Source organism: Polyodon spathula, chromosome 41 (assembly GCF_017654505.1).
Source record: "Polyodon spathula isolate WHYD16114869_AA chromosome 41, ASM1765450v1, whole genome shotgun sequence".
NCBI classification, from domain to species: Eukaryota; Metazoa; Chordata; class Actinopteri; order Acipenseriformes; family Polyodontidae; genus Polyodon; species Polyodon spathula.
Window position 1 is genome coordinate 2,122,906 of NC_054574.1, and position 72,089 is coordinate 2,194,994.

Genomic DNA, 72,089 nt, shown 5'->3' on the forward strand with positions numbered 1-72,089 from the left:
CTCGGTCCCGCCTACCGAGGGATAAAACAGTCAACCCACGGAAGCCACTATCTCTTTTGCCTCTCGTCCACGCTAAGGTTAGACTTCTGTGTTACTGAGTGTTTTTGAAAAAGCTCTTCCGAGTTGGCACAAAAGTTTAGGTTCTTTCTGCTCCTTGCCTCCCAGCCTGCCTCGCTTGCGTTGCAGGCTGTCCGTATTTACTGTGTGTCGTATGTGTGCGACTTGATTTAAAGGGGTGAGTGTGTGTTGTCTTTTTAGCCTATCCTCCTGGGGAGAACGCAGTTCCTCCGCGGGGGCAAGGCTGTGCTGTACCCCCGCCGTTGAGTGGTTCCGCCGGCTGGTGTGTGCGCAGTTGGGCGAAGTATAAATAAATAAATATTATTTTGTGGTGTTGTGTGTCCACCTGTGCGTTGACCCTGTAGCACAACCCCGCATTGCCTATGTTGTGCTGTGAATTTTAGCAGCAATGCAGTTAAAAAATAAATAAATCATTCAAAAACAGCACACAGTACCTGGCTATGTGTAGCGCCTCAGTGCACATGGAGTTCCCCTGCAGTTTCATTTCTTGAAGCTGGCTTGCCACTTCCCTGGATTTAGAAACTCCGCTCTGTTTACTCTCTTTCTTTTCAACAGCCTACACCGCTTTGTGATTGTAGTCTGCTTTTCTAACCTTATAGCGCTCGCTGTTTTGTGTTTTCCCCAGGTATTGCAGATAAAAAAAAGAAACAGATACGTGATCCTCCACCGGGCCCCGGCTCTCCCGCGCCCCGCTGTGTGACTCCGCTGGATTGGCGCTCAAAAATTAATTTCACCCGCGTTGTTGTGGTGTCTGTTCTGTTTACCCTCACAGCTTTTCTGTTCCGTGTGTGTTTTTTCTTTTACTGCCTTGCAGTTAAAAAAAAAAAAAGGAAGTGCGATCCCTCCACCGGGACCTAGCTGTGCTGTGCCTTGCTATCGAGTTGAATCCGCCAGCTTGTTTCAGCCAGCCTACTTGGCGTGCTGATTAAAAAAATAATAATTTAGTTAGACTCTGTACAGAAAGGATAGTTTACATGTTTTCAGGGTATTGCTGCAGCAAATCAGCCAAAAGCACCATTTCACTTTTAATCTGTAGTTCCTAAACACTCACAGCTGAAATGTAGAAAGAAAAGTCAATACCTGTGTTATTATTATTCAAATTACAGTATATATTGTAAGACTCGGACAATTGCTTTATTGCAGGACTTGTCTGTTCAGTTTGTCTCGTCTGTCTTGTGTTTCATGCATTGTAAGGGGAACGGGTCACGATATTACTTAGCATGGGAAGGGGGAATGAGTGGGGAGAATGTGTGTTGCTGTTTTCGGGGGTTGCATATTGAAATTAGCATCAAAAGGTGTGAATAATTTTGAATTGGCATTTTTGGAATTTTGCAAAACAATTACTGAATAAGTAATTGTAGACATCTATTTCTTGTAATTTTTTTTCCCCCTCATTCATAAAAGCGCATTTTTTGCAAGCACACACACATCATGGTCAATGTTCATCCTGGTTCGGTACTTTGTTTTCATCGATGTCGTGGCTGAAAATCTGGTTTTGCAGAAGAAGCAGTGCTGTATTCATCGAGCACTCATGCCAAAATGTCTCCAGCAGCATTTAATTGAACTTGGTTCTGAGGGAGCTGTCTGATAATGTCAGTGAGCTCTTCTAACAGCTTTGATGGGACAGAGGGTGACAGTTTAGCTTCAGTATTCTCACTAATGGGGTTTGTAGCCCACAGGTGTGCAGCGGCTTGCTCCGTCGTGAGTTCAGGAAAGTAAATATTACATGTGTTGAATAGTCCACGGAGATGCGTTGCCAGCTGTGGTTTGATTACCTCAATGTTTCATTCCTGAATGTAAGAGCTCGAACATATCAGTACTCCTCCCACAGACACAAACTTTCCAGATTTGTAGTCTCCTTTGAATGGGTCAATTATGTCACGCTGGGCAATAAAATGAGTGCTCCCACCTTGTATAGTTTTATTCAGCTTTAGTTTCACTGAATATGTGAGGTAACCCAGTTTTGCCAGCCATACGTCATCTTTCAGCATTTCAGCAAGTTCGAGTTTCTTATCAGCTAAGAAAGTACGTAACTCTCCCTTGAGATTAAACACATGGGTAAGCATTCTGCCTGAGATCAACCATCTCACCTCTGTATGCATGAGCAAGGAATGGTGCTCTGCACCCACTTCCCCACAAAGTGCAGAAAACACCTGGAGTTTGTTGGTCTGGATTTAATAAAATTACAGTGTTACCGCTGTGTTCTGAAGACCTGGTTTAATATTTTGCACAATCCTAGAATGCGTTGCGGTCATTGCTGTGGCTCCAGCAGTGCAGACCCCAATGCATTTAGTCCAGCTGATCTCTGCTGAAGTCATAAAATCACCTACCAGTTTGAAAATATCATCTGACTTTGTTGTCTTGAGCTCCTTGCAAAACAAAGCCTTCCTTTATTCCCTTATTCAAATGTTTGTGGATTCATCGAGTTGTACAGCAAAATCATTGTCATGCAGTCGATCAATGCACTGCGAAACTATGTCCTGACATAAGTGATCTGTTGTTTTGACAGTGTCATTTGACTGGTATTTTTGCCAGTTCCTTGGCCATTTGCTCTCCAAACATTTCCTTTACAATTTCAATGGCACATGGCATTATCAGCTCCTCAGCATGCGATTCTTTTGTGCTTTAGCAATTTTCTGCGCTACTATGTATGATGACACTACAAGCTTTTTATCCGCGATAGTGGATTTCATTACTGCTTTAGTACCAAGCAGTTCCTTAGCCTTTCACTCAAAAAATGAATGTTGCTTGTTTTAATATATTTCATTCTTGGTAACTATGTCTCTGTAATTTGGAAGGTTTCAAACATTCATTGAACAGTAGTTCTGCACAAATTACACACTGCAGTTGAGGTATATCTCCACTTTCAGTACAAATAAAACCGAAATTCGAGTAGCTGTACACGAAACTCCTGTTTCCTTCATTTAGCAGGGTTAATGATGGCTTTATGTTTTTTACTCCCAACCCCACCTCCTCGCTGTTCTTCAGCCCTTACGGCTCAACTTGTTGAAGGAAGTTCTGTATCGTCATTCTGTGGGTTTTGTTGTTTTAATGCTGATAGTTGAATAAAAAATGTATCCATATCTGATAATTATTGTGTGTGTGTGTGTGTGTGTTTCCAATGATTTTTCTTCTGCTTTGTAATCTTGTGCTTCCGCTGAAATAGCTCTATTACATCATACCCAACCCGAGAACATGTTACGTAACCTGAGAGCGCGTTCATTTCTGCGCATGCTCAGTACATGCTGAAGCAAATAGATTTCAGCATGTCCTAAGCATGCAGTGAAAATAACACATTCTCTGGTTTATTTTTGGAGGACTCCTTCAAACCTCCTCAAGGCCCCTTAGGAGAGCCACAGACCACCGGTTGAGAACCCCTGCTCTAGAGGATACTAAAATACTGTATTAACTCAGTCCAGCATTGTCTTTTAGGCTAGAGTTGTGATAATGTACTAACTCCTGAAACAAATGTGAAGAATCCAAAATGTAGTGCCAACATTTATGGAACTATTCTAAATATTAAATAAAAAGATTTGAAGTCAAAATGTTTACCAAAGTAGTTTCATTTTTATTCAAATTATAGCCTGGGCCTATATTTAAAAATGAAATACGACTTCCATGTATTATGATGTCAAGGTGCTTGTAATTACACCTTATATCCCTATTTGTAATGGTAACAGATGTTAGTTAAATGCTATGTTGTGAATGGGTACTAAAGAGTGTAAAAATAAATAGGGTGCTGTTCATACCTTATTCATCGATTGTATGACAGCCAGTGCATCTTGTGATTGGTGTTTATTAGAAATTGTTTATTTGCTTGCTCTACAATTAAAAGAAATGGCTTTCTGCATAAAGTATTAATTGTAATAATTAAGCATTTATTATACATTTTCCTTTATTTTAATATGTTTTGTAGTTTTAATATTTTTATATACTAAGCTAAAGCCGATGCAGAAGTAAAACTTGGTGGCTTCTTTTGCATCCTGTCACACACTCAAAGTCACAAATAAAATGTCTCGTCAGACAGTCAGAGTAACAGGTTCTAGCTTAGATGCGCAGAGATGGAAAACGGCTTCTGTGTAGGTGCAGAGTGTGGAAAGAGAGAGCCACAAAGAGCAAGCTAGTTTAGACTGGCGTTTACAGCAAGAAAAGTAGCACAGTAGGACAAGTGAGTTCATTTAGACAATAGATACGTGTTCTAGAACATTCTACAGAACGGGCAGCTCCCCTCCCCTAGGAGGTGTGTTGAACGTGTAATTTAATAGGGTGTTGACCATAATAACTGGATATTGAAGAGGAAACTGGGAGAGAATCACCCACAATGTTTATGTATAAATAAATGTATTTTTCCTTCTATGAGTTGCTCATTTCCTTGAATTGACCCCACTGCTATCTGCATTCTAATACAAACATACACTGATGCAGACAGACTTGCAGTTGAAATCGGGTTGTAATGATGTTTATGATTGGGGGGGGGGGGGGGGGGGGGGGTCAGTCTGTTTTTTTCCTATATCTTTTTCTTTGATCAAAAACCAATTTGTCAGTCTGTTTTTTTCCTACAAATCATAGGAATATTATTGTGCAGAAGCTCAACTTTCACATGCTGGTCGAGTACAGTCTGCCCAAATAATAACCACCCGTTATCGCTGCTTCTGATTTCATTTACACCTTTTAATATGGGCTACACCTAAACAAATGCATTTGTTTTATGTGTGAATTGACTAATGAGGACTAGTGAGTTTTGTTTTTTCAGTTACGCACTTCATGCATTTTAGTACTGCTTTATGAAAATGAGATTGTACATTTGATTTAGGAAAAGTGCAATATGTTTGTGTGCAATTCAGCCTATTTTGGGTGTCGATTCTTTTCTGTACTTTGCATGTGTAACAAAACGAAATCATTAGGATGTTAGGTTTCTCAATAAACAAATACATACAATTGCAATGTTCTTCGAGGAAAAATAACTTTAGATGATATTTATAATTTATTTATAGTTTGAATCATATAATAAGCTGAAACCAACTCATATTTTGAACTCCCCCTTCAGTTCCTGTTAAACAGTACATAATTTACTGTTGTCTTTGCAACTTTATTTTGCAATGTAGGCGCCTATACTTTTAAAAAGCTCACTTACAACCAAGACAGCAAAGGGGGACAAACAATTAGTTTGGAAATATTCTATAACATGTTGAATCACTTACAACCATATTTTCAATAATAAATGCACAGTACCTTTAAATGTATAATACTTTTCATTGTACTGTAATTGATTTTTTGTAAGTGTTAACCATACTATCTATCTAATATATATATATATATATATATATATATATATATATATATATATATATATATATATATATATATAACTTTTCATGTTACTGTAGCTAGTGCCATTGTCCCCTTTTATCATTTTCACAATAAAAAAAAAATGAAACATTGCAGCCAGTGCTATTAAAGTCTACCATACCATAACAATGAAAATGAAGAAACAGAAGAGTCAAGAACCTCACTGACAATTCAGACCATTTCATTAGTTTAGTGCCAGTCACCACACCTCAGTGATCCAATCGCCAGCCGGGATGCAGGACACACATCTGCATTAGTTATTAGGATTATTTTTACAGCATTGTATACAGGAAGACAAAATCAACAAACAACAAACAATATTCTGAAAACTGGGAGAGAAAATCATTAAAAAAAATATTGCATCCATATACTGTATAAGGCGACCAAAAGTTAGCAGTGTATCAGCTGGGTTATTAAGGTAAGGCAATACTAATCTGCAGAATACATTGGGCCAAAGAATCACTACCATATTTTTTCCTGTTTTTAAAAATGATAACTTCAAACCCATTGTCTTAAAGCAGTGTAATGAAGGCTTTTAAATCCAATTTTGTTCCACTGGTGACATTATCACTGCTTTGATGTCTTGGTTTAAAAGGGAAGGTTGTACTCGGGAAGTATTTTTCAATATAAAAAGCTCGTTTTTTTTAACTATACAATTGTCTACTATAGATACGAGATCGATGGAGGTTTGACAAATCCTTAATGATTGGTTTTTCATAGGTGATTCATAATAAGTAAAGAAATATTTAACTTCTTTTACACAATATTTAACTTCTTTTACACAAGATTATGTTGCAAGCTGTTAGTTTCCTATCATTTCCTGGGGTTTAGGTCAGAGTCGCTGCTCTCAGACCACGTGACCTACAGTCCACATGAGGTGGCAATGATGCAGTCCCAGGAAGGCAGAAATTTAAACTTCTGTACTAAAGTTATATTTGAAACATCAACATATCCTGGAAAAAAAAGATGTGCCGCACAACAGAAAGGGAGCAGTGACAGCACCGGGAATGCTAACAAGAGGGAAGAAAAATGTCTTGGTATTTAAAAATGAAATGAACTTCACTGTCCAATAAAGAACGGTGAGACGTTACTGGGGGTCACACGGGAACAGCGTGCTGCCGGTAACAACAAGGCATTTTGCATTCCTCTTAACTGAATTAGTAACCAAAACAAGCAAGTCTTCACAGGTTCAATACCCCAAAGGTTACAGATTGTGATCCACATTCATTGACAAAAAAAAAAAAACCACTTTTACAAACCACCCCCAGGGGATCTTTCAAATGCCTGCTGCTTCAATACCGTTTTCAATAATTCATTGTGAATGCTTATTCAATTTGATCTGCCAGAAATACCAGAAACCAAGATGCCTCGGCCAAATCCATGAGGCGGGGAACAGGAATACAGTGTATATACTCTACCTGGCCTGGTACACTGTACTCTGGGCCAATTGATTACTCAGGAATGCTGTAGTTTACTTCAACATTGTTGCAGATCAAGTCCATCCAATATTGTACTGATGGCTACTAACAAAACACACCTATGATAATGCGAATATGTGAAGATGAATCTAGGAGCATGAGAGGGACTGCAGGCATCTTCCATGCCCACCACAGTCTCCGGATCTCAATCAAATTGAGCATGTCTGGGATGAACTTGAATGACGCATTCATCATCACGATCCTCTGCCTACGGCTCTGAACCAATGTGTAAAATAGTAAGGATTGTCAAGGCTGTGGACAGGGCAAAGGGTGGCCCATCCCTATATGAGGTACAGGATTTAATAAAGCAGCTTTTTGCTACTGTTAAAAACCTAATTGAAAACAGCATTACAGTACAGGAAAACAAACCACAGAGGGGTAACAGTGAATTACTCTCATTACAGTAGTTGATGTGTGATAGTAGGATAGTATCACGCCCTGTCACTAGATCCTTCCCATTGCAGTTAATATGGTTGCATATGAAATTCAAGGTTAAAAAATAATATCCAGGTAAGTCCAATGTGCCAGGTAAGTCTGGTGAAACATATTCATTCTTAGCCCCAAGACAGCAAAGGGAGACAAACAATCAGATTGGAAGTATTCTATAACATACTTGGTCTGTTGAATCCTTAAAAGGAGACCAAAATTAAATAAAAAAACAACAAACAAACATTTAAAGTGGAATTAGTTTAGGAGACTTTGATATTCTGTAGCGTAGCCTTTAGCTTCTTCCCTGGATATTATATAGGTTTTATATGGGATCACGTCAGAGTATTACATTTCAATGTAAATTTGCAACACCTTTACTAGAATTTGAAAAGGTACAGGTGTGACCATGTTGTTCTACATGTGAATAACGTGTATTAATTTAGCAGGGTGTCATTAAAACCACTTAAACACAAGAAGCGTACTCAATCCCTGTCAGGACGGCAGTGCAATACATTCAACAGAGTAACGTGAAGCCCCAGTTCAAATGCTGACGAAATCGTTTTCTAATCCGGTCCCATCCTAGAAAGGTGAAGTCTTATTCAATAACAACAGGCCTTCACACGCTCTGCAGATTACTGTCTGCATTGGGGAATGGAGGCAATTTCCCTTGAAATTGCTGGTTTGCTTGGTGTTTATATGGGTGGTTCAGTAGGTTATGGTTTGGTATCTTTTGAATGCCTTACCATGGACATGTATCTGTTTTACAAAGCAGGCAGGAATAGTCAGCGGTCTCTTTAATTGTCTGAAGCAGCTTTGTAATGAAGAAAGCAAGTCTGTAATGCTGCGAGTTGTTTGCTAGCTACAGTCCCAGGTACTTGCAGATACGTTTAATCAAATTTCAAACTGAACGGCGAGAGCCGTGATTTTTTGATAAAACGGTTCCAGGTTTATATAGGCTTGTTTAGTCTAAAGAGTGCTGTTTTTGCAAAGTCTTCACAAAGTGTTGTTAATAGAAAGCAGTTTTTCTCTCTCTCTTTCCACCCCAGAATCTCTGCGGGATCATGATTCGTAACTGCAGACTCTCCTCCTCCCCTGTCTTCATTCTCTCTCTCGTCTCTTCATCAATGCATTTCCTGGGAAAGAAAGGCATTCACAGTTTGTTACTCAAACACTCAAGAGGGCAGGGTTTGGTCAATTTATTGTACAGAATTGTCATAAGCAGGCTTGCTCCTTTTCATCATCTGTTTTTCAGGGGCTCACAAAATACTGTAATAAATCACTCACCTTTTAGAGTATGTATTTGACTGGGATTCATTAACCATGCAATCTGGTAATACAACAGGGGTGGAAATAAGACTACCATTGTATAGCTGTTTGATCCATTCCTGGTTTTATTATGGGTTTAATAAATATTAATAGATAATAATTAATAGATATTTCTATCCCTGTACAACAGGTTTCACCAGGTTAGGAGCCGATGGCACGACGTGACTGAGTGGGGCAGAGGGACTGGAAGGAAAGAATCACAGCATTTTGGCAGCTGCTGGTCAGAAGCAAAGAATAACTGAAAATGACTGTATGAAGTATCCCTGCACCTGTTGCACAATGATCAGGTTTCATGATGTTTCCATTAGAACCTGGCTCAAAAATAAATATGTTGCTCTAAAAGGAAGTAATTTATTATTCTATTTTGTGAACTCCTGAAAAGTAAACTCTTGAGTAAAACAAGCATGTCTGGAGGACCCATCCCTTGCCATGGCTATACACTCTACTCACCTCCTGCTTGTCTTGTTGGTGAATCCCATTGGCAGAACTAGGGCTCCCAGGTGTCTGGAAGAAAGGCAGGTTATGCTAAGGTGCAATAATGCTCTAGCTGATGTCTGGCTAAGGATGATATATTGCTCTAGCTGATGTCTTTCTAAGATGATATATTGCTCTAGCTCAGTGGTCCTCAAAGTCGTGCCCACAGGCAAATTCGTGCCCACGACAGCTGTTCTTAAATTATGGGTCATGAACACATTTCTGACGGGTTGTAGCGTGGGAAAATAAAGAAAGCTTTAAACACGTTTTCCTACAAAAGCGCCACAGCAGTCTGTTGACAGCGCTGCTCGCTTATGCTGTGCTTATACGTACTCGACTTGCACGTACTTAAAGAATAAGAGCAGCACGCACAATTACTACCTGAGACTTGGCCTTATTAGAGTGCCGCCTTGTGACATATTTATGTGTCGCGAGAAGGCAGTGGGTAAGATAAGATTTCTATGCAATAGTCAGCGTGCCGCAAACAGCCAAGTAAGATCAATTTATGCCCATGCCAAAATTACTTTGAGGACCGTTGCTCTAGCTGATGTCTTGCTAAGATTATGTAATACTCTAGGTGATGTTTTGCTAAAGTGTTATAATGCTCTAGCTGATGTCTTGCTAATATGATATATTGCTCCAGCTGATGTTTTGCTAAGGATGATATATTGCTCTAGCTGATGTCTTGCTAAGATGATCTATTGCTCTAGCTGATGTTTTGCTAAGATGATATAATGCTCTAGCTGATGTTTTGCTAAGATGATATATTGCTCTAGCTGATGTTTTGCTAAGGATGATATATTGCTCTAGCTGATGTCTTTCTAAGATGATATATTGCTCTAGCTCAGTGGTTCCCAACCTTTTTCAAAGTAGGGACCACCTTGGTGTTTGGATTCTCACGGACCACTTAGCATGCATTTTTAAACAACAGCATTTTGAAAGTAATTTGTATATGTATAAGTACATGTAAAAAGTAAAGTATTTATATAACGTATGCAACTTAATGAGATTCCTGGGCTTGAATCCTCGCTACCAGTACATCAACCTCAAGCAGCAAATTAATCTATCCGCTTGTAACGCAACTTAATGCACTCACTGACCGGCAGCTTCACGCGACGTGCATCTAAAACCAGCGGAATACGAAGGCGAGGCGGGTGGGAAGCAATTTGAAAAATGTAAAAACTGGACAGTGTACAGGATGTTACTTACCACTTCTAGTGGGCTGTGATGTGTAAATTAAACAGAATTGGTGGCGCACAGTCGACAGGATTTATACTATTTTGGTTAAATATGATGGCGTCAGAACAGACTGCACAGATTATTTCCTGTCATGAAGAGAATTTCCTTTTGGCATATAGTCTTGTAACCTGGCTGAGTAACCATGGAGCTGTTACAGTTCACAAGTCAGGCAATAAATATTAACTTCTGACACTCCAAACCTAACTTCTCCAAAAACATATAATATGGAAATAGGGTTAGTCCTATACCCCTGGCAACACTGAAGCACGTATTTTATATTGTTGAAAATGAAAGGACTAAAGCTGTGGTTTTAATGGTTCTTTTTTGTTCGTTCGTTTGTTTTAATTTAGTCATTCCAACCGTGTTAGGAATATTCAATGCAGTGCGCTGCTTTTATGCGGAGCTACTTTTCCTGAACAGTGAACACAAGCAGTAGAGTGAGCACGGATTAGAAAGATGTGCACTTACATGATGCTAGATGTAGATTTTTTTTTTTTTTTAATAATGCTGGCTTTGTTTTATTAAATAAAGTAAACCCAAGTTACTACTATAAACAGTGAGTATGTGCCAATTTCTGAACAGTCATTCAGCGACAGGCTATGTTCAGCTGTGAAGGGGAGCCTTTGTGACGATAGTTTATCCTAAATGTACTGCAGGGTCACAGGATTTGAAACCCCAGAGGCAGGCGATGACAGACTCGCAGTTCTATAATGGTGTGTAGGAGTTACCTGTGTCTTCTCCGGACGGGTGCGCATGGCCTCCACTAGCTTGTCCACCTGCTGGTTGTGCTCCAGGGCGCTCCGCAGGGCCTCCTCAGTGCTCAGGAGCCTCTGCTGCAGCCGCAGGACCTCCGTCTCCGAGGCAGCCGGGTCCAGCATGGAGTAGCGCCGCTGGTCAGGGACAGACTTCTCCCTTCCCTGCAGCCGAATCACAAGACCGCACTCACATAGCAAATCAATGCACAGCATTTCAGCTTATAACAATTTCATACACTGTCCACACCAGGTGCAAATGTTATAGCAAGCATGTTTTTTAATTTGACCTCTCTAGTTGCAGGTCTTGCTTTGAGATGGTCTTGTCCTGACATTGTCCTGACTCCTTTAGGGCCTATTTTACTGTGAGTAGCCAACCAGCTGCTTACCCTAAGGACTGACATTCTCACAGACAGGAAGAGGCTTCACCCTGAAGGTATTGCTGAGATGCCTTAGGAAGTGCAAGTGTAACAGATTTCCTGGAAAGCAAGTTTCTTATGCGGGGGGGGGGGGTTTCAAAGGAACTGCATGCTGCTGACACTGAGTAAATGTGCTTTGGAGTAATTCTATGCAGATGTCCTATTTTCGAAAGAGTAGGTTGCAAGGTATACGTGGTGCTTTTCTGTATAAATGTATGCTGTGTTAGAAGTGGTTATGTTAAGTATTTTTACTTTCAAGTGTGTTTCTCAAGTAACTTTTTCAAGTAACTATCTTCAGAGCTTCAGGTTTCATTTATTTTCCAACCGCTGAAGATGAGCAGCAACAAATTAAGGTAACATTTTTCAAAGTAGCTGACGTGCCAAAAACTCTTGGTGCTGTTGACTGCACGCTTGGCCTTTCAACCAGACTAATGCTGAAGTGTCCGTAAGAGTCTGTAACTCAGGTCGGGTAGTGGCTCACTCACCAGCAGAATGAGTTTCTCCCGCAGCACCTTGATGTCTTCCTGCAGTATCTGTTCCTTCTGTCTCCAGTCTGCCCTGTGCACCTCACGGCCCAGGTCCCGGTTCAGCCCGGAGGAGTGGCGGGGGGACTCCAGCAGAAGAACACGCAGCTCGTTCAGACTCCTGGAACACAGGGCAGGATCAGCACCACCACACAGAGCCGTTCACTTCACTTCATTGCCATGGAGATAGTATCTCAGTAAAATCAACACAGGTCTAACTCAAGCAAGCTTTCCTCTGCTTGCCTCTAGATTTGTCTGGTTTTGTCAGTCCTCCATTCACACAGACGGGTTATGATGGCACAGCGCCGGCACTGGTGCAGCATTTTCTCTGTGTGAATTGCCGTTAATGGCGCTGTGCTGGTTTATTTTTTAAACAACCTTGGCACTGTGCCACTATAACTTCTGTTTGAAGAGGTTACGATGACACTGTGCTGCTATAGTGAAAATGTAAATGTGGCATACAGAGAGGTGTCTTGTTATAGACCAGGATTTTTTGGTTCTCTGTATTTTATAAGTCTCACCCTTTCTGATCCAATTTGAAATGCCCAATTGAAGAATCACCTCTTTGCTTCAACCCTCTTACTGATCAACAAACAGGATTCAAACACACTGGCATGACTCCCCCTGCACTCCAAAACAGCAGTGCTATCTTTCGTCACTAGAAACCCCATGTCCCAAGACTCTGATTCTCTTACTAACTTGAGCAGAGAAAATATCTTTACAATTGAATGAGCGGTTCTGTAGATTAGTGCTATATTTACTATACTGCTGTCCCAGACACTGTAATGTCAATTTCTGTCTGATCAGTGTAATACAATATGAATCAATGCCACTACTCAATAAATATGATTTTTTTCTGAATTCCACAAGTAGCATGTGTCACGTAGCGCTCAGCATGCTGGGTAAGAAGTGTGCTGACATCAGGACTGTAATCACAGGAAGTGTGATTGACACTCAGTCTTAAAGCAAAGCAGATGAAAGCACACGTAATTGATGGGGATGTCAATAAAGATTTTACACTCCACTGCTAGACCATGCTGTGGTCTGACCGGGGATGTAAAAGTCAGGTTGCACTTGTTGCTTTTACAAGAACAAACATGCCTGATAGATCTGCAGCCACAGCATACCCTCCTCGGCCCTTTTGTTCAGTACACTGCGCATTTTTCAATAGAAATTGCCCATATAATGATCTCTTATTTTGTTATGATTCTGCGGTCTCATGTAAATCAGCCACATTTAGTTTTCTCTTAACAAATCCAGTATCAGGACTGAGGAGGAGAACACACAACCCAGCTTTCGACTGGGGTGGCTGTCTGACCATCCTCCACATCTCTCTGAGTCTAAGTGAGTCATGTAGGGAAACCTTGTGACCTTCACAGATTATGGGAAACTGATCTAAATACCCGGCCATGCCTGCTGTTTTAGACATTCTCACTTCAGCGCAGTTCCACAATTTGGTACAAATTGGCATTTACTTTAAATAGGACATATTATCATTTTCATCTTCCTCAAACTAGCAGAAGAACCAATGATGAGATTTACAAACAGTTAAGAATAATCTTGATTTGCTTTTCTGGTTCCTTTTGCTTTTGAATTACTCTTTAGTTTGATTAAACAACCACTTATCTGAACCTTCAAACTGCAAGTAGCCCGTTACAGTTGCTGGAGTCCTGTGCGGTATTTATTTGCAACACAACTCCTAAACCTGCTCAGCCGTGGACTTCTTTCCATAGTATTGTTACTGTATTTAGTGATGTCAATTAGGTGGCCAGTCCTGGTGGTAAACACAGCAGGATCAATAGAGTTAACGATCAACACTATTGGTCTAGAGCAACAGTATACCGATCATCAAAAGAAACTTATCACTATTATAACACATTTGTTTTTAAAAAAAAAAAAAAAGAGGTATATAAATGATGGACATTGACAAAATGTTTTTGGTTTCTTTTTAATCAGTCGATCATTCATCCTTCACCGTGACACGCTTGAGTGACTGTGACTGAAGCACATGCTCTTAATCACCTAATTAGTGAGAAAGTTGATTGGACACTGGATATGGAGTGATTTCAGCTGTTGAAGTGCAAGTTTGAATAAAAGCAATAAAAAAAACCAATATGCCACGCCTGTCGAGAGCATCGCCTTCATGCAATCGGCATGTTGGAGGCTGGACTAGGGCAGCGTACTGTGTCTCGCTGTCTTGGGTGCTCACAGACAGCAATTTCAAACCTGTTGAGATGGTATAACCAGACACACTGTCAATGACAGGCCATGAACTGGGAGACCAAGAGTCACAACGCCTGCCCAAGATCGACAGATCATTTAGCAGCATCTTTGTGATGCCAATTATTAATCACCTGCTCTAAAACAGAGTTCGTCATTTTTCAATCACATCTAGTAAATTTTATCCAAATATAAGTGATACATTTCTTTTGATGCTCAAATATAAGTGATAAGTTTCTTTTGATGCTCAAATATAAGTGATAAGTTTCTTTTGATGCTCAAATATAAGTGATAAGTTTCTTTTGATGCTCAAATATAAGTGATAAGTTTCTTTTGATGCTCAAATATAAGTGATAAGTTTCTTTTGATGCTCAGTATATGAAGCATGTGAGGCTATAAGAGTTGAAAGCTCACTCTATCATGTGATTTCTATGGATTCAGTAGGTACTCATGAGGCAACTAGGATTCTACAAGTTCAGATTGGTGGCAAGTGGTTTGGGAACAACATAACCCCCAAAACACCATCAACAGGGGAAGGTAAAGAAAGGTGAAACGTTTAATAAAATGACGTTTGAAGGTCAAATGAAAAGGGGAAGTGACCTCTCACCTCTCTTTTCTGAGCAGCTCCTGGCTGATGAGGACCAGCTGCCCCGATGCATCATGGGATTTCCTGGTCCTGGCCTCCAGCTCGGCCTCGATGTGCTGCTTCTCCTTCACCAGCGCGTCGGCCTTCTTCTCTTCAGACCTGCACTTACTCTCCAGGGCTTGTGGGGGTGACAGAGGACAGAATATCGTGACACACACACACACAAACACACTGGACAAAGGCAAACCCACACCCACAAAGCCTGCACATCAGGAGAAGTATACTGTGCAACAGGGCAGCCTTTCCCATCCCAGCAGGAGATGAGGATTAGTGGAGGCCCCGGTATCTATGGAACACATTTCTGTTATTTTGTTGAGCTGTAATCTGACAGCATTCTGCAAGGATTCATTTTGACAGACAATTCCATGTCCACTCGAATTGAAAACAAAGGGGAAGGAACTGTATTTCAACTTTATTATACCCTAAAGGCAGCAGATCTGAATACTGTTTGGAGCCGTAAAGTAGAGCTCTTCGGATGTAAAGGTGATCCGTATCAGACATACCAGTTTGTCATCTAATGTAAAAATACCAGGGGGGGATTATAATAATTTATATAGATACTTTACATCACATACTATTTAATTCTGTACCTTTTCAATATCTGATTATGGATGTTACCTGTCGTTGTTTCTGCTTCAAGACATATAGACATATATTTACCAGGCTTACTAACTATTCCAGCTAAGATAATCTTTTTTTCAACCACTTTTCTGAAATGACCACTTCGGTCCCTGCAACTGTGATTTTGTAAAGAGATTGTTCATTTGCCTAACTCTGCTGCCACTGTTTCAGAGAGGGCAGATATTAGTTCACACTGTGTAAACCAAAACTAACGACTGGATTCACAGACTCTGATTAGCAGTAATCTTGGACTGCCTTACATATAATAACATCCGATAATCCAAGATTAGTGCTGATTGGGGTCTGTGGAACCAGCCCTAAAAGCATCTGGAAAGCAGGAGTTTGGCATGCAGTTCAGTATGGGTCAGGAGACTCCAAAAGAAAGTGAAGTTTAATTAAGACAGCAGCTGGGAAAACAACAACACAGCAAGTCTTACCGGTTACTTGAGACTTGAGAGCGTCAATCTGGGAAGACATTGAGGAAACCTCTTTTTCCTTTTTTGTGAGTTTCTCCAGGACATCTGCGGGAAAGGGATGAAAATCAATAAGCTTTGGCCTGTTTAAACTGAAGCTGTGAGTTCAAGTTCTGTACATTGAGTTATCTGGTTTTGAAATGCACTGGTTTAAAGAGTAAGTAGCTGGGCTCTGAAAAATACAGCGTTACACGTCCCCACCGGTATCCTGTTTCATCACCAACACTTCAACACCAGCGACAATTCATCATGGACAATAACAAGCACCGCACAGGCATTTTCAATGGTAGCGTTTTAAACAACTGTGACATGATAATGTACCCTCTGTGATGAATTGTCACTGGTGATGAATTGTACCTGGTGATGAACTGCTGGTGATAAATTGTCATAGACCCGTCCCCACCTGCTGCTACAACTGTTTAAATAACTGAACAGGATGGTTTGTGGGGATGTCTGACTAGGAAGGATAATGATGACAGTTTTGGTGAGTGAAATGCGCTGTTGCGACGGTTTATTATAAATTTAAATTTAAACACAGAACACTGAACAAAACAAAAGGCACAACGGCCAAAACAAACAGACTAACAAACACTTACCTTTAACCTAGAACCAGCACGTGTAGCAATTGCTATTATTATTTGTTCTCCTTCTCTCTCCCGTTCCTTCTCCCTGAACACACCAAACCCGAGTGAGAGATTCATGCCTCTATATATACAGCTGTGCTGGGACTCAATTACTAATTAATCATTCACTTGAATCCCGGCATGTGAACTAATTTGTGCAATCCCTGTGCCCACATACTAATACACATTTTATCTGCACGTGAAGTGCAATCTCTGTGCCTAAATGCAAATATACATTTTAAATAACTCGTGCTACACAGCCCAATTCATAACCCGTGCACCAATAACACACCACATAAAACATAAAACACAAAATACGCAAAGGGGCGGGGCACCCTGTCATTTTTCTTTTCATTGTTAACATCCTGACAACTTTTTACACTCATAACTTTAAACTCTGTTTCAAAGCTCTTTTCAAAATGCCCGCTCTAGTGCACTAGGGTTTGAGATCTGTTCTCTAAATCACTTTTCTGTTCCGTACCACATCATGGATCGCTATTGGCGTGTTACCTGTTTGACAATGTGGGCAATAATCCTTACACTACCAGTGCTTTATAGTTATAAGTGTAAAAAGTTGTCAGGATGTTAACAATGAAAAGAACATTTACAGCTACATTATTGAAACAGTTGTAGCAGCACGTGGGGACGTGTAATGGTATATTTTTGGAACCCCACTACTTACTCTTTAAACAGTGGAGCTGAAGTTTCACAGGTTAAGGTACAAAACCCCTAGAGTAGTTTATGGTACACAGCCAAGCAAGAACGTGGTGGCTCCTATTAGTAGTAATACTAAAAGAACCATATAAAATACAATGGCCAGTGTTTGACCAAGAAGTCTTCTGGGCAAAACGTTTGTCATTTATTTGTATACGTTTCTTTTAATATTACTGCACATAACCCCAGCTAATCCAAGATTAGTGTTAATCAGGTGTGAATCCAGTGTTTTATAGTTCTGTATTAAATAGCTCCTGTTATAACAATACACTGTTGATCTTGGTGAGACTTTTACATTTTTGTAATTCATAGTCCCCTTTCCTCTCATTGAAGATATAAAATGATTCAAAAATCAGATGCACTTATGGAAAATAGGAAAAACTGTTTTTAAAATGGTATGGTTTTTCATGAAATGACTTCCATTTGTTTCTTTGTCTGTATTTACATAACAATTCATGTTTCTTAGCATTCATTCATTTACCTTCCATATTTTGTTTCATCTTCATCTTCTCTTCTGAGATGTCGTTGTTTTCTATCATCTGAAACAAACAAGAGGTCTGATGAAATTCGGAGAATTCATTTTGAACCTTTTCCTTCTCCGCACACTAAACTCAGCAATGTTGTAAAGCTACATTAAATCTACAACCAATGCTTTCCAATAAAAATCCACGCAGGATCCTCATGAAAGAAGGCATTTTCAATTGAGTGCAGTTCTTGTAAAGCTGTAAGCCCTAGCAGATATACTCCTGTTCTCTCACTCGATCCTGGAATACTGGCCACACCATTAATCCTACATACTGCGAACTACAACCCCCACACTCCCTGGTTTGATGTTGATGTTACTCCAGTTGCTGATAATATTTCTGCATACATATTTGTTTATTTGCAGTGCCAAACACGAAATTATGAAATAAAGAAAGCCCTGTAAAAGGGGCCTCTATTATCTTGGTTCGATTTTGAGTTGATTTTTTGTGAAACACATCTAGTCGTTTGCCTAAGAACTTTAATAAGTTCCTTTTATTACATCTATGTATTCTATGACTGAGTGCTTTGCAGTTATGGATTGCACTGGCCTCTTGCACTGACCAATCAGACACACGTACGTTTGCATCTTGAGGAGTGTGATTGGCCGCCATGGCCTGGAGTCTGTTCTCAGCCACGCGTAGCCTCTCCTGCAGAGTGCTGATCTCCTGCTTGCTCTGCTCCTCAGCCTTCTGCAAAGCCTCATAGTCCATCATCTTCTTTTCCGCCAGAGAGATCTGCTCTGTCAGGAAGCCGATGGACTTTGCCTGGTCTTTATTCTCCACTTGGACCTTCTCCAGTTCACACAGTCTGAGCTCAGCTCTCTGGAGCTTCTCTGTGGTTTTCTTGAGCTCCAGGAGATGTTGGCTGCTCTTTGCTTCCAGTTGCCTTTTCCAGTTCTCATTGCTCTCCTCCAGCTCGTCTCTGGTCTCCTGCAGCCTAGTCCTGTGGTCTTCCTTCTCCTTGATATGGACGGCCATCTCGATCTCATGCTTGGCCTTGAGGTTCTCCAGCTCCAGTTGGTGTGCCATCTTGAGGCTCTCTAAAGATGCCTTGAGCTCCACGACCTCCTTGGGTTGGATGCCTGTGCCGTCTGAGGTCAGAGCGAGCTTGAGCTCTTCTACAGACTTGTGGTGGTCTGTCACCAGGCTGTCCAGTTTGGATTTCCAGCTGTCCATCATTCCCATGTTCTCCTTGTTGGCTTGCTGCAGCTTGTGTTTCAGGTCTAGGATCTCTTGGGCTTGTTTCTCCGTCATTGTCTTCAGTCTGTTGACATCCCGTTGCTGACTGCTCAAGGCTGCTTCATATTTCTCCCGGAGCTCGCTGTTCTCTTTGTGCCGCTCGCGGCCGGCTGTCAGGAGTTGTTCCCTCAGAAGGAAGGCTTCGGTGTGGAGCCCCGGGCTGGGGTTCGCTGCCTCGTCCGGGTTGGGGCTCCTCAGTCTCTGCTGCAGCTCTTCGATCTCAGCCTTCCTCAGAGCCAGCTCTTCTTCCAGCTGCATGATCCTACTTTTCTCCTCCACTGTTGTTTGCTAGAAGCAAAAGAAAAGGAGTTATTCCTATACTGAGTAAGGGATGCACCGGCTGTTTTTTTTTTAACATTGCTGATATGCCATATCAGAAAAAGGCAGGTCTTTTTATTTATTATTAATACAATTGTAAACGAGGATTTCTGTTCTATTTGCGATTTAGCAGTTCAGTATTGGTGAGAATTACACACATGCATTTTCATGACTATGATGAATATCAGCGTGAATTCTAAAAGCTCTTCTAATGCATGCCTGACACGTTTCAAGCTCTTTACTTGGGATCCTTCCTCTGAGTGAAGCCAAGGGGACACTAGTCTACATGTTGCTAGAAAATGCAGAATAAAATCTGTTGCTTCTACATTGTTGCTTCAGATTTCAGGGGACACTAGTCTACAGCATGTAGAAACTGTAGATAGAATGTTGACGGACAACACAGAGAAGACAATACATAGATGATATTTCCTATCAAAAAGTTTATTTGTGCGTTTTAGCGTCCACATAATTTTCACCAGCATTTTCTTTTCAATATAATAAAATAAAAACTATTCTTAAATATGTATATATATATGATTGTATTAGTAATATTTACCATTACCCTCATCATTTCTGTTCTGAATGTGTTATTTTTGGCTTGAATGTTTTTCTGTTTAATTTGTGTAAATAAACATGTAAATGAAACTAACTGTAAACAGAGAGAAGTTGAAATGTGATTGTCACAGTTTTTTTTTTACTATATTATTTTAAACATAATTCCTAATCATGCCAGATGAGGATTTCTTCTTCTGCAAATCAGATATCAGTAACTGTGTGACAATACTTGCAAGTTGTGTCTGCTGAACTGCTATGTTCAAACGGCTTGAAACAAAACGTAGGACTCACTTTATCCATTACTGTTAAGTTGTATCAAATGAAAGCCTTTATTTGAGAGAAAATGACCACTGAAAACACAACTTGGGAACGTAAATGTAACCCCCCGTGAACACACCGTTCAACACCGTTCAAACACAGTTAACATGAGCGTTACAGTGTAACATGAATGCTCTAATGCTTCAGCATCACTACCAAACCAGACTTTTTTTGTAATTTCTAATATAATGCCAACACAACATTATGTTTAAAACAGTTCATAATAGTAAATGTTTTTTTCAAGGAATATAATATTCAGAATTTTGTCAGCGTTCATGCTGCTCCACTACACCTTGTGGCATTAACTGACAAATTGATCATTAACTAGTAGGAATGGTCTGATTAACACTTATGTACTTGACTATACAACCTATAACATTGTGTGTGTGTATATATATATATATATATATATATATATATATATATATATATATATATATATATACAATCACCCTGAAAAAACCTGATAAGAAGAATCTCCCTCACACTATCCCACACCAGCTCCGCATTCATTTTCTCCGCCATTTTTTCTAAGATTTTTTTCACCAGCGAAGAAGCTAGTCACATGCCTCTTTACATCACTTTCATTGGCTGGTTTATTCTGTGATGTAATGTTGCTTCTACAAAACCAACAGTCCTTTGATACAGTTGTTTGCAACAAAGATGCCTGAAACTTGTAGCTTTCACATCACTTTCTACATTTTTCTAGCAACATGTAGACTAGCGTCCCCTAAGCTTTACATATCAATAAGGGTCAGGTACTAAAGCAACGCATTGCAACTCAGCGCTAAGCATCTTAAAGGTGGACTTGTACGATATATATTTTTTCAAATAAACTGGCATTGCATTAGCTCCAATACAATTTGAACTCTGAGTGGTAGATTTTAATTGTGTGTTTTTAAGTCACATCAACATTTATCCCTGTTATCAAGAGAATGTGAGCCTCCCTTTGTCTGTGATCTTTGCTGGCGGAGCAGAGAAAAACACAGGGAGGCTGTTAGAGTATAAGTGCCTCCCTTTCCTGTTCTCTGCTCCACCAGTACACAGCATAGGGAGGCTGCTATAAAAAGAACCTCCCACCTGAGGCAAGTCACAAGTACACCTTTAAAAAGTAACCAAAAATGCAGCTCCAAGCGCAAACCACTGCGATGAGAACACTGCAGCCCCCAATCCCCCACTATGAACACAGACTCTTCCAGCCAAAGCAACCCGAGACAGGCTGAATGCACTGGTCTCCAACGTTATGGCAACCAGAGCTCTCCGAGTCTGTGCCAGGACTCCTAAAGACATGAGTCTGAGGCTTAATGTTGGAGACCATGGAGACCTAGCAAGCCACGCGCAAGCAGATACTGGAGAACAGTTTTGCAGGCACAGGGCTTCTTTCAGCTTTACCCTGTGCTCCTCTAACTCTTTCTGCAGTGTTTCCCTTTTTGACTTTTCAAACAGTAGACTCTGCTCGAGCTGCCGAATACGGACATGCTCCAACTTCGTCTGAGTCTAAGAGAGAGAGAGAGAGAGAGAGAGAGAGAGAGAGAGAGAGAGAGAGAGAGAGAGAGAGAGACAGACAGGCAGAGAATCGGGTGAGAGAGAGGGAAACGGAAGGAGGAACAGGTATTCACACAGAGGGCCATGCAAAGGGAGGTTCCAGTGGTTCAGTGGAACTGGGCCCAGGCCTGTCAGGGGCCCGTAAATAACCTGTTTTTCTTTTGTTTGTTTTTCTTTCTTCTCGCTCTTTTCTTCCGTCACGAGGCCCTGACACTGCTTCAGAGAAGGCTAGGAAGGTCCCTTTTAAGAGTACTTTGTGTTGACTGGGGTTTTATTTTTTGAGGGCCTGGATTTGAATCCTCGGCCAGGCCTGAAGCACTCTTAGCACAGCATATATCTCACACACCTAATCTTATTTGATTTGAGTGCTTTATACAGACAAATTCAACCTGTTAAGATTATTTTCTCAAGAACTGATTTTTTGATTCTGTATGACATCAATTTCATTCAGAAGTATCATCTTCTAATGTATCATTCAAATTACTCTTAGCTTCATAGATTTTGTAATTCACACCAATTAGTTTAATTTGCTGAAGTTAAGCTATAAGCAACGTGTTTAGATTTGACAAACCGTCTGAATAATTTTTTTTGTTACAATCATTTTATGTTTCCCCATGCAATACATTATTTGTATTTTCAGTCAATTCTCATTACAAGGAGCTCATATTACACACATTTTCTCAAGACACAATTTATGAACAAGATCCTGGCATAACTCTTTTCACTAAACACGCATATCCTTTTGGTTTCAATTATTTTTTGAGTCTTAACAGGTTAGAATCAAGAATTGACTTGGATAAGGAATACCACAGACAGCTGGAATTTTTGGAGTGTGGTGTATTATGGGATGTGTATTCGCTTGCATTCAGTTGAAAGATTTCCTGCTTCAATCTTAAATTAACTGGTTTTCCAACAATTTACATTTTGAATGAAGACGCAATGCTTAATTTTAATATGTTTGTATTATATAAATACTCGGTGGCACTTTGTAAAGTATAAATTATAGAAAGTGCCTATAGTTGACTAAGAGTAATATTCGTATTGACATATTCAGTGCAGAGAGAGACACGTTGTCTGCAATGTTGTGTATGGTAGGAAAGCTAAAACTATTAGAATCATTCAACTTGTTGCTGTTTTCAATATAGTATTTTAAATTAAACATGGCTGTACATGCTGTTAAACTACAGTTCACCATTAGTTTCTCCTTTCAATGTACAATATACATGTACAGTACATTATGGCAATTTAGCACAGACTCCCGATAAGACAAATATTTTTATCTTCCATAATGGTGACTGGTGTACTAAGCTTTTAATAACTGGGATCCAACTATGCAAACTAAAAAATGGGTCAAACAATGCATAGTATTGTGAAGGCAGGTCATCAGGGATCGCTAGTCTTCAAGCGCTGAGCTGCTGGGATGTATGCAGGTTCTGTTTTTAATGCACACAATACACGTCAGTATCAGTGCAGTGGATAGGAGCTACAGGGACAGAAGAACACTCTCAACAAAGGAAAAAACAATACCTCAAGGTCTCCCTTAGTGATGGACTCTTCTTCCACTCTGAACTGGAGGTCTTCAACCTTCCTGCAGGAACACCAAATAACCACAAGATGTCGACAGAGAGTTATTAATTACTACAGTGGCATCCATACACTCTGACTACCAGGCATTGGGTAAAATGGCTATCAAGCTATTTTATTATAACCTGTTTAAAAAAACAATATTTTAAGATAGAATGATAAAGTGTAGTAGGAATACACTCAGCAAGTTTTATTTAAGCAAATTGGATTTAGCAGACTGTAACTTAGAACTGCTTTGTGAAACTAGCCCCAGGTTTGTGAAACCAGCCCCTGGTCTTTATTTGGAGCAGGTCACAAGGTGGGAGTTTACTGCTTTGCTCTTTAGGTTTGCCACTAGAACCCTTGATGAAACTGCAGCTTCTTCATGGAGTTTGTGCATTATTTCTGGCACAGTAAGAGAAAAAGCAAAAGATAATCTTCATGCCGTTCCATTTTTCTTCAGATACATTCTTGGCAGCAGGATGTTGTATTCAGCTGATTAGAGGCCGTCACTGCAATGGCCCTGTGGAACTCTTAATTCCTGGCAATAATAAAGCTGCAGCTGCAATACTGGCATACCATATGCTGCGTTTCAGGAAATATTATAACAATTTCTTTTTTAATAGATTGTTTTAGAATTTGCTAAAAAGAGACCCTTGGTATACTAGTTGTTGCTGATCAGAGTTATCAGCTAGTGCACAATGTCTTAAAATGCTTTAGCTCACACAAATAGTGTGCAAATGTATTACATCACCTCAAGATTTGTAATTGATATCCTTTATATATCTACCTGCATGAAAAACTCTGTGTGTGTGAGAATTTCAATTTTAGGTCAGTAATCGGTGATAGAGAAACAATAAGCTCTTGTGTGAAAATGTTAGACCACTTTATGCTTTAATTAATCTTAAAGAGTAGCGGGACTTTGAACTTTAAAGTCTGTTTCAAAGCTCTTTTCAAAATGCCCGCTCTAGTGCACTGATAGTGTAAGGATTATTGCCCACATTGTCAGACAGGTAACACAGCAATAACGATCCATGATGTGGTACGGAACAGAAAAGCCAGAGCACTTGTTGTTCTGTTTTTTTTGTTTGTTTGCTTGTTTTTGTGATTTAGAGGTCAGATCTCAATGTGTGGCTGTAGCAGGTCACTACTGTATGTGTGCAGGTGATCACAGCCTCTCATTACCTTTTCTCTTCCTCCAGCTGATTGGCCAGCTCTGCCCTGGCTTTCTGAGTGCTGGCCAGCAGGGTGCGCACTTGCTGCAGGTTAGACTCAGTTTCTGAAGCGTACTGCAGTGGAGTAAGAAAGAAGCGTAAATGACAAGCAGAGGGAGTGTAACTACAACTAGTCTACACTCCACTCGATGTAGCTATGCACACCCCTCCTGAGGCACTTCTTTAAAAACATCATTAGAAATCCATCCCACAGGTGCAATTGTATTTGATTGACATGATCAAAGGCAGATTTACCTGCTCGTGCTGTGCTTTGAGCGCACTCATTTCCTTCTCCACCTCGCAGATATGGCTGGTTGCCTTGGCGACCTCGGCCCTCTCCAGGTCTCTCTCTGCGAGGAGCTGCTCGATGTGCTGCTGCTTTTCCTTGAGCGCCTCCTGCAGGGCGGTGGTGCCGGAGATTTTGCGCGCATAGCGGGACGAGGTCTCTGTCAACTGTAACCAGGGGCAGACTTTGAGAGGCAGCAGTGAGAGATGCACCAGCCTGGGATAGCTGATCAGTCATACCTACTGCAGGCTTGCTCCTTTTCCTGTTTATTTTTCAGCAGCTCACTAAATACTGGAATAAATCACTCACTTTTTCAAGCATCGTATTTATTTTTGAGCTGGTTATTTAAGGACAATCATAGTAAATAAAACGTGTGTCAGTTGTACCTGATGCTTGATGACCAGTTTCTCCGTCCCGCGCAATCACGGTGTGCCGTCAGCTCAGCTGGTCAGAAATGATTCATAAAATGAAAGTGATGAAACCTGTTGTACTATTAACAGATTTCATGGAGTTCCAATGAAGAACCCCAGTCAAACACGTACTCTGAAAGGTTAGTGATTTATTGCAGGAGCATGACTAATGCAAAGGCCAATGCAGCACTCTCTGTGGGCCCTCAGCCAAGATTGTGTGAAAAGGATTCACACCGCACTTGCATGACCCACCCTTGCTAAACACAACCGTTATCTATGAATGCAGTTTGTGTAATATGGTTTCCATAATTCAAATGTAATCCTAGAGCTACTCTCCAATTAGAAAATTAAAAATGATGTAAAGATGACATGCTTGAGTGAGTGGATTGTCACGTGATAGTGTTTGGCACATCTTCGCTCCCCCACACCCCCTTCTCCTCACCAGGCCACTGCGGCTGGGCCGGCCCCCCACAGAGGAGGCGACGGAGCTCACTGAGCTCATGGAGGAGCTGCTGGGGCTGTGGGCCAGCGAGGAAACCCCCATTGCCATGCGTTTGCTCTTCTTGGCCTTGGCCGGGCTTGTGGAGGGGAAGCCGATCCGGATCACCTTGTGGATGGGAGCGAAGAGACCGAACCTGGGGGGGCACTGGAAATACCTGCACAGCAAAACACACAAAACATAGCACTGTTAGAGCCTGCAACACCAGGGACATCGAGACCTCTTGAACATCACAGCAACCAAGAACACAGATAGATACACTGCACTGGGACAGTGAGCTACTCTACAGCATCACTGCAATCAAGAACACAGAGAGATACTCTACAGCATCACTGCACTGGGACACTGAGCTAGTATACAGCATCACTGCACTGGGACACTGAGCTACTCTACAGCATCACTGCACTGGGGAACAGAGTGCTATTCTAGAGCTTCATGGCACTGGGACACAGAGTTATTCTACAGCAGCACAGCAGTGGGGAACACCAAGAGATATATGAGCATCACAGCACCAAGAACCCCACATGCTTTGCAGCCACAGCAGGTGTTTTAGCATGGGAAGATGTTTGTGTAAGAAGCTGTGACTCTATACCTGGTTCCAGCTACGGCTCCATCATTCTTTCCCAGGGGTTCATCCAGCTCCACCCCACACCACTCTCCCTTCGCGAAGTCAGTCTCGCCCACATAGCGCACCACGCCCGTCTTCGTGCCACCCACCTGCAGCAAAACAACCAATCACAGTACACTGTGGACACAACAAATTAACTCCTAAAAGCAGATTTCTTTAGATGATCACTAGAAGCTTGTAACTGTAATTTCTTTCCCCTCTGCAACTGTGGAAACTGTGAGGTAGTAAATGGAAAAGGTTTCAGATGGGATAGAATTGACCTAGTGATGATGTCATCAGAGTGAGTCAAACTGCAGATATTCCAAAACGGGGAAACAGATTGGGAAGAGGGTGAGCGCGTGAGAGAGAGCTTGGGGGCTTTCTGAGTACAAACAGCTGGAGACCCAGCCACCCAGCCAGCCAGCCAGCCAGCCAGCCGAGCTCCAGGAGGAACAGGGGATGATGAACCAGTAGAACAGGCATGATCAGAGGGCTGGCTTTCAGAGCTAGAAAGCTGGGGGAAGACATCACTGGAAGACATCTGCTCAAGGGTGTCAAGGGTCAATCAAATCACTGGGCTTCCCTGGTTCAATAAGACCAAGGGGTTGTTTTTATCATGGTGGGAAGGTCCAAAACCTAGTATCCCATCTAGGACCGTCTATGGCTTCTTTAAGACCCAAGAGGACATCATGGGCAAGCAGCTACCTCCGAGGGAGCACCACTTAATTCACAAAACTACTAATCTCATTGGGTTTGGTGGAATCAGAGACAGACTGTTTGCTAGCTCCCATCTTGTACCTGGTTTCCTAGTCAGACACTTCTCTAGCACAGGTGCTTCCGTCTCCTTGGCAGAGTTCTTGCAGCTCTTGAAAGAGAAGCGTGTCTGTGTTACTGAAGTGAGGGAGCACGTGGAGCTCAAGAAGGATGGGGAGATCCAGGCTGTGTCAGTGTTCCTATAGGGGAGCTCAAGAAGGATGGGGAGATCCCAGGCTGTGTTAGTGTTCCTATAGGGGAGCTCAAGGCTTTGGTGTTGGAGCCATATCTCTTTGACCACAGGTACAAGGCTAGGATGCCCGGGAAGCAGGACTGGATTGTGCTCACTTGTCTGGCTGGGATCTGTGTGAAGATGGCCATGGAAACAGCACGCTCTCTGGGTTATAGGTATGTCAGCATCTACAAGGGAGGCTGGAAGGAGTGGGCGCAGCAGCAGAAAAAACGAACGATAAACCCTCTTAATAAAAACTAGATTTAGTTGCTGTTGAAGGTTGATTTGACTTGCTTTGAAAGTTGTGATCTAACTGCTTTTCATGGATTTTGGTTAGCAAGTTTCAGGCTGTTTTAGTGATAATGTTTTCAGGTTTATGGCTGTTTCATGTTGTGGCTTCACCAATGCTTCTTAAAAAGCCAGCACGTCAAACAGAAGGTCAAAGTTCAAAATGAAAGGTGAGCAGATTGTTTAGTCAAAGAAGTTTCCTGAGTTTAATTAGAGTTTTAATACATATCCGAGCATTTAGAGTTCTACTGTACAGCATTGGATGGTCTGCTATAGTTTTTTTTGGTTAGGTTGTATTTGTTACAAAAAGAGAGGCTAGTTAGTCTGGTAAATGTTACACAGAAAGACGTGTATTAACTGATGCTGTGATCACACTAACAACACTGAATTTGTAATCTTTTATAACCAAGTTGTTTCTAAGTACTACAAACCCTAAGATTCAACTTTAATTATGGTGCCTCTATAGTTATGGCGCCTTTTAAAAAGTACCAACTCGCAAAAAACTATAATAACGGTCTAAAACTATTTCCAGTTGACGCTGTATAAAACGTCAAAAAGCATCAGTTATATTCATAGTTTATTTTGTATAGTGGCACTATAATTAAGATTTCTGCAAGAAAAAAACATTTATTTCAGGGAAACACACCCTTAACCCATTAAGAACCACATTCATTCAAAAGATATTTCTTCACAGAAAAACATTGAAATCCTTTGTTTGACTACAAACTGCTAGTCCTATTTGTAGGACAGTCAAGTTAGACGTACCCGTAATCAGACCAGTTTAATGTCATGCTGGGTATGAAGCTCAACATGTACAAAACTGAGTTTTATCATCACTGTGGGGAGGAAAGCACCAAGACATGTATCATTTTTAGGCACTTAAGACTTAATATTTGTGGTTAACAAAATTAGAGTAAGTTATCATAACAATACAGTAAAGACACATTTTAAAGAACAGAAAAAAAGCTCCAAAAAATTTCAAAAGTAACCCGTCCTGAGACGAGGGCAATGGCACTCAATGGGTTAAGCTCAGCAGCGAAGGTCTGTATCACCAGGGCTCTTAAAGAATGTGGGTTGTTTTTCAGTTTTGTAACACATCATTTTCTTCTATAAAAAGAAACAGGATTTAATTTGAGCTGTAAGTAAATGCATTGAAAATAAGACCCTGTGTCTATCAAGCTATCGATGGCTTTAAACCTTTAAACCAGATGCACATTGCTCTGTACAGAAGATAGCGGTGTATTCAAACGACAGGACTGCATGTGAATGTGCTGACTGACCCTCGGGGGCATGTCCCTTTCCCCCTTGAGCCTGAAGCTCTCCCAGCTGGAAACAAACAGATGTCCAGCGGAAACGTGAAGGCCACGACCCAGCGGGGGGCCCCAGGGGGAATAACACCCCTCCCCCTCCAGTTACACTGGGGTTCATATTCCTATTCCTCTTGACTCCCAGCTTGCTCTCTCCTCCCACTCCCTCCCTGCCCAGGCTTTGTGCTTGCCACTTTAGCTGATTCATCCTGCCTGCAGCCTGTTGAGATGACTCTGAAAAACCTGGCTCTGCGGAATCTGGTTTAAATTACACCCCACTTCCCTCAACATCGTTAACCATTGCTGTGACCTGTGGGGGTAGCATTGGTCAGGCTAACTCAGAGTCTGTAGTTTGTAGTAGGGCATTGATTTAAGATAGATAGATTAAACTGCACAAGAAGACTTTCTTTCTTTCTCTAAATTTTTATAAATAAATAAACAGTGCTGTGACGAACTTGGATTTTATTTATATTTAAAATGCAAAGGAATATTTGAATATTCTTTCATTTTGAATTAGCTGCAAAACAAATATATTTTGTAGCATATAATAGTAAAAAGTCTCGCTGCAGTGAAATAAAGCTGATACCTCATCAAATTACCTACTAAAGAGAGGCCAACGCTTCTCTCTACATTCTGTATCTTTTTGATTCAGCCCTTCATAAATCCTGTAACATGAACCAATGCAAGCCTGCTCTATTATTGCCACTGAATATATTTCAAACTGCTTGAATCTAAAATAAATAAATAAGCTACAAAGAAGGGAAGCCATTAATTTGTGTGCAGCCTCAAACGTTTGTTAATTACCTCTCTGAGAAGCTTTGAAAATGTGGCCAGTAGGCTGTTCTCGAGTGACACAAGTGTGGTGCTCTTAACCTAACCCTACCTCAGAACAGCTGAGTGTCTGCTTGAGAGAGGCCCATTCCCCAGGATTGAGGCACTACCTCACATTTACTCCCAGGTTTTAGCAAGGAAAAGCTCAATGAAAGAGTGAGATTCCCCCACCTTAATTTAGCGCAAAGTCAGCTTATCAACTAGTGGAAAGCCAGGACATTAGTTAAGGCTGACAAGCTCATATTGAGCGTAAAAGCTTCTAGAATAACAGATTGAACACAATGATCCAACGCTACTTCAAAGTCTCCAACCAGACATTTTACCGCAGAGAGAGAGATTATACGTCCCGATTTTCAGCAGGGGCAGGTTAATTTCTCATACTCGCAATGCCCTTTGCGACTCCTGCTTATGAGTGATTTAACTGAAACGACAATTGAGTTTCAGGTTCATTAACAAGCCAATTAGTCACATTTCAATAGTCCGGACTTCCACTGGAAAACAACGAGGGAGTGCAAATAGAGTCGCAACAATTGGAAAAAAAAATATATAGAAAAATACATTCTAAGCCACCCAAGTTGAGCTTTTGCTCGACGATATTTTAGCAAATAAAACTGTTCTTTACAGCAAAAGGTCCGGAGCCACGGCTAAATTTAAAATACGGAAGGATATAACTGAAAAAATCAACACAACCTCTTCCATAAAAAAAGTTGTCTCTGTAAGTCGCTTTGGATAAATGACTAAATAATAATAATAATAATAATAATAATAATAATAATATTACAGAGTGCCTACAAAACATAAACAAACACTTTATTTATTTCAATATCACAATGTATTCTCTGACGCAATATTACTATTCTTTACATGCAATATCTGAATGTTTCTGTGTTTGTGAAAAATCATAATAAAAATGTGAAACATGAATATGCGTTTTTTACATATGTTTTCGAATGGTCACATGTTAATTATGTATTTATTATATTCTAAAATTAGCCAGCCTCCACTTATAAGCCTCTGCTCGAATTTTCTGAACGAGGCGCTGTTCTCCACGATAAATGAGTGGTGGCGTGGGCCCGGGAACTTGGCAACTACACCCTTGATAATACATTGAGCATCACATAAAACTTGCACAGTTAAAGAATGATGATGTTTTCATTCCTTGAATGTGGGGATATTGCAACATGTGTGCAATCTGTTATGAAGTAACCTTTACAGGTGGAAGTCTAGTGTGACTGTGGGCTGTTTGTGATTCTAAATCAGACTCAAGCAGATCACACAACTCTGTTATAGTGCCTGTATCCAATCTGTATCTACGCAGAACTTGTTTTACAGTTAGATCTAGAAATGTCTGTCTGACATGATGAAATATTCTGGGATTACCGTAGGGTCATTTCATCCCTTCCCTCTCGTGCTGCAGTTGAAGAATTGGCAGTGCTTCGATATTCTCCTTTGTAGATTGCAGCTCAGTAGCCCCGTCAGCGATCGCAGTTCAAGACACGAGAGTCGGGCGTGTCTTAATTAGACAGCGTATTTTGGTGTTTTGCACCTTTTGAAAAAAGGAGTTATTTGCAAAATAGAACCAATTACGAAGTTCAACTGCTTAACAAGCTGTAATGCGAGTGTATCTTCAAAAAAGTGCAAAGCCTAAAATTCCATTGCACCAACGACTTCCACGACTTTCGAAAATACATTTTGCAACTTCGGAGTCGCAAAGGTGTTTTTCCTCTGCCCCTTTAGAAAATCAGGCTATTAGTGTTCAAAAAGGGACTGCTCAAGGCTTGCTACTTGAAATCATACTGTACCATTAGGCCTGCAGAGAAGCATTGTATTTTTACCTAAATGACCAGAGTAGCGTAGCTGCTGTTTATACTCCTCTGCATGCAGTCTGACAGTGACAACCACACTGCATCTTGCTAAGAACGAAGCAAGTAGATTCAGACGTCATCTGAATTTTTTTTTTGTTTTGTTTTTCTGTTTGTAATTATTCTGAGTGGTTCCGGGTTCTGTTCATTTTGAGGTTTTAGATTTTTTTCTCTAAATCTGCCTTCACCTGCTTTCAGCTGGGAAGGAGAATCCTAAGTGCCAGGACTGAATAGCCTTCCACATAACAACAGAACCCCCAGCTGCTCCGAATGATTCCAGACATCACAACACAGCAAGAGGATGCACAATCTGTATGATGCAATGTCACTGAAATTTGAAGCTACTTATGCAAAGTTTGCTTTACATATATCCTATTTTCATCCATCATTTTTTTTTAAAGTAAGAAACAATGGCATGCTGACACATGATTCAGCCAGGGCTGCACAATGTGCAACAAAGAACTGGGTCACGAGCCGAAGATTATTCACAACCGCGCCCCCCACCTCACCCCCCACCCCACACTGGCACAAAGTTTTGGACTTTCACCGGCCTCCATTATTATTATTATTATTATTATTATTATTATTATTATTATTATTAATACATAATGTTTTAAATCTGTGCTGTGTAAGATACAACCCATAATAATGCCCCTGACCTAGTGTCTGGAAGGTTTGTAGTCTGTGCCCCTAGTGATGTCATCACTGTACATTGATAAAGGCATGAGTTAAATATTTTTCAGCTGTAGTCTTTTATTATCGTTTTCCACTTCCGGAGGTCTTCTGTATAACATGCAAGGCTTACATATTACAGATCTTAAACGAGACCCTTGAAAACAAATTCCGAAACAGATATATTCCATTTTTTCACGCTGGCAGTAACAAGGTTAAATGGATATTTGGATTTAAAAACTAGGCCTAACAAAAATCTCAACAGCTGTTTACTGTAAAACCTTGTTTTGGTGCAGCCTCAAAAAAATACCACCTCACATTTTAACAGCCCTGGCTGACTCCTGTTGACTGCAATGTTAATATTAAGAGTGCCAAGTGCAGTCAGACATAACATACATCCCCACCAAGGTGGGGTGGACGAGCGGCTGTCTAAAATGGTTTGTTCAGTGCAGCGGTGCTCTACAGGGGTATGTGCAGTGCAGAGCTGCTCTACAGGGGTATGTGCAGTGCAGCGGTGCTCTACAGGGGTATGTGCAGTGCAGCGGTGCTCTACAGGGGTATGTGCAGTGCAGCGGTGCTCTACAGGGGTATGTGCAGTGCAGCGGTGCTCTACAGGGGTATGTGCAGTGCAGCGGTGCTCTACAGGGGTATGTGCAGTGCAGCGGTGCTCTACAGGGGTATGTGCAGTGCAGCGGTGCTCTACAGGGGTATGTGCAGTGCAGCGGTGCTCTACAGGGGTATGTGCAGTGCAGCGGTGCTCTACAGGGGTATGTGCAGTGCAGCGGTGCTCTACAGGGGTATGTGCAGTGCAGCGGTGCTCTACAGGGGTATGTGCAGTGCAGCGGTGCTCTACAGGGGTATGTGCAGTGCAGCGGTGCTCTACAGGGGTATGTGCAGTGCAGCGGTGCTCTACAGGGGTATGTGCAGTGCAGCGGTGCTCTACAGGGGTATGTGCAGTGCAGCGCTGCTCTACAGGGGTATGTGCAGTGCAGCGGTGCTCTACAGGGGTATGTGCAGTGCAGCGGTGCTCTACAGGGGCATGTGCAGTGCAGCGGTGCTCTACAGGGGTATGTGCAGTGCAGCGGTGCTCTACAGGGGTATGTGCAGTGCAGCGGTGCTCTACAGGGGTATGTGCAGTGCAGCGGTGCTCTACAGGGGTATGTGCAGTGCAGCGGTGCTCTACAGGGGTATGTGCAGTGCAGCGGTGCTCTACAGGGGTATGTGCAGTGCAGCGGTGCTCTACAGAGGTATGTGCAGTGCAGCGGTGCTCTACAGGGGCATGTGCAGTGCAGCGGTGCTCTACAGAGGTATGTGCAGTGCAGCGGTGCTCTACAGGGGTATGTGCAGTGCAGCGGTGCTCTACAGAGGTATGTGCAGTGCAGCGGTGCAATAACCAAGTGATCTGGGTCATTGCGGATTGCACATTGGTCTAGATTCCTAAAGCTATTTACTCCAAAACGTCATGAGTGTGAAATTTTCACAAAGTAACAACACACACAATAAAGTTAACAAACCAGAAAAAAACACCTCAGGCATTCGATGCCAGGGCTTGTGGGCAGTCTTGAGTTGTTTCTTATTTGTTTTAGAATTGTAAAAAGTGTTCCCCCTCATCAGACAAAAAGTAATGCTAATGATGATTTGGATTAAATAACTTTGAGAATCGAATGAGAATCTTGCGATAAAAGAAAAGTAAAATAAATAATAAAAAGGAAAACAAAACAAAAAAAAAACAGACTGAGGATTTGTGGTTTAATATTTTGTATTTAAAAAGAAGCTAAATACTTAGTTGGTACTCTGTTAGAACAATGTACTTATTAGCGAGGTTTCACTGTTAATGGATACAAGAACAGATATACAGGAAACTCTTCTCAATGCCCTCAGTATATATTACCAGCATGTTTTATCTTTGGGACTGTCTCAAAAGCAAACAGGAAACGCTGTGATAAGGCTAGTATAAAAACGAATTGTTTCAGTGGGGTAGAAATTACTGTAGCACAGATATTGTTTTTTTATTAACACCTTACACAGGGCCTCAGTATGCTGGTGACTATTAAGCATGACGCATACCCATGAATGAAACATACATATGGGACAAACACCAGAAAATATTATGGAAATTCAAAACATGCCGTAAAACTCAAGAGTCTATCTTGGTGTGAAAAATTAAACAAATAAAATTGCCAGAAATCACTTTGGGTGAAAATTGGACTATGCCAAGATATAAAGTAGAGCTACAGAGACAGCTGGTACACCAGAGTGTAACCATTAACCAAACCCCTAGCTCTATTAAATCCTTTCTCTTTTTAGGAAACTCCATCTCTTATTGCATGTTTAAGGTTTAGACTGGGCTTTGACAAGAGTATTTCCGTTTCAGAGCTAGATACATCCCTCTCCCCGCATCCCAGAACTACCTTGTTGAGATTTCTTACAAAAGTGATCAGGTAATGTAGTGTGAGCTGTTCAGGTGAAATGACATAGGATGTGCAAGTGTAACATATTTCTTTAGAATAACACGTGGAAACTGAACGTGTGCTTATTTCAAAACTGCACATTTGAGACCTGAGTAGCTAGCAACATTATTTTGTTAGCTACAATCTCTTTAAAAGACTTACAGGTTGGCTAACTCTGGCACTGTAATAAGTTATTGATCGATTCAGTACAGATTTAAAGATTACTGATCATTCCAGTAACAATCTCCAGGTAGATCTAGGACTGGGGTGCATGGGAATGATATTGGTCCAGCACTGAGTGTCAGTAAAGGGACTGGATTTGGATAATCAGAGATTCACCACTCACCAGCACTCTGCCACTCACCAGCACTCTGTCTCCCACTCTCAAGTCTTTGTCCCCCTTCTTGACGGAGCCGCTGTCGGAGAGGTTAGAGCCAGACTCGTTGCCCGTCTTCATGGAGCTGTTGAGAACGCTCTCCCTGAGCGGCAGGATCACTCGCTGGGCAGGGGGCACAGGGCTGGCCCCTGAGCCCCCGTGGAGGGTGAGATTCTGGGTGGTGAGCGACTCCGTGGAGTGGGAGTCACTCCCGTCTCCCATGGGCTGCCGGGTCAGCTTGGAGGGCCTGGTAAAGATGCCTTGCAGAGGCTGGCACTCGAAGTACCGCACCCCTCCAACCGAGCCATCGTTCTTACCCACAGGGTCGTCCAGAACCACACCGGCCCACTGGCCTGGCGCGAACTGGGTCTCCCCAAGGTAGTGGACACAGCCCGGCTTCGCCCCATTCACCCAGACCCGCTCGCCCACCACGAAGTCTCCCGCCACCTCGTCCCCCACCTCGAGCCTGGAGCCGGGCTTGTCTGCGGCAGCAGCGGTGTTCAGGGAGGGCTGCTTGTGAAGAGAGGAGCCTGGCGAAGACAGAGAGAAAGCACTCCAGTCGTTCACACCACGCAAAACCTCTGCACCAGTTACACAAGGTCACTGACTGGGTTAAGTGCACAAAAAACAAATCTAGGAGCCCACTCACCCAAAAGTAAAACTAACCCTGAGAAACTGCGCAATTATACAGTGCACTGCTAAAAACAGAGCCCTCGCTTCATAAGCAATATAAAATGCACTTAAATAAACTAAAGCCTGGACAAATATTGGAATTTGGTGGCAACAATGACCACGTTGGCGTTGGCTCATTTATTAATGTCTGTATCAAACGCATTAATGGTGTCTGAAATAAGTAACTCTCGTTCTACTGCACAGAAGAGTGTTTCTCATGCGTCTTTAATGATCTGATGGGGCAGTCGGTGCATTTGAATTTAATATGGTACAGCTGCTACATTTGCTTCAAATTGAAAATGAAAGGATATTCAAATACTGTCAGCAGGCTTGGCTGGGTGGTGGGGGCGGGGCGGGGCAGAACAAGCTGGGTGTTATGCCCCAGCCATATGTTTTAGCCTAATGGGTGAGGATATGTGTAGGCAATGTGGGGGAGGGGCACTATGAAATCAATTCTTCATTTTGTTTTTTTAATGAAGCAGAAATGAGAAGAAGCAAAAAGAATAAACTGGAATTCCGCAGAAACAGCCCTATAGAACATTCCAATGCCTTAGCTTGCTATTCTATTGCCCTTGCTATGCTATTTCTATTTTCCTTGCAGTAATTCTCCCCGTCAGATGTGTTTCATCATATTCACTTCCATTGAGGTACTGAACAGTCATTGCTATGGGCAACATGCCAGAGCTTCTCTAGCTTAGACTTGAGGAATATTATTGGATTTACAGTACATGAATATATATTTCATTATATGTCCTTTGTAGAAAAATACAATTTTAGTCTACAGCTTGTTTCCGTAGAACTAGACTACAAATGTATTTAGGCAACCCGGCTTCAACCTTAGGTTCATGGGGGAAAATGGTATCATTCTGAGTTCTGAAACAACATTAAAGTCAGGTTACAATACTACAGCAAAAAGCTGTGTACAGATATGAAATGGTTATTTTCAGCATGTTCTCAACTAACAATTGACATAATGCATTTAAAATGGGGGGGGGGTGTCGCTTATGTTGTGCATCAGAGGAACTGTCCTCGTGATCTTATGTTAGTTTTCTGTGTGTCAGTTAATACAACATGAAAGTCTAATTTTGAAACATCAGTTATCTTATCTTATTTTAGTCACTGTGTATATCAGTATCTATTTCACCACACCCTGGTAATTTTTCAAAATGGTAAAGCACCCCTGTGTCTCAAAGAGAGCTCTCAAACATGTCTACTCTCCAAGAACAGCTGGTAACCCAGAGTGTAACCATTAACCTGTCCCCCGGGAACACTATTACAACTAGGGGCAGCATTTTGGAAGATTAACAGTTACACCAGCAGTGCAGAGCAGACATGTTTTAAAGCTCTATAGAGGGCCTGCTTTAAACTTTTTAAAAAGTCGCCAGGATGTGACAAGTGAAACAAAGTGATTCTAAGCAACAGTAAGAACGCATTACTTCAGATGACTTTCAGACGCGTGCTCTTTGATCATTATTGTGTCTCAATACAATTCTCTTTAATTCACTTCTTATGGAATGCCTTCAAAGAGGACTAGCTTTTTAATTTTTTGCCAGGATGCCTCGTGTGTTCTGGGGAGCAGGGGGGTGTTGATAACCAAGAAGCTTAGGCTTTGCCTTTCTGAACTTGGCATTGTGGTGTGGCCCATTTCCATATTAGCTGGCTTGCTCTGTGCTTGGAAGCAGAGTGAAAATGAACTGAATGCAGGCACAGTGTTGCCATGGAGATGCAGGGGAGCAAAAGGAGAACACAGGCCTCATTTTCTCCCTGTGCCCCCGACACCTCCCACAAGTGGCCCGTTCTGAATTCCACCATTCAGCAGAAGAGAAGCAGATTCTCCAGCTCTTCATTTACAGCAAGCCCCCCGCCCCTCTCCCGGCCTGCTGACACCCAAGGGCCTGAAATGGGACAGCATTGGAATGGGACATCCACGAAGAGTCACCATCCAGCAGAAAGACCTACTTGGAACAGTTCGCTTGCAAAATATTTTTATTTATTTTTATTTTCTTGTTTTACAAAGAATGATTAATGGCCCAATTCAATTCCCTTTCAGCTGGTAGAACGTGTGTCTTTGATTTTAGGTGTCATTTATGCATTGGTTTCCTTCAAATTATATCTGTTTATCCTGTCACGGGGATGACATCTCCTGTCAATCACACTTGCATTAATCTGGAGAATCGCTTATCATATTGTGATTAAGCATTTCATTCTCATTCTTATTTTATACTATTCTGTTGTGTTGGGATAAATATCTGAATATTCAAACAAACATTTCTTGACATGTATTCGAATGCAAAAATCCGCTACATATAACTACACTAACACAGTCTTACTGCACTGGCAGTGTATCAATTAAAGTATTCTGGCACACAGGGAGATGCCTAGTCTCACAGCCCAGTGCTTTACTGCACTGCCAACCTGGGCAAAAACACTTTGAGCTACAGCGGGCAGCCAGTTTCCTAGTAGAATATCTGACAAGTTATAAATCGACAATAATCAATGCATTTATGCAAAAGCAAGAAGAAAAATAAATGCTCTTCACAAGAGCCATCAAATACTGAAAACTGAAAACCTGCTTGTGCATATTATTATAAACAGAAACATGCATTCTATTACTTAAAGGCAAAACAGTTTTTTGGTACTTCATGAAAGCCTTCAATACAACCACAAACGTGCATGTGCCAGTCCTGGTGTCAATTGTAACTCCAATTCCAATTACAAAGTTATTTTGTTAAATTAAAATTATGCTACAATTCTAATTACAATTACATTAACAAGTGACATAAACAACTCCACACATTAACCTGTTTCCTCTATTTATTCTAAATAACCAGCAATAATCACAGGTACAAATACACAAACATACTATAGAACTTATTACTTCAAACAAATAGGGGAAAATACAAGAGTAATGAAATCAAATTACAGATAAATGCAGAACTGAACTGCAAACAATAACTTACATAGTATAATTACAATTACAATTAATTACAAATTACACAATTACAATTGTGACTAACCCCTGGTCTGGCATGTGCTAGTAATAGAATTCGTATGGCACCAGGGTGATCAATGAAGGATTATTTGACAAAATAAAAGGGGGTACCAGATTTAAATGGAGGGAACTTGAACTTTTTCTTTTTTTTTTTTAAATTTGCAATCAGAAATTATTTTTCTTATTTTCTTATTGTTTATTTCAACCTGGCCCACCGCTGCCACCCCTGCACTGTCTTGGGAAATGTGTGCCGTCAGCTGTCTGTTTCTTTTCACTTTGTAGACCCGCCATGCGGCCACCTCTGAGGTGCAGTGTTGGAGGACCATGCAGCTTTGGGCAACTTACAGGCAGGCCTGCAAGTGCCCAGTGCTGGTGCACAGTGAGCTGAGGACACCCTAACTGACCTAAGCCCTTGCCCCCACAGGTGGTGCTTTGCCAATTGTGACACTGCCCCTTGGGAACTCCTGTCCACAGTCAGCAGTGGAATAACCTGGAACTCCTGTCCACAGTCAGCAGTGGAATAGCCTGGACTTGAACCAGCGACCTCCAGGCTATAGGGCAAATCCTGCACGCCACGTGGAGAGCCTTCACCAGATGTGCCACTCAGGAGCCCAGGAAATTGAATTTAATCGATGATGAGCCTTTTGAAACCCTTAGATGACCTGCATGAACTCCCTGGTCAGGATTGGCTGGACAGTACTTCAGTCGGTCATGTCCTTCACCGCCCCTTCACTGGGACTGCTTTATTTCCTAGTCGTTCCCAACATACACCCTGCAGCTTCTTAGCAATGCCTGCTACAGTACCAGAGCGGCAGGTCATTCAGGAAATAGGGGTTGCTAAGGGCAACAGTGGAAGGGATTTGCTGGAAAAATAAAACGGCAATCTCTGATTGGTAAGGGTCGTCTGTGCAACTGCAAGGTCAGCTGCTTCAGCCTCTTCAGTTTTGGAAAAAGGTCCTTGAAAACAAAGCCTTTATCATTTCTTGATAAAGCAGACTTCTTTCTGTTTTAGCTGCACTTTGGTATGCAAGGCGCTACATAAATAAATAAAATTGATCAAGAAACTATAGTGAACGACTTGAAGAGAATGTGTAGGGTGAGTGAGCCTCCGCCTGTCTGACCCCATCTTATAGCCCGCCAGCAGCTTATATTCTATCTGCATTACACCATGCCAGTGCAAAAACTGTAACGGCATGGTCAGACACTTTTTCTAATCTCAGAAATTTGCTTAATTAGGCCCTCCTCTTTCCTTTTTTATGTATGCATATATACAATATATGATTATTATTATTTTGGATTACTAATTCATTTTGTATTCCTGTCGCTGCATTACCTTGTGTGTTTTAGAGCTCCCACTATTCATTTGTATTCATTTGTTAATGTTCACGTGTTTTCCGGAAAATAAATAAAAAACATTTGTTCAAAAAAAAAAAAAAAAAAAAAAAAAAAGAGACTTGTGGTAGGCTGGTGAGTGGATAGAGGCCCAGAGACAGTCTGTAGTCCAAAAAAATAATTATTTTATTATAAATACACAAAAATAAAAGGGCACAAGGGCCAAAACAAAGCAATTTAAACACAAAAAGAAAGACAAAAAGCAAAACTAACAAAAATAACAATTTCCAGGCTGGGCAATGCCTTCACTGGATTTATCAAAATTCAAAATTCAAAATCAAAATTCAAAATTCAAAATTCAAAATTCAAAATTCAAAATTCACACACACACCAAACACCACCAACTTGCTTCCTCAGCTCCCTCCTCCCTACTGGGAGGCTGAGGCCTCCTTTTATGCCAGGTGGCTAAATGATAATTGATTAATTACATTAGTTGATTGCTCCCACCTGGGGCAATCAACCTGGGCAGGGAGGAGAATTTAACTCCATCCCTGCCAGTATTTCCAAGGGCAGAGCTCTGCTCTGCCACAGACTTATATAATAACTTGTTATTAGTAACACAATGCTGTGTTAATGGTGCAGTTCCAAACATGTACATTATATTGGTATTGAAACTTAGTAGTAGTTAATTATATCATTGTAGATGTTAAACCTGGAGTGGAATGGCCCTCCAGGGCTGTGATTGGACACCCCCAGCCTAGATGTGCCAATATACAAGGTCCCAGGTTCATTGTATGGAGTACTCCTCAGTCGTTAACGTACTGTTATTGTATTGATGAATCGACAGACAGAATACCAATAAACAGTCAAACAGTGGAGCTCTTACAGTGCCACTGGGAGAGAGGTGGGATTCAGTGTTACAAACACAATGCAATCCCATCACACAGCAGCACACAGCTCTGCTGCCTCCTCCGCAAAATACAAATGACCTCAGTGTCCAGAGTCGAGAGCTTACTAACATCTCTGCACTGAGGAGGATGTTCAGGGGAGGAATTTGAGATGCAAGCACCACAGGGACTGACAGCAGCTCTGCGTAAGAGCAGAAGCCATTCTGAAATGCCTTAAGAAACATAGGAATCCATTCAGCTTCCTAGTACTGTAGCGGACTGATCGCAGAACCTTGTCAAGTCAGGTCTCAAAGGATCCCAGTGATTCAGCATCAACAACATGGCTAGGTAGCTGTGATGGGGAGAGAAGGAATCTAAGCTGTAAGTCTACCTCCCATCCAGGAAGTATGCTTGGGGAGGTGAGAGGTGCGCTTTCCCTGAGATGGCCCAATTCAATGCTTGGGTGAAAGTTGGACATCTTTGGGAAAGAGTGTAGCTGCGACAGGGCTAAACAAATCCATTCTGATGAGCTGCAGGCTGTGCAGCGATTGGATAGAGAACGGCGCTGGGCTGATTGCAGTTTGGCAGTGCAAAGGGGGCGCAGCTACGTAGACATGGCCCTTTACGCTGATGGTAACGTAACCCGTCGGAGCGCTGTGTGTTTGTGTTTATGTGTTTCAGAGGACTGAGAGTGAGCTGCAGCAACAGAGCCAGCAAAAACCCCAAGCACGTTCCTCACAGCACAGTACCACCGCCCTTGGATACCAGCGCACAGTTTCGGGCAGGGAAAATGGGGAGCATAGTTTCGTGCTGGAATAGCATAGTGATTATTATTATTATTATTATTATTATTATTATTATTATTATTATTATTATTATTATTATTTCAGGACTGTACCGTCTCTAGACCACAGTACCATTGCTGGTAGAGGGGCAATTATTAGCAGTATTGTTATTATTTTTGAAAGTATTAATATTGGGAAAGTACAATTTATAAAAGACTTTTGAACCACAGTTACTGTTTGGACATTCAGTCTGTCACTCACCATCTAAGCACAGTAACCCATTCCATCCCCTCACCACTCTCTGTCATTCAACTTCCAACTGTGTCCTCTGGTCCTGGTTTCAGCGCTGCACTTAAAGTATCGGTTAAGGTTAACTTTGAAGTCTTTAAAATCTTAAAAGCAGTTCACAATCAAGCCCCCCGCACCTAACTCTATAATCTAGGCTAAATAAATGCAGTCCCTTCAATCTTCATAGCTTGTTCTTTTAAGCCCTGAGGTTAGTCTGCTTGCTCTTCAATGGACTCTCTCCAAGGCCACACTGTATTATCAGTAATGTGGTGAGCAGAACTGAACCCAGTATTCTAAGTGTGGTCTCACCAGTGCATTATAGAACCTCATCATGACCTCTACACTTTTCACTGTATATTCAAGCATTCTGTTAAAGCTTTCAGGAAAACACCTCCTGCCTCCTATGTATTCTAACTCATTATCTTTAACACGCTCATTTATAGGGTTATTTTTAAAGCATCATATAGTTGACTCTTGCAATTCCAAACCAGCTGGGTCAATCTGGATTACCAGATTCCAGATTATTTTTATTACTATACTGTGTTCTTTTCTCAGAATATTTTAATTATGTTTTTTTTTGTGTGTGTGTAAACAAAAGTGAAGCATCCCTGTCACAATACAAATTCAGTTTCAAAACAATTTAGGTAAAATGAGTGTGATCCATGGTTGGGACCTGATGTTGGTCTAACAGTACAGGCTCCTCTTTGGGATGCTTACTGTAATGCCTCTCTCCTTCCCTAAGACACAGTAACTGAAAACTACTCGGTGGATTTGACCAGTCTGCTCACAGCGAGGCTTTGAGATTTGCAGAACAGCAAAGTGACTAGATTACTTGTCAATCAGTAGACAATTCACCTAATCTCTAAAGCAGTCCACCGGTTGTCTGCTTTACCTTAATTTCCCCACATCAGCACAGGAGAAGTGAAGGTCAATGGGCATCATCCGATCATACAATCAAGCCAGTGACCTCTTTACAGCCAGGACCAAGACACAAAATGTCGACGAGCTACTGGCCCCTGGAGAACAAAGGCCAGCCCTGCAGGTCTCTGCTTGAGAAGTCCCTGACAGTTTTGCTTCCCTAACCCGAGAGAGAACCAGTGTCAATGCGAAGACTGGGGACTACATACAGCCAGGACAAGAACCTGTGCTCCCTGGCTGCATGACCCCCTGCACACCACATGGCTGTTTCTTTTCCAGGTAAGCGACTCAGGCATTTAAAAAGATCTGCATTAAAAGTGCTTCCTTCTGTTCTGAACCTCCGTTGAGTGTAAGAGTGCCCTCTCTCTCTCTCTTCCTACTTGCTGTGCTAAATTACAGCATGGTCAGCAACAGAACATGCTGTGACTGTACTAACAAACTGAAGGAGCTGCCAAGAGAATGTCAGCCACATGAGTCACCAGCCTCCTGGCTTACAAAATGAACCTGGAGGAGGCCTGCAGTGCAGTTCATTTAGTGTTTAAAGTCTGGGATGGGAATTTATTGTAATCTGCTAAATGCGATGGATAATACTTAAACAGCACATCCTCAACTCAAGCTGACACATTAATATGGATGCCACGTTATGGAAATCTCACGATACAATAATTATACAACAAATACCTCAATCGTTTAAAATAATTATTACAGATTCTTCTTAACTATCTACAATGTATTTCTAGAAAACTCAAAAGCTAAGTGTCTTAGTGTCACCTTTAAACTGATTATCGCTAGCTTACTCCTTTTCAATGTTTATTTTTCAGGGCCTCACAAAATATTGTGATACATCACTCACTTTTTAAAGCAACGGATTTACTCTGGTTCTTTATTGAAACATCATGAAACCTGTTAACTGTGCAAGGGGTTGCAGGGGCTTTGCTACTCAATGCGATCATTGCACCAGCAGCTGACCAGATGCAGCCGAGCAGAGATATCCAAGCTGAGGAAAATCACAGTAAACGACATGGGTGTCAGTAACACTGAGGAAAATCACAGCAAACGAAACGGGTGTCAGTAATACTGATTTTTTCCTACGGTTAAGTGTGGATGTCTCACTCAATCATGGCGTGTCGTTCGCTCAGCTAGTCACAAACAACTCAAAAACTGAAAGTGGTGAAACCTGTTGTATGATTCACAGGTTCCATGGTGTTCCAGTGAAGAACCCCAGTCAAACACGCACTCTATACCGTTTGCGATGTTTAAAAGGAGCTATCCTAATTATGGGACACTGCAGTTATCAAGGAATTGGAGGCTCTCATCTTACCTTCCTTCTGGGCCGAGGCACTGGAAGTGGACCCTGCGGAGGACCGGCCTACTGGGCTGGCATGCTTAGGCCCCCGACCGGGGATCTTCAGCCCACTCGGCTTCAACATGCTCATCTTTCTTGGGTATGTGAGTTCAGGAAAAACCCCTGCTGTAGGAGGCTTCGGTCAGCGTGTCAGGCCTCAGAGAGCCGAGAGCTTCCTCCCATCCTTACCTATAAACACAATAAAACCCAGTTAGCCACTCCCCTCAGTACAGTTAGGTGACTTATTATCAGCTCACAGCACAACAGCTAACACTATCCATCCGTTGCCACGGCGGTAAATAAAAAATTTACAGCATGTACAAAATAATATAGAACAAATAATGGCAAGGAACAGTTTAATGAAAACTGGACAAGTGGTATTTAAGACCTAGATCTCATTGGGTATGCAAGAGAGGTGTTTGTGTGATGGTAACGTATATTGCAGCTACAGTATAAGCTATAATTAATCTTGCCAACCCTGTCCCATGGCCATCATTGTTATTTGTTTATTTAGCAGATGCCTTTATCCAAGGTGACTTACAGAGACTAGCATGTGTGAACTATGCATCAGCTGCAGAGTCACTTACAACAACGTCATACCCGAAAGACGAAGCACAAGGAGGTTAAGGGACTTGCTCAGGGTCACACAGCGAGTCAGTCTGATTGTGGGGGGAGTGATATGGGAAGGAATATTAGGGTTACACAGGTTAAAGTTCACAATTCTACGGGTTTCTAAGCACAATGCTAAAATGCTTCCTCAATCAGGCTTGAGGAGTCTTTTCAGAAGCAAAATGTACAAACTACAGTTGAAATTTCAATTTTGGGGGAACCAAAACTTGCAGAATTCTATAAATTATGACCACACATACATTACTGATATTCTGTTTGGTGCGATTCTCTGTTATTTTTCAGGATATATTTAAAATTGTAATAAAGATGGTTAATGTTTTTGTAGTTAATGTAAACTTCTCATGTTATGGGTACATACAGTTTCAGGTCACTTAATTAGGACCTGTCTACTTGATTGGATTAGGCATAGCTCTGAGGTTGATGAGGTTGATCATGTGACGTGATCCCTGAAGCACTATAAATCTATGGGAGCAGCACGACTGCAAACAGTCTGCCAGTAATGCAGAAAGAGCTAACAGCATTCTAAAGAGGTATGACTGTTTGTGAATGTGGAGCATGTGCTACAGTACAGAGTGGATCAGCAATGGCAAAGGGAAACTGGTAACCAAGAGGCTTGTCAGAAAATGACTCAATGGGTCCCTTGAGACACCTTCCAGCACCTCATGGAGTCGACGCCACTTAGTGTCAATGCTGTGATTGGGGCAAACGGAGGCCCAACCTGATATTTGATACAGTGCCTAATAAAGTGGCCAGGTTGTCAAAAGACTCACAATCACAAAGTGGCCGTCATGTCATACAATATTGGCATGGAGCATAAAAACAGAAGCCCATTTTTATGCAACTAGATGTATTTGGATACTATTGAGTAAGTGGGTATTAAACTTGCTTTATTGTGAAACTAGTACCTAATTATTTAGCATTAAAGTGTGGCAGTTAATATTATGTACACTGGTAAACCTGACAAATTCAGTAGAGCCAAATGTAATTCTTATCTCATTGACAGCCTTGTACAGTCTGCCACATAGGCCTACATACCAATCCGCTTACTGTCCTTATCTCAACCCAGCAGGCACGTGATTGGCATGTGTTTCTCTGCATGTGTATTTCTGTGTGTGTTTTGCTATTTAATCATTCCCTTCGCTATAAACCTGCGTTTCCCTTCACTGTGAAACTACAAACATTTCCTACTGCATGTGATCAGAAAGATCGATTTCCATAAACTCACACAAGCAATTTATCAGTGGAAATTAAATTTAGACATGAAATAAATGTGTGCTGTTCTGTGTTCACTGGAGGCCACAGTGGTCAGATAGTTGAGTAATCCGGGTTGTGTGTAAAGCTTTGCTCCAGGTAGATAGAAAAGGCAGCTGCATTTGCACAAGCTGATGTTATCTCTGGTTATGTAGTTTTGTAAGAAAGTAGCTTATAAGGGGTATAGCAAGATACACATAAAGAAGTTTGACATACAGCGGACAGATGGACAGACAGAGACACCTCCATCTCCCTCACAATCTGATACTCCCAATAACGAACGGGCCTCTCTCAAGTAGAGTGACCATTGTGCTGAATTGATGGTAATGCTTGAAACCAGCCCTGCACCCAGTCCTGAGGTTTAAAACTACCTTCAATTATTACTGAAGTGATCAGGAGCCAGGATTTTGATGATAAATGCATTGGGAGTATGGACAATCATATTTAAGGAGCAATATTCCAGATGGACAAATGTATAGACAGACACATGTACCACCTCCACCACACCCTGGACACCAGGGAGTTCACCAACAGCGAGGGCCACAATAGAAGACTCTGAAAATAAAATGGGAACCTATCCGGTTCTTTTTCTGATGTCTTCACTTCACGTTTTGCTAAGGGTTTTTATTGTGGGATAAAGAAAACTCTGAAGGAACGTTAATGAACTTAAACCCAATAAAAGTGTTCACTGTTTTCTAGCTTGCTTTATTTACTTATCAAAGCAGAAATATATATATATTGTATAAAGGATCACATTTGTTGCACCCTGATTTCATCTCCATCCTCGACGAGCGGCATTTCAGTGTTTCAGTAGCTGTTTTGAAACTACAGCAGCTTTGTAATACTCAGCACAGGCTTCCTTTGTGTCTGAGTGCTTCGCTGTAATCACATATTCAGGAAAACAAAAACACTGAAACTGAAATGAGAGTGTGAAGGACAGAACCCAGCGTGCTGACACTCACAGAGCTCGGCACTTGTGTATGATGGTATTCAGACAGATGATAATAAGACTGCAATTATCTTGACATATCAAAAGTAATAGGACATGTTATTTAAAGTGATGGTCGCACCTCCAACTTTCTAGGTGCATCACAGAGCTCTGTTATGATTTGAGTCTTTGAATTTAAAAACAGTGCAGCTCTGCACAAAGGTACAGTTTGAGATAGTGGCCAACTCATGAGCATCAAATTTACCATTCCTGTCTCTTTATATCACAGTTGAACCCACCCCCTGCTGCCCTGCTAAACACACAGAGCCCTGCAGGGGGGGTCGGGACCGGAGCAGCTGCAAGCCCCCGAACACACCTGTCTGCTTCTGTCTCAACTCAACCACATGGGCACAAGACAAGGTTCACACACCACACTCAAACTTAGCTAGGTAACCATTTCTGGGCTAACGGCTTACTTGAAGAATGAAGTATCTGGAAAATTCTAAATATTCATGGAAATGCCAGTATACAAATTGCCCTTGTTTTCATGGTTGTCTTTAGTTCTTTCCAGTATCATTGCAGCTGAAGCACTGCAAGGCAATCTGGCATCATTATGAGATTCGAAGATGTCTTTCATGGATAACACAGGTCCTATCCTTTTCTAAATCACACTTCTACATGAAATAAACAATCTGTGTTATTAATGGAGAATAGCTTCAAATCTCAGCTTGAAGTTAACAGACATGAACGTGCATAACCAGAAATGTCCACTTTCAAGACAGCCTTGGCCCACAAAAGGTCTTGTTTTTGTCTGGATATTGCCATTCAGTCCTGGGCCTCTCTCAAGCAGAGACTGACTGTTGTGCTGAATTTCATGGTAATGTAAATTGGGGCATGGCTTGAAACTAGCTTTCCACCCAGTCCTGAGATTCAAAACTACCTTCAGTCTTTACTGAAATGATCATTGTTTGCATGGACAATCACATTAGTACACCTGCATACTATCCATGCCTCAGTTCAGAGCACATTCACCAGGGGTCTGGCACCCAGTCATTTCATAATGTTCCTAAACAGGGGGTTCTGAGACCCAGGACTGGGTGCAGCAGGGCTGCTGTGAGTCTGAAGCCCTGTTGGGTGCTTGGGCTTTCTCTTGTGACTCCCTAAATTCAATAGTCCACTTACTGTGCTTCAGTACAACACTTGTGACGTGCTTATTTATACTGCAGACCGCTTGCCCAGTGAACAGTTATGACAGCAAGAAGTAACAGTTAAATGAACATACTAGTTAACAGGGCTGCCTACAGTTTGTGGCAACGTTGTCTGTGTCTAAATTAAAAGCAGAATATTTTAAGGTACCACAAATTAAATTGAAGGTGATGTTAACCCAACTATCGTCAATGCTTCCTCTTCGATGCCATAAATAACGCTGCCAATAACGGATACTTTGATCTTCTTTCTTCTTGCTTTACAAGAAGGGATCCAGTGTCAACATTAGGGATAGAATAATACAATATTTGTACGAAACGGTTTTTATAAGAGTTAACCTGGCTGCAAAAGAAACCCAAATTAATAAGCCACAAAGCAAATCAATGGATTTCCAAAAAAATAAACCAATCAATAAATAAATAAATAATAATAATAAAAAGAAACGTACTGTAGAGATGTATGGTTGTTAGACCCAATTACTGTATGTGTCAATCATTTCCAAAGACAATTCCCTACATTTGCTGCACTTGGAAAGAAGCCGCCACAACACTGTCTGTATTTTAGGTACTCGGATTTTCAATGGTACGGCGAAACATTGACTGTCAGTTCCAGTAACAGTGCCAGTGACCTGACATCTCACACATGGCGCACTTTAACATCAAACAACCCTTCCAATCAACACTGGGAGAGACTAAGGCATAAACACATTTTTTTTTTTATATAGGCTACGTTTTAATTCATTCTAAATATAACAAAGATGGAAACACGGTTATATTTATAAATTATGAGAAGTCTAAACACAGCAGACAAAAAGAAATGACAGCTTTTGGCATCTTGAATTTTACCACTGACGCGTCATCACTAACGGCTGGCCTTGGTGAGCGTGTACTGAGATGCTACACCACTAATAGAATATGCATTGCATCCCTCAATTTCAACGAACTGCCCTGTCCCAACCATGTGTGTGTGTGTGTGTATATATATATATATATATATATATATATATATATATATATATATATATATATATATATATATATATATATATATAACGGTAACAGAAAAAAAAAAAAAAAAACCTTTACCGTGTGACGTTCACTAACATTTCAGCCTAAAAATTCCATACCCAGATTCATACTGCGAGACGTAACTTAATTTTTAAACACAGTAAATACTATTTAAATACCAAACATAGGATGCTTCTTGGTTGCCTTTCACGCACTGCCTAAGCCTCCATTGTTTACAGCATTGTGCGCATCACGAATCACTCAGCAGACAAAAACAAAAAAACATTGAAACCCATTTAAAAGCTGCTACAACTCAACAAAGGAATTAAAAAAAAAAAAAAAAAAAAAAAAAAAAAAAAAAAAACGACCCATACCTCCTGGCTTCCAGATTCCGGCAACCAAAACCCAGATAGAGCCGCGGTGACAGCCCCTGTCGTGGTCCTAGAGGGGAGTCTGTGGAAGCGAGAGCCTCTGTGAACAGCAGCCACTCCCTAGCCACGGAGAGATGCTAAGGACTCTGCACCCAGAATACAAGAAAAAAACGTGTAAAAGGATGCGACCAGCGGCATCTAAAATTCAAATTTTGTTTAAAAAAAAAAATCACCGTGCCAGATGTTTACAATGGTGGTCCTTTCGTTGAGAATTGGTGTAGCCAAAGGAAACGTATTGCACGCCAGGAGGCGGCTGTACAGTACAATCTCAACGCTATCGCAGCATCAGCACCGTATGTGCTCGATTCCCCGGTGTGCCGGTGGAAAGGGAAAGCAGAACGGCTCAATTTTCTGCCGCTCCTGTCTGTATAGGGGGAGGTGACTTGGATCTCGTCTCTTCCTCCCAGTTATACAGCGCAGTCACTCGGCCTCGTTTTGCTTTTTTTTTTTTTTTTTTTTTTTTTGTCGGTTTGGTCTGGCTCCTTTTGGCTCAGCCAGACAAAAGGGAAGCTTACAGAAAAGAGAGCGGGTGCGCAGCGAGCTCCAAAGAAGAGAGCGAGCAATGAAGAGGAATTTACCTCCAGCTGATTCTTTCTCTAAAAAAGCCGAATAGCAATATATATATATATATATATATATATATATATATATATATATATATATATATATATATATATATACACACACACACACACACACACACACACACACACACACACACACACTAAAGAGGGTAACAAAAATGCGAAAACAGCTAAGCACTATCCAGCTGTTAGGTCCATTGAATTCAAATTACGTTGTGCCTGCGGAATTCCTTATGCAACGTGTCCAGTTGTAAATTATGAATGGGAAACGCATTACCTGTAATAATATTTATCTGACTGGTTGCTACAGTATCAGATGTGTTGTGTGATACATTTTATGCCATTAAAACTACATGAATGAGTAGTGACTGCGTCGTCATTAAAAAAAAAAAAAACAAACAAACAAAAAAAACAAACACAAAAAAACCCTTATAAGTTATACTATCGTCTGCTGTACAAAAACATTTCTATTAATAAATAATAGCATAATCTAGTCAGGTCGAATGCGATTACTTAGCTTTCACTTAGGTCTACATAAATCAAAAACTAGCCTGCAGTTTTTCATTTCAATTGCACACAATTCGTTTACTGCACTTGTGTAACCACTGTGTGTGTTTGTCTTGTTGCAAGCGTGTAACGCACTAGGTTAATATTATACGATCCCAGAGTTCAAGCAGCACTCTTTTTGTCGTGCAGTTTTTACAGCTGGCTGAACCTGTGCTAGGTAACCGAGTGCTCCGAGGCTCGTTGTTTTTCAATAGCACCGAGAAGCACCCCTCCACCAACACGTTTACCTTGATGAGTAATGATATTATTAGACCTTAATTCAAAGTGAGCTTTTGTAACCACTGCCTGTTGGATTCTCTCATTAACTGTTATTATCTCAGTCCTTAATTATTTACTTAAATACATGTTTGGAGTGGCTTTAGCAGTCACTTTATTTACAAAATGGTATTTTTTCAAGTATAATGGTAAAAAAAGAAACAAATATAGACTTAGCTGCTGCTTCCTGATATCTAGTCACTTCCTGTGCTGCGGAGCACATGATCTAATTGCAGGAAGAACCAGGAAGCAACTTGAGTATTTGAAATATACAGTATATGTATATGTTATATAAAATGTGAACCAAAATATGTGAATCACATCAGAAGTGAAGGGATTGACTTAAATCCAGGGCTACAACTAAAATGGACTTTGTCAACAAATAATTTTAGTGAACAAATTTGAAACACTCCCTTGAATAATACGAGCTAAATTTAGGCTAGAATGTGCAGTTTTCTATCTCAGATGACACCAATGAATGACGCCTGTCCTGATGAAATGCTTCACAGGGTCGCTTGAGCCCCGCTCTCAGTGTGTCGGTGGACTGCAAGCATTATATCAGATAGATAAAGTAAAGGGAGTACTGTAGTATAATCGTGCCGATGGTATTGCTGTGGCGTGTTCCTCTGTGATAATAGAAGACTTGGCAGTTCCATTATTACCAACACACTGCAGCATCGCCACTATTCCTTATTTAAAGGAATTATTTATGGTTATTTGTTTAATTAATTGTTTTAGGTACACCCTATTCAGCTGGGGAATTCAGCTGGTCATATCGCTGTATTTTGGGTTGAATCTCCAATACCCCTGAGTTAGTAATTAGAAACGTATCCTGCTTGCGGTTTACTCTGTTCTGAGGGAGGGCAGACATGCATGGCTCATATATTATCTACGACAAAGAAGGGGGTGTCTCAGGGGCGGAAGTACATTCTTTCTTTCTCCAGGCTGTCAGGCTGCAATCTGGACAGCATTAACTGCCGGCGACTGGAGAATTAAAGACTGTCTTGTGCTACACATTACCTCATTATACATTATCTTTACATTGTAACATAAGAGACTGCAAATATTAACTTGTATAGAAACTATATATAAAAAAAAAACAGTTTTAGGCAATTAACAAAATAATGTATCCCACAGTGCCAGTGATCACAGCCCAATGAACACTGCTTCATGTCTGATAGGTTAGCACTGTGCAGATTCACTGCTTCGTGTCTGATAGGTTAGCACTGTGCAGATTCACTGCTTCACTGATAGTTAGCACTGTGCAGTTCACTGCTTCATGTCTGATAGGTTAGCACTGTGCAGATTCACTGCTTCATGTCTGATAGATTAGCACTGTGCAAATTCACAGCTTCGTGTCTGATAGGTTAGCACTGTGCAGATTCACTGCTTCATGTCTGATAGGTTAGCACTGTGCAGATTCACTGCTTCATGTCTGATAGGTTAGCACTGTGCAGATTCACTGCTTCATGTCTGATAGGTTAGCACTGTGCAGATTCACTGCTTCATGTCTGATAGGTTAGCACTGTGCAGATTCACTGCTTCATGTCTGATAGGTTAGCACTGTGCAGATTCACTGCTTCATGTCTGATAGGTTAGCGCTTGCAGCACAGTGCAGATTCACTGCTTCAGATTCACTGCTGTCTGATAGGTTAGCACTGTGCAGATTCACTGCAGATTCACTGCTTCATGTCTGATGAGGTTAGCACTGTGCAGATTCACTGCTTCATGTCTGATAGGTTAGCACTGTGCAGATTCACTTTCACTGCACTGTGCAGATTCACTGTGTCTGATAGGTTAGCACTGTGCAGATTCACTGCTTCATGTCTGATAGGTTAGCACTGTGCAGATTCACTGCTTCATGTCTGTAGTGCACTGTGCAGATTCACTGCTTCAGGTTAGCACTGTGCAGATTCACTGCTTCATGTCTGATAGGTTAGCACTGTGCAGATTCACTGCTTCATGTCTGATACTGTGCAGATTCACTGCTTCATGTCTGATAGGTTAGCACTGTGCAGATTCACTGCTTCATGTCTGATAGGTTAGCACTGTGCAGATTCACTGCTTCATGTCTGATAGAGCACTGTGCAGATTCACTGCTTCATGTCTGATAGGTTAGCACTGTGCAGATTCACTGCTTCATGTCTGAGGTTAGCACTTGCAGATTCACTGCTTCATGTCTGATAGGTTAGCACTGTGCAGATTCACTGCTTCATGTCTGATAGGTTAGCACTGTGCAGATTCACTGCTTCATGCAGATTCACTGCTTCACTGTCTGTCTGATAGGTTAGCACTGTGCAGATTCACTGCTTCATGTCTGATAGGTTAGCACTGTGCAGATTCACTGCTTCATGTCTGTGCAGATTCATAGGTTAGCACTGTGCAGATTCACTGCTTCATGTCTGATAGGTTAGCTGTGCAGATTCACTGCTTCATGTCTGATAGGTTAGCACTGTGCAGATTCACTGCTTCATGTCTGATAGGTTAGCACTGTGCAGATTCACTGCTTCATGTCTGATAGGTTAGCACTGTGCTGTGCAGAGCACTTCAGATTCACTGCTTCATGTCTGATAGGTTAGCACAGATTCACTGTGCAGATTCACACTGCTTCATGTCTGATAGGTTAGCACTGTGCAGATTCACTGCTTCATGTCAGGTTAGCACTGTGCAGATTCACTGCTTCATGTCTGATAGGTTAGCACTGTGCAGATTCACTGCTTCATGTCTGAGATGTGCAGATTCACTGCTTCATGTCTGATAGGTTAGCACTGTGCAGATTCACTGCTTCATGTCTGATAGGTTAGCACTTGCAGATTCACTGCTTCATGTCTGTAGTGATAGGTTAGCACTGTGCAGATTCACTGCTTCATGTCTGATAGGTTAGCACAGTGCAGATTCACTGCTTCATGTCTGATAGGTTAGCACTGTGCAGATTCACTGCTTCATGTCTGATAGGTTAGCACTGTGCAGATTCACTGCTTCATGTCTGATAGGTTAGCACTGTGCAGATTCACTGCTTCATGTCTGATAGGATTCACTGCTTCATGTCTGATAGGTTAGCACTGTGCAGATTCACTGCTTCATGTCTGATAGGTTAGCACTGTGCAGATTCACTGCTTCATGTCTGATAGGTTAGCACTGTGCAGATTCACTGCTTCATGTCTGTGCAGATACTGCTTCATGTAGGTTAGCACTGTGCAGATTCACTGCTTCATGTCTGATATGCACTGTGCAGATTCACTGCTTCATGTCTGATAGGTTAGCACTGTGCAGATTCACTGCTTCATGTCTGTAGTGATAGGTTAGCACTGTGCAGATTCACTGCTTCATGTCTGTAGTGATAGGTTAGCACTTTGCAGTTCCCTTCATTGTCTTCAGTATTCAACAGTGGCAGGCAGGTTTAGGTTTTTTCTACAGTCCTCTGGTGCCACCTAATGGGCATTCCTTATATGTATATGTATACAGTATTGCTAGTCTTTGCAACTACTTAATGTTTACTTGATTTATCTCAATAATAGCCTACATTATTTCCCATACACTCACAGACTATGATTAATAACTCAAAATGTAAGACTGGCATTAATGCAGTCAGTCCCCTCTTATTCCGATACAACAGTAACCTGTGCTGAACAAGATCTTAGCAAGTAACATCACAGCTGGATACATTGCAATAGTGTAACATGGCCAAGCCTGGCCCTATCACCAGCACAAACAAAATTCAATTGAGCTGCATAATGATTTCCCTCAGCCGAGACTATATTTTGATAGCACATTGCAACTGGTGTACTAGATACTTCAATAAAATACATACAGTAGTTGCAATTGCAACAGTACAAAGGTCACTCCTGAAATCAGGACTTAAAGGATGTGTTGCAGTAAGAATACCTCTGTTAAGAAAGGGGAACAAGACTAAAAGGCTAAAACATGCACAAGAACACAGAAATTGGACTAGGGAACAACTGTCAAAGGTGCTTTGGACTGTTGATTGACGTACAACGACACCTGTGGCTTCTGCCAGTTCTGCTGTCAATTCAACGCTTGTCTTCTTTCTGTTCCTTAAGGATATTATCTTCAAGTATTGCTCATCATTGTTAGACAGCTTTGTGGGTCTTCCAGTCCTGGGTTTGTCAATTACAGATAATGTATCTCTGTACTTGTTGATTATGCTTTCACACAATGTTTTTCCTTCTTTATGCAAGTCAAGGTTGTTATAATAGTAGAAAACACTAGTGAAGGCTTTGAGTTAATTGTTGATGCTCATAATACATCAGAGTAGAAAAATGCAGCATGTCTAAGACTTTTGCACAACAGTGTGTGTGTGTGTATATATACACACACACACACACACACTATTTCAAACGGATGTATATTGGTAAGCATCATTTTATCATGCAATACACTTACACTCTGTTGAACTTGTAGCCTTTGCGTTTCAACTATACTTTGCAATTTACAACTTTGCAATAATATCCACCGACCTTTCCCTTTAAATCTTTCTCGGCTGCTGATTCAATTGTAGTACTTCTAGAATGTTTAAACCACGCCTGTTCCGCGGCAAAAAAAAAAAAAAATAACCACATGCACCTTAATTTATTTGGGGAGCAACTACCAAGGTAAGATGCACCCGTCACAAAACAGGGTTTAATGTAAAGAAAGCGCCGCCTCAGGTGAGTACACGTGAGTTAAACACTGTACAATGTTTATTTGTGACAAGCCACTAAGAGCAGGCGCCTCCACTTGCTGTACTAGAATGAGTCTGCTACTAGAAGCGTCTAGGTCTGGGACAAGCAAACCGAGACGATGCCAGTAAAAATGTTATCACCGTTTACTGGGTATTATTTTTAAATTCCAAATTCGCTATTTCAGTTTTGCGTTATTTTATTTATTTTCTTACGCCAGCGATGCAGAGTAAATGTTTCAAAGTGTTGGAGTGCAAAGTTGTAACGCACTCTGTGTGTCTAGAGCAGGCTGTAGCTGCAGTTTGCTGCTAGGCCAGACACTCCCGTTGCAAATGCTACATGACAATGCCAGCGTTTTTGTTTTAGTTCGCATTTTTAAAGAAACACAAAATGAAAAATTCAAATCACAGTATGAATATTTTCTATATTCCCCAAAATAATGCAGTCTTTTAGTACTGTAATGCCCTGTATTTTTGTTTACCAGTGCAATTACAGATATTAAAATACACATAATTAACACCACTAATATGAGTAATTATATTATTAATTCCATTTTTGATATCACAATGATAGTTTTCAGTAAATATTCTGTTAATATTAGTTTTGCAGTTTCATACATTGTTTTAGAAAGGTATTTTGTATATTATTAATTATTTAAAATAGAAAAAAAATCTAATGACATAAAAACTGACCTTGTTATATGTTTGTATTTAAAATATGTTCAGGCTTTTTGTAAATGGTCACAATGTATTGTTTATCAGGGCTTTCCAAAACAATGCTGGCACTTCTTAAAGAGCAACTTGGTATGGGTCTGAAATCTCACAGCTGTCAAAACATTGTGCATCATTTCCTGTTTCAGTCACCTGGTGACTAGCAAAATAAAATAATGTAAATCACTCCTGTGGGTTCAACAGAGCTCTCAAACATGTCCTCTCTCTGAGCCCCTCGGTGGCTCGGTGTATGAAAGGGGCAGCTGGTGCACCAGAGTGTAACCATTAACCTGCCCAACTCTGCCCGCAGTGGATGCCAGAAATGCCACATTTGTTCTAGGCGATATTTCTTACTGATGTATTTCATTTTTAAAATGTCACCAGGCTGTGATGACTGAAGCAGAAAATGATATACAAAGTGAATCTAGACAGGAACTGGAAACTTGTTGTCTTTCCGAAAGGAGACTCCACCCATCAATCTCATACGTTACCAGTTTGACCAGTTTAAATAGGTCTCTCTGCCCATAAACCCCTGTCGTTTCTTTGTTTGGTCCTCCTCCTCCCTGCCTCCACCCTGCAGCATGCCTTGTCTAGGGGGAAGGCGGCCCCAAGTGCCCCTTGTCCTGCCCTCTGGCCGAGCCATTCTTAATCACTGTATTGCTTTCATCTCAGCTCAGCCAGCATAGGGGCGGCTATCGAGCTTCAATGGATAAGGCCATGGGCCAGATTGTAATGTGAATGTATTCTGTATCTGTCGGGTATCATGTTCATGTCGGGTATATCTGTTTGCCAATTGCTCATGTGGCATCAGGCATATCTTTCACAACCAGTAAACTGTTATTTTTACTACTAAGTGGCTCTCTTCTTTCGGAATACATCAGTTAAGATAACTGGGATATGTCAGAGCTGTACCAATGTCTGCTTCAGTAAGCACCCTGAAATAATCTTTACTTACCCTGTACCTACACTTTCCCAGCTTATCCTGCATCTGCCAACATGGCCACAGGAAGTCCCAAACTCCACTTCCAGTTCGTCAGTTACAGCAACTGTGTGCTACAGAAGATGAACAGCTTACGAGAGCAGAGGCTGTTCTGCGATGTGACGATACGCATCGAGCAGGCTTCGTTCCAGGGTCACAAAGTGGTGCTGGCAGCCAGTTCACCCTTCCTGAGGGACCAGTTTTTGCTGAAGGACACAGAGGAGACCCTTCTGTCAATCAATCAAAGCCCAGAGGTGGTCACACAGCTCCTGCAGTCCTGCTACACCGGCGTCCTGGAATTCCCTGTTCAAGAACTGATCAGCTACCTCACAGTCGCCAGCTACCTTCAGATGGGACATGTGGTGGAAAAGTGCCAGCAGACAGCCATGCAATACATGGAACCCAGCTTCTCAGCTGGTGCTTTGGGGAGCACCAAAGAAACCATCCAGGAGAGTATTAGAGGAACAGAACCCAGCCCTAAGACAAGTAAAAAACACAAGCTTGGACCACAAAGCTTGCCAATAAAAACAGAAGAGGAGGCAGTATTTGAGGTTGAAGGTTGTCCAGATGTTCAACTGGGTTCATCAAAACCACTGCAGACTGGCAGCAAACCCCAGGGACCTGCAGGTCCCTCTGAGGTAGTCAACAGTGAGGACTTCATGGTTGCTGCCAATGAGTTTCACTTCCAGGGTCTCAATTTATCCACAGACTTTTCAAGCGAGGCCAGGAGGAGCCCGGAACAAGAGGTACTGCAAGGGCCGTACCTCTGCCTGAACTGCTCCCTAACCTTCCAGTTTCTAGAGAACTACGTCAGCCACATGAGGGAGCACAAGTTGTTCCTTTGCTTGCGATGCGGGAAGACCTTCACCCAGAAGGGAAACCTGACTCGTCACATACGCATGCACACAGGCTTCAAGCCTTATCAGTGCAGCGTCTGCACCAAGACTTTCACTCAGAAAGTGTCTCTCCAGGATCACGTGAACCTGCACAGCGGCACACGGCCACACTGTTGTAATTACTGCAAGCTGCATTTTGCCCAGAAACCGGCTCTGCGGCGCCACCTGCGGGAGATGCACAGGAAGAGCATTGCTGACAACTTCAACGAGGAGGTTGAAGAGGTCCTGCTTTAACCCTTGAGATTCTTGGTCCTTCTGTGGCTTACTATCAAACCACCCCTGCTTGTTTGTGGTGCTGCGGGACATGTATTGCCTGTTTTACACCAGTCTCGGACACATTTCTGGTATCCCTGAATGGATAATTGTCCTGCTTTACATTTCATACATTAAACGTTTAAACCTCTTGTGTAAACAGTCGTTTGTGCATATTGTCAGTGGAGAGTCAGCTTAAATTTTCTATGAATGACAGTAGCGTTATTTATTGCCCAATTACCTCACTTGGACCCCACATGTACTAAATATTTTGCCATTACATTGAATGTAGTAATTTGTAGTCTTACCATTATTCATGCGTTCCTGAAACGCACATGCCCAATATTTTGCGTCCCATTCATCAGATACTAAATGAACAGTTATTAACACAAAGCCTAATAAACTCCAGGGATGTGCATTTTGGTACATTTTTATGAATCTTTAAACTCTATGCCATGTTGTAGTTTAAACAATCTCTGTGTGTGTGTGTATAGATCTACAAATGAACACAGACGCACTTTTTTCTTTGTTATATATTAACAGTAGACCGTTTGCATGACGAGACAGGATTATAAGCTCTGTTTGTTGCCTTCATCTACGTGTGTTTTCATATTTTTCTGTATTCCAGTAACAGCAACAGCATCGCCATGTCTGTGTCTTTTAAGCAAAGATTCTTGAAAATCACTACACTTGTGTGTCTATGCATTTTTTTTGCAAAGCAGCTTTTTCACACACACTTCAGTACATCTTGCCGTCTCGATAAACAAGCCACGGATACTTCATCTCCCATTCAGAATTATATGAATGTATTTTTCGTTTGTGTTTTTCTGTATTACCACTGCTTGCTACTGTTTCTCGGCCACTGTAGTACTTGTGCTAGGGATGGGTGGGTATATTGGTTTTTCGGTTTACCACGGTTTAGGTACATTACGATATTAATACCGTTCCTTTTATTCTAAACCTCAATTATTGTAAAAGTGTCTGTGGAAGATCTTTTTGTGAACTGAGTCTGTATTTTGATAATGGTTTTGAAGTAAACTGTCAACGACACAGAACACACGTTTCAATTGCTGCTATACAGAGTTTGCTGTGCCGGCTGCTCTTGGCTGCTGTCTTTCTGACGTCACACGCAGCTTTAAGAGAAACGCCTTCTCCTCACCTTGCAGCATAGCACACATTTCAACGTGCTATATTTACATTTGTTTGGATTATCAATAGTCAGTTTAATAAATTAACATTAACTTTATTGTAAAATTATACATCACTTATGACGGATTTAGTACTTTATGTTTGTTTAAATAATTGATTTATTTAATATAGCGTTGGCAAGGCTGTTCACGGCTTCATTGTATGATGATAAAATGTCGTTCGCCTCCGCTAACAAGGTGGCAGCAGTAGTTTTAGTGGTTATTTGCATGACGATTAGCAGGTCACTCGTGATCTTTGCATCGTCCCTTTGGTTCACAGCCACTCTCCTCGCAGTAGCATTTCAAAGCTGCGCTGGGCAATGCAGAATCTGCACAGATTTGCGGAAATCTGCGCTCTAAGAACACGATCAATGTCTCAATTAAAACTAGCACAGACCCGCGACTGCAGCAGGATAGCCTGCTTATTATCAACATAGTTTAGTTTAAACAAGTTGTAACAGTATTCCAATTTTCTTAGGTAAGTGAAGAAATCTTTTTTTTTTTTTCTTTTTTTTTTCTCCCCAAAATCCCCATGTAATAATCTTTGGAAGCTTACCTATGCAATGTCGTAAATGTAAATCCAATAACACGTTTTACTATTAAAGTACTTTTTTTTTGCTATACATAAATGCAAAAATAAACAAGAAATCTCTGCTCTTAAAAGATAACTTGTGGTTCATGTTTATGTTTTAAGCAAAAGACTGATCATTTCCCAATTCTGTTTGCCATCAGCTAAACAAAGTATTTATTTATTTAATTGTATACGTTAAAATGTTTTAACAAACTACAGCAGCACGTCATTTTGAGCAAATAATAGATCTTAATACTGTTGTAGTATAACACTGAGAGTGTACAACTTTAGTTTTTTAAAAATATTATTGTTTTTATAAAAAAGAAACGTACCAAGTTATTTGGCATAGTAAAATAGTAAATACCAAATGTTTAAATCATTCCATGAAAGTGTATTTTGTTGGTTTTATTTTTGTGAATTACGGTAATTTAAGTGATTTACATTAGTCTTTCTTCTTTTGAGCCTTTATTTGATCATTTGCATGATGTATACCGTGATACTAAGGTTACCACGGTATTTTTTTTAACGGTTATCATACCGCGAAAATTTTATACCATCCCATTCCTAACTCGTGCGGTCAGAAGTAGATGGCTGAGATGCAGATGGGTGCTCTTCTTCATGAGAATCCCCTGAAGATGCTCACTGCTTAGCAAAAAAAAAAACCAAAAACTTCGGATTGACAACTGCTTCACCATATTGTCACAGACACTGGTCTGGCGCCAGAAACGTGTAAAAGTAAACATCCTTCTTAATATTGGTGAATAAGCTAGATATGAGGCTTATTGCTGCTACCTACAGGACTGGGGTGTACCTTAATGCTGTTCTATTCCAGAAGTTTTTTTAAACAAGCAAGTATTTTCTGGTCATTTTGCTGCTGTAATAGAGTACAGTGAATATGCATGTCTGCGACCCTTTCCCATTCTGTGCCTCTCCTGAATGCAACACAAAATATTTTCCCATCCAATGGATTTATTTTACGTGTGGGATGCAAAATGCAGTGTAAACGCGACCTCTGTTTGGTTGTTAATTGATAACATTTCGGTTGCCACTGCAATATTTTTTTTTATTTTGAAGAGGGGTTAGATTATCTATTCAGATGAGCTTTTTTACATGTCTAATTTGTTTGGGTTCTGTGGCTTCATAACTGTGTTATTATCATTTTTCTCAATGTGATTTGACCTGGTTTTCATCTTCTCTGGAGAATCTTAAGTGGCCTTTGAACTCTGGGAGCCCCACCTACTCTATACATTTATGCAGGAGGGGCTGAGAGAGCGGGAAAGGCACATGTCACATGATTTGAATGGAATGTGGAAGGCTGTTTAGTGCTGGCGCTCAGGATTCTCTGTTCAAGATCAAAGCCAGATAAAGGCAGCTGTGTAGAATATGATAGCTCAACACTGGAGCACCAAAACACGGAGCAAACATCATTCGGTGCCACTTGCTGTGTAACTTAATAAATCATTTAACACCCTGGTACTTAATAAATAATTGAACACATCAATTCATAATCATAAAAAAACAAGAAAGAAACCTACAACAGTCTCCTCCAGCCCATACCAGCACAGAAGGTGTTGAATTACCAGAGCAGCTAGAAACCTGTGTGCTGGTCTGAGCTCATTCATTCAGCATGACCTGGTGATGTTAATGCACAGTTAATCAGCCATACGCTACAGGCTTCAGTATGGGTGATTCGGTCATGTGTTCACCATGGCTTGTTCTCTGTGCCTGTTTATCGCAGTGCTGTAGATTCAATTGGAGTTGCCACTTGGCTTCATAATCTCAGGACACTTTAAGACAGGCCAGGTTTTTTAACTCCCCTCTAAACCACAATTAAACCAATTTAAATCAGTAAAGTGAGCGGGAATATCATGCATGGCTTCAATATGTGTATTGAGGAGGCTGTGTGGTCCAGTGGTTAAAGAAAAGACTCCCGGGTTCAAATCCCAGCTCAGCCACTGACTCACTGTGTGGGACCCCGAGCAAGTCACTGAACCTCCTTGTGCTCCGTCTTTCGGGTGAGACGTTGTGAGTGACTCTGCAGCTGATGCATTGCTCACACACTCTAGTCTCTGCAAGTTGCCTTGGATAAAGGCATCTGCTAAATAATAATACATTGTGGTAGCGATTCTATCTGGAGAGCGTCGTAAGAACATGGATTCAAGTCGTATTGTTTGAAATTGTATATGGTAAACAATATCTCCGAAGTGCAATTCCGCCACTATAGAGAACTTTGCACTCACCCGCACTCTCTGTTCTTTAGCTTGGTGGCCCAGTTTCTATTTATTTAATATTTCTTCCTGCTTTACAGAGTCCCACCCAATCAGAGTAAAGCTGTATCGGTCCAGCAGTCCTCGCAGGATCCCACCTGACACTACTGTAATGCAGCTCATACAATCATTTCATAAATCTGATCTGTTTTGCACTTTAGATAAATAGGTCTCAAATGCGCAGTTTTTAAAGAAACACATTATAGCATGTGATATCTGGTATGACTTTAGGTTAAAGGAAGCTCTCGGTTTCTATGCCTTATTCTCAGGTTATCTGTTTGCACTTTCACCTCAGCAATACCTTCTGGGTATTGTTACTGTCTGCAAGCTTGTCAGTCAATAGGGGGAGCACCTGATTGGTTGAAAATAGGAAAGAAGCTATTTTTGGTGGTCCACTATGAAAGGTGCTATATAAAAATAAAGATTATTACTATTATATTATTGAAGGGGTGGGGTTAATTTTAAAACTACATAAGCATGTTATCAGGGTATTGATTTTTAATTTAAGGAAAAACTTTTAATTTAGAACAGCTTTAATGAAGCAACACTTAAAGAAATAAAAAAACAAAAAAATAATTGAAAGAATTATGAAAAAAAAAGCAATGTATGTACTGAAGGAAGAAAACCCAGGACCTGTGCCTGTGACTTAAAATGCTTAAAACAGAACAGCATACAAATGCAACACTGGGTACAGGACACAACTTCAGTCATCTATATAACATGTAATATTAACGCTATTTGAAATATATTGTGACCAAGTATGTTGTTAGATAATATTAAAAGAGAATAATGGAATAACCAATAAGTTGTCTTTACACAGAAACATTCAGCGTGTAATGCTGTTGTGGACAGGACACAAAAACTTGTGTTATTGCTAAAAGTAGCTTTGTGAAAATACACAGTAAAGTGTTTGAGGAAAAGCTGTGTATGAAGAGTGTCCCATGTGCAATGCTCAGGCATAGATAATTATGTAGGGGCCAGCGAAGGTTAAACATTGTGAGCACATTTGAGATGAGAGCACTGTGCTGAGCACCGCTGCTAGTGTGCTGTTATCAACAGAGAGAGGTGTCTCTCCTCGTGTATGTTCTGTGCCTGGAACAACATTATAACTCACGCCAAGAAATTGACAGTGTTTAGGTATTGTTAGGAAAACAGAGCGTAAGCAGAGTGCTGCTTCACACAGACACGGTTAGGCAAGATATGTAAGACAGGCTCTTAGAGTGCGAGTGAGTAAAGCTCCCTGAATCCTCTCCTGACGACAGGCTGTCTCTGTACCGGAGCTATCTCCCAGAGCATCAGGTAGATCATTATCTGATTTCTGTATAGAACTAGGTGCCATATTTGTTGTGTCTAATAATACATGTTTAAGCTATGTGTGTGACTTTTGAATACCAGAATCAATACATGGAAACTTACTAACTCATTTACAGACAATTTCATTGTATAATGTATTTTAATTTTTCTACACATAAGGATCATAACCAAGTGTATTACCAGGTAATGTGCTTTAAATAAAGTCAGCCTGTAATTCTGACACTGCTTTGTTATCTGTAATCACTTTAAGTCTGACAGTAGAGTTGCTCTGGAGTGTAGCTGGTCCAGTGAGTGCATTGACAGTGTGGTGGTGACAGGGTAAGAGCACTTCACAAAAATAAACTGCAAGGAATGTGGAAAATACATGAATCTTGTAAGATTTGTTTTATTTATTTTCCCAATGTCCAAAATGTAAAGTAAAACATTATTCCTTGGTGTCAGTTACCCACATTCTTCCACTTGGATTGTATTAAGATATGATAAGAAAATGTGTCTCTGGTGTGGCTTTTACTGTACTGGTTTGTTACGGTCCTGTTTATGCACTGCTATAATCTATGTCATCACTAGAGGGCAGCAGTGCTACATGAGAAAGTAGAGATTGGCTCGCGACCTGGGGGCTGTGCTGTAGCTTGTCTCATGTTCTTCCAGCACATCGTGAATCATACCGGCACTGGTCCTGTCTCATAAAGTGTAGTGGAGGCGGTTGTGTGCAAGTCACTCCTTACATTTTGCCACATAACTGGAAAACTGCATATCCAATTGAAATGAAACTTGCTAATAACATTATTTAGCATAAGCTAGTGAGAGTTTTAGATTCTGGGCAGTATACTGTGGTGTCTGCACATCTGTATGCCACACTTACATCCTGACAACTCAAGGTTTGAAAAAAACATGCATTTTATAACATGATATCTGGTACACTAGGTTCATAAATCTCTCTTTGAAACCCACTCTTTCAGCTTGTCTTACACTTCCTTGGTGAAATTGTCCCCACCCCTTTAACAGCTTATTTCTTGTCAAGAACCAACCAGCTGACATGCTTTCAGCCAGTAACGAGCTTTCAGCTGACATGCTTTCAGCCAGTAATAAGCTCTCAGCTGGCATGCTTTCAGCCAGTAACAAGCTCTCAGCTGACATGCTTTCAGCCAGTAACGAGCTCTCAGCTGACATGCTTTCAGCCAGTAACAAGCTCTCAGCTGATGCTTTCAGCCAGTAACAAGCTTTCAGCCAGAAGACACAGCTGATGGGAAGATAACCTGCTTAACTGAATGTAGTACCAGAAAAAAAATAATCTCAGAGACACTCTGGCTTGTCTTTTACAAAAGGGCTCTTAATCAACATCATTTATTCAGGAACTAAACAGGAACTCCCCAGTATAAGCAATATAAACCCTGACACCTTCACTTCATCGGAGGACCTCTTGGTAAACTTGATAACCATCCAGACTCCCTGTCCCCTCCCGGGTCCTGGAAAGGTAAGTACACTGTATGTAACCATAGTAAACGGTGAATTTCAATGAACCCTGACATGCTCCATATAAGAAGAAAGACACATCTTATAGCAAGATAGAAATAAGACCTAATATCAACTAGGAGTGAAGTGGCAAGCTGTGTTTCCTTTAAAGCACTGATTTTCATTCACAGAGGAGAATGTGCTTAACACCTTGAGTCCAGGTCATGCCAACTCTGAGTGACTCCCCACTTTGTTTCAAAACCACATAACATTAAGAGCGTCAGCCCGTTTAATGGGTCTTCAAAATGGCTTCCAAGTTGTTCAGTTGTGCTATTACAGCACAGTCTTCAAGCTGTTCAGTTGTGCTATTACAGCACAGTCTTCAAGCTGTTCAGTTGTGCTATTACAGCACAGTCTTCAAGCTGTTCAGTTGTGCTATTACAGCACAGTCTTCAAGCTGTTCAGTTGTGCTATTACAGCACAGTCTTCAAGCTGTTCAGTTGTGCTATTACAGCACAGTCTTCAAGCTGTTCAGTTGTGCTATTACAGCACAGTCTTCAAGCTGTTCAGTTGTGCTATTACAGCACAGTCTTCAAGCTGCTTCAAACTTAATCGGAAGCAGCAGAAACAGGTGTGTGATGAGCGCAGGTGAAAACAACAAACTGCACAACGGAGACTTCATGCAAGTATTACACAAGGTTGCAGGTTACTGCAGGTTACTGTACATTTACCGTCTGTTTTGTATTTGTTTTAAACGCTTTACATGGAGTTGGCTTATAGTAAACCGCATAGCATCCATGCAGAAACAATGACATTAATATGATGCAAATTAATTGAGCAGTACTTTAAACATTACATTTAAACAGTGAATCTGTTGAGGTTGGTGTCACATGTGTGAATCTGTTGAGGTCGGTGTCACGTGTGAATCTGTTGAGGTATGTGTCGTATGTCACTGTTGAGGTACGTGTCACACGTGTGAATCTGTTGAGGTACGTGTCACACGTGTGAATCTGTTGAGGTACGTGTCACGTGTGAATCTGTTGAGGAGTGCGTCATGTGTGAATCTGTTGAGGTACGTGTCACGTGTGAATCTGTTGAGGAATGTGTCATGTGTGTGACTCTGTTGAGGTACACTCCCCCACACAACGCTCTGTAGCCGATGGCTGCTTGATAGGTCATTAGATGCATAACAATGTGATGAGTGCAGAAAGTGTATCAATCCAACCACTATGAATAAAAACACAGACCTTTTCAACCGATGCGAACTTCAAAACATCCTTCTGCAAGTCCCCTAATGCGACTTCCATAGACTGGATCTTATTAGATAACATCTATTTTGTTTGTGGTCTGCAATTAAAAGCGAAAGTGTTGTTTTTTTTCTGGTGTATTCACATCCATAAAATTAAAACCTGGACCACATGCAAATTCTATGAATAATCTGCCCATTATTTCTCAGTAGTCTCTGAAGGTTAGTGCTGCAGAGTTAATATTCACACATTAATGATTATAGCAAATTTATTCAAAGACAGGAAACGAGGACGGTAGATATTATTATTATTTATTTGTGTTTATATAGCGTTTTTTTATACAGTAGTATCTCAAAGCACTGTACAGTGCACAGTAGAAAATCAAACCACAATACATTTGTAAAACATCTACCACAATCACACCATTTAAATAACATTTAAATGTTTCGTGCTGAGTCAAGCAGTGTGCAGCTTGACATTACTGTATGCTTTAATGGATCATTTAATATTTTTAACTGGACCGTTCTTTGTGTGTCGGGTTTGAAATACTTATGCAGATAATAGGAAGGCCGACAGCAAAATAATAAGTGCATATTCAGATTTAAAACAGGTTGGACTAAATTACCTCCAGAAATGATCAAGTATGAGGTGTAGTCTTATGTATTTAAAAAAAATGTTTCATACAAATCTTTACTTTTCACAGCAGCTGTAAATAGGTAATGGGCTACGATGCAATTATGTATATATACTAGACACTCACCCTGATCCCAGGATGCCAGGTTACTTACTATTCCCAAAGTTCGGAAAAAACACAGGTGGCAGAGCATTCAGACATAGAGCCCCTACATTATGAAATGGCCTGCCTAGCTCTGTAAGCCCAGATCCCACTGTTGCTGCCTTGAAAACCAGATTAAAAACATATAATCTAGTTTGTATATTTTAAAATCTTACCATTCCTTGCTTGTTGTGCTGTTTTACTGTTGATTTGTTTTAATTCTGTTATTCCCTCATTCTACCTGACTAAGGATTTCTCCACTCCTATAAACCATTCTCACATGTTTCTGGCAGGGAGGAATTTAATCCCCCATTATATACACACACACATACACTGGTATATTATGATTGTTAAAAGGATGCAACTCTAGGAAAACCATTCAAATTAGGACCCTAGTGTCTTACACATTGTTACAGACAGACATTGTTCCATACAAGCTCAAGCACTTTGAAGCTGGAGAGTTACAGTGAAGGATGAGAAAGCCTAGAGTGTCTGTCAGGCTTAGCCCCTTGTAGACCTGTACTGTCGTGCAAATATCGCCAGTGTTCATTTTTCATTTGACCAAGTCAGGGGTCAGTGTCCGATGTTGAAAAGCATCCCTAATGGATTTCATAAATAATCTGTTTTGCCGAAAGCCAATCAAAGCCAACAAATCCCAAATTAATTTAGTGCCAAAAAAGGCTTTGCGGTTTAAAATGAACGCAGCATGAGCAGCATTATCTGTGGTCCATTTATCATTGTGCTTGACTTCTACTCTTTAATTTGGGTCATGCAGCACAAGCCAGGTACAGGCAGAGTGAGAAGAAAATGATCATAACCGATTAATGGAGGAGCCACTGAATCCAGAACTGCAAACACCATGCAATAGTAAAGCAGCACCTCCCTTAACTGTAGCATTCTAGTTTAGATTCACTTTCTGTATCACTCTCTGTTTCATCCTGGGGACTTCTTAAAAGTGTTTAAAAGTGTTTAAGTTTAAAAAACTATTACACTATGAAACTACATGGTTGGAGCAAGTGCTTGGTTTGGAAAAGCAAGTGTTGCCCTGGTCTACAGTATAACCTGAAGGATGGTACCAGGGTAGGTCCTCTGTATTATAATATTGAAAGATGCAAGGTTTTCACATCATTTTAGATTGTAATTTGGTTCAAGAACACAAATAAGCTATGACAATATCACACTACACTTAGTAAGTGAAGCCACACTCCTCCACTAAACCTCTAATAAGGCACTCCATCCAGAAATCCCTCTGCCTAATTGCACATCCCTGAAGAGCGAGGCAAAACTCAATAATATCCCCATTCTGTGCCAATCAGCCTGCATCGATTTCATCTCCTAGAGGTGCACAATTACCAGCCAATCAGCCTGCATCGATTTCATCTCCTAGAGATGCACAATTACCAGGCTTCATCTCCAAGAGGTGCAGAATTTCCAGGCTGTCTGCAGTGATTATTGAGGTGCTGTTTTCTCCTTGAAGGTGGCCTCAGGTGGCAGGGCCTAATTCAGGCCTCTCATCTCACTGATTCCTTATCTTAACCCTCCCTCTGCAATGGGTCGAGACAGGAGGCTTTCAGCTTCAACTGCTTTAATGACAGATCACTGAAGCTCTCGCACCACACACACCACAAGGTCAAAAACGAATTTGCTAGACCTCGTTGCTAGAATGTTGTAAACAAGCATTTATGTGGCTATCAAGACCGAGAGTCGCCGTTTTACACTGAGGTGTTACAGGGTTAAAAGTAATAGAATGTATGGAATATTTTACGAGGTGATGTAGGAACAAAACAATTGGATTATACCAGTGAATGACTGGTCAAGCTGGCCTGCAGGCAAGCAGCAATGATACAGAATGGTGTTGTAGAGGACATACTGTAGGTATTGTGGTATTATTCATCTCTATAAATTATCCTAAGCTTTGTATTAATAGTTATTTAATATGCATTATTAAATTTCAGTGACAATTCTTGAGCAATGGGCAATGTTAAAAATCTTATTATATTTTATTAGAAATTAACATCCATGGTTACTAAGAGTATAAAAACAACACAGTTATTGCCAATATAACCCTAGACGAAAGATATTAGTCAGCTAGCCTTAACAGTTTCAAAATAATTGATCGACATTACCTGAGCTGTGGAATTCTCTTTTAGGCAAGACCAGAGATGTCAATGGTGTGAGAAATTCAATGCATTGCACAAACCCTTAGTCTTATTCTTGGTATCTCAACAGTTTTTATGCCTTCTATGGTGTACAGCAATACAGCTCTATAGCATTACTCATCCCTGTGCTATGCATTTAAACTTCATTAAGTTTAATTCCTAATATGTATATAGGATATGGGTTATGCTACATCAGAGATCTTTCTTTTGACCCCTCTGTGGCCCCGCATTTAATAATAATAATAATAATAATCTTAATTTTTTATAGTGCAATTCATACAGAACAACTAAAAGCTCTTTACAGTTTAAAACTATACACAATGATATTAAAAATGGACACAAAGCAGGCTACACATTAAAACAAGGACACGCAACAAGTTTAACCCAGAAACCGAGGACACACAGCACCAGTACTGTACAACACACAAACAGCCAGCCCTACACAGACTCAAATGCCATTTAAAAAAAATGTCTTTGTAGTTGCTTTTTAAAAATATCAACGGTATTCGAATCTTTTATTTTCTGTGGGAGAGCATTCCAGAGCTGGGTGCATACCAACTGAAGGCCCTCTCTCCCATAGACCGGAGCCTAGACTGTGGCACTGTTAAGAGCTACAGCTAACAAATCAGAGATATAGCTTGGAGCCAGACCATTCAAGGCCTTATATGTCAACAGTAGTAATTTAAACTCAATCCTGAACTTAACCGGAAGCCAATGCAGAGATGCCAGGACAGGTGTAATATATTCAAAAGATTTAGACCTTGTTAGGACTTGAGCAGCCGAGTTCTGAACATATTGTAGCCTATTAACACGTTTAGAGGCTCCAGCAAACAATGCATTACAATAGTCGAGTCGGGAGGAGACGAAGGCATGCATGAATCTCTCTGCATCAGGTAGAGAGAGAACAGGTCTTAAGCGGGCTGTGTTACGCAGATGGAAAAAAGACACCTTTGTAACATTTCAAGCATGAGCTTCAAAAGTTAGGCGAGGATCAAAAATAAAACAGAGATTTCTCATTTTGGAACTCACTCTAATTTCAAGATCATCAATAGCCAAGCTGAAATTCCCCACATTACTCAACTGGGAGAACCCAGCAACATAACCTCTGTCTTATTGCAATTTAACTGCAGAAAACAACAGCGTGAGAGTACAGAAACAGCTATTGAGGTATTAGGTTTTAGAGTTTCATCTGCATAAGAATGAAAACTAACTCCATGGCGTCTGATTATCTGGCCAAGTGGCAGCATACAGATATTAAATAACAGAGGCCCTAGAATAGAGCCCTCTCGGACACCTGTGGAAACTGGACTGGAAAAAGACGAGTACGCCCCCATCGAGACAGATTGCTTCCTGCCTGGTCTGGATTTATTGTTGGCCCCTCTTTATGGTTTTATATTTATTTACACAGGATTATACAGAATAATGATAGCATTTGCTGTTAAATTATTTGAACCAACTGCTCAATCACAAAGGAGTCAGTTTATTACTCACCTGACTGCATTTCAAATTAAACTGTATGCTTTCTTATCAGTTCTCTTTAACGGGTATCCTTTATACTCATATACTTATAAACTCATTAAAAAAAAAAAAATTAAACAAATGTGCTCATTGAAATAAAATGAAGAGTCTGTAGCTATCCACTTTGCAACAGCATTGTTTATACAGGGAGTCCCACTGAGAGTAGCCCAGTAAGTCTTAAAGCGTACAAATAAATAATAATAAATAAATAATAATTAATAACCCCATGATGGAGCAGCACAGGCATGTAGAGGAATCCTCGTTATTACAAACTCTCTTTACACAGGAATGTCACTCCTAACGTGAACATGGACGATTAACGTGCATTAAAAAAGTTCATCTAAAAAACAATTAACGTGCTAATCGTAGAAGTTAACTGTGATTAATTGACATCCCTAGTGCTTACACATAAGTACAGTGGAATTATGCATGGCTACAATGTACTTCATGTGTAAATCTTTCTGCACAATACAATCTCTTCCCTAAGCCTAACCCTTTTTTTCTGATACAACTGTGTACTTGTCATGCAAAAAGGTTTACAGATTAAGTACATTGTAATTATGCATAATAACATTGTAGTTATGTGTAAGTACATGTGTATTTGCTAAGTAACTACTGTGTAAATACACAGTAAAGATACTTAATGTAAAGTGTTAACAACTTTACAGTACATAACTAAATGTAGTTTTTAAACTTTATTTTGTCTCTCCTTTTTGATAAGGAAACATCTAGCTACCTGTAGGTGATATTAAACATGATTTTCTCCAGGTAATAATGTTCTGCAGTAGTAT

General features: G+C 40.9%; 3 protein-coding genes across 7 annotated transcripts in view; 1 reads left to right on the plus strand and 2 right to left on the minus strand.

Annotated features, from left to right (window-relative positions):
- LOC121305054 (general transcription factor II-I repeat domain-containing protein 1-like) overlaps positions 1-1,161 on the minus strand; it is a 15,962-nt gene extending 14,801 nt beyond the window's left edge. Inside the window, exon 1 of the mRNA XM_041236574.1 lies at positions 513-1,161. The gene's annotated coding sequence lies outside the window, so the exon portion shown is untranslated. The remainder of the gene's footprint in view (positions 1-512) is intronic.
- A 3,888-nt stretch (positions 1,162-5,049) lies between these two features.
- On the minus strand, positions 5,050-50,325 carry clip2 (CAP-GLY domain containing linker protein 2). Of its 5 annotated transcripts, XM_041236576.1 has the most exons (18): positions 50,060-50,325; positions 49,830-49,972; positions 44,410-44,622; positions 35,185-35,744; positions 26,429-26,553; positions 25,780-25,993; positions 24,897-25,094; positions 24,613-24,716; positions 23,392-23,452; positions 21,712-21,816; positions 18,469-19,416; positions 17,847-17,904; positions 15,993-16,076; positions 14,896-15,052; positions 12,030-12,189; positions 11,102-11,290; positions 9,111-9,164; positions 5,050-8,467 (listed from the first exon to the last, which is right to left on the minus strand). In XM_041236576.1, the coding sequence occupies exons 3-18, from the start codon at positions 44,522-44,524 to the stop codon at positions 8,456-8,458; spliced, it is 3,144 nt and encodes a 1,047-aa protein (XP_041092510.1). In that variant the 5' UTR covers positions 44,525-44,622; positions 49,830-49,972; positions 50,060-50,325; the 3' UTR covers positions 5,050-8,455. The 5 variants fall into 5 exon arrangements, with proteins under 5 accessions (XP_041092510.1, XP_041092511.1, XP_041092509.1 ...); XM_041236577.1 differs by having other exon boundaries at positions 35,203-35,744; positions 49,830-50,325; XM_041236575.1 differs by having other exon boundaries at positions 49,830-50,325.
- Positions 50,326-55,862: 5,537 nt separating this feature from the next.
- LOC121305048 (zinc finger and BTB domain-containing protein 26-like) lies at positions 55,863-59,675 on the plus strand. Its single transcript, XM_041236565.1, has 2 exons — positions 55,863-55,959; positions 57,658-59,675. Exon 2 carries the CDS (start codon positions 57,678-57,680, stop codon positions 58,788-58,790), a length of 1,113 nt encoding a protein of 370 aa, XP_041092499.1. The 5' UTR covers positions 55,863-55,959; positions 57,658-57,677; the 3' UTR covers positions 58,791-59,675.
- Positions 59,676-72,089: the final 12,414 nt, after the last annotated feature.

Coding starts and splice junctions, on each gene's coding strand:
- clip2 (XM_041236576.1), bottom strand. CDS start 44,524: ATGAGCATGTTGAAGCCGAGTGGGCTGAAGATCCCCGGTCGGGGGCCT. Junction 35,745..44,409: donor TGCCTCGGCCCAGAAGGAAG/GTAAGATGAGAG, acceptor TGTCTTCGCCAG/GCTCCTCTCTTCACAAGCAG. Junction 19,417..21,711: donor AAGAGTTAGAGGAGCACAGG/GTAAAGCTGAAA, acceptor TTTTGCTTCTAG/CAAACAACAGTGGAGGAGAA.
- LOC121305048 (XM_041236565.1), top strand. CDS start 57,678: ATGGCCACAGGAAGTCCCAAACTCCACTTCCAGTTCGTCAGTTACAGC.